This window comes from Apium graveolens, chromosome 4 (genome assembly GCF_009905375.1).
Source record: "Apium graveolens cultivar Ventura chromosome 4, ASM990537v1, whole genome shotgun sequence".
In the NCBI taxonomy this organism is placed as follows: Eukaryota; Viridiplantae; Streptophyta; class Magnoliopsida; order Apiales; family Apiaceae; genus Apium; species Apium graveolens.
Genome location: NC_133650.1, coordinates 261,668,727 through 261,740,815, shown reverse-complemented (window position 1 = coordinate 261,740,815; position 72,089 = coordinate 261,668,727). Strand labels below are relative to the sequence as shown.

General features: G+C 34.5%; 1 protein-coding gene across 1 annotated transcript; it reads right to left on the bottom strand.

Annotated features, from left to right (window-relative positions):
• Positions 1 to 36,949: 36,949 nt before the first annotated feature.
• LOC141720888 (xylulose kinase 2-like) lies at positions 36,950 to 42,663 on the bottom strand. Its single transcript, XM_074523565.1, has 11 exons — positions 42,295 to 42,663; positions 40,381 to 41,032; positions 40,085 to 40,173; positions 39,727 to 39,791; positions 39,349 to 39,404; positions 38,659 to 38,779; positions 38,479 to 38,553; positions 38,340 to 38,393; positions 37,995 to 38,086; positions 37,734 to 37,908; positions 36,950 to 37,307 (listed from the first exon to the last, which is right to left on the bottom strand). The coding sequence occupies exons 1-11, from the start codon at positions 42,351 to 42,353 to the stop codon at positions 37,075 to 37,077; spliced, it is 1,671 nt and encodes a 556-aa protein (XP_074379666.1). The 5' UTR covers positions 42,354 to 42,663; the 3' UTR covers positions 36,950 to 37,074.
• Between the last annotated feature and the right edge of the window lie 29,426 nt (positions 42,664 to 72,089).

Below are 72,089 nucleotides of genomic sequence, written 5' to 3'. Positions count from 1 at the left end.
CCCAAGTTTCCTTGGCCTTGTTAGCTTTCTTTTTCTGTTTCTTATGTTTGATCTCATTTGAATTGGGGATATCAGATTCATCCTTAGTCATTTGAGTTGGACCTTTGAAACCATTCATTACAACCGAATTATCATGCACAATTTGATTAACAGGAAATGGCATGCTATTAGTAAATATGTTATTCCAGTAGGGCATGCTAAATGGCATTTGTGGCATACTAAATGCAGTATAATAAGGATTAGGTGCAAATGGCATGTTAACAAATTGTGCATTCATATTTTGTGTAGACATAGCATTCATAGGCATGGCATTTATGTTGGGAAAAGGAGGTGGCACAAATATGGAAGTAGGCATGGCATTTTTGTAATTAACAGACAGATGATTTACACTACCACACTTAAAACAGATTTTTCTTGGAGCAACATACTTATCAGGTGTGTAGTTGTTATGCTTGTTAATCCCTACTTTACCATTTCTATTGTTTTTCCTTTTAGCCTCTGTTTTAACCTCAATCTTTTCTAGTCTGTCATTCAATTTCTTGATAGACAGATGACCAACATTCACTTTATTTTCCTTCTTCACTTGACTAGATTCTCCTGAAATGAAGTTTTTGGAAACTGATCCATACTTTTCATTTAACTTGGAAAGTTTGGCTTTACTCACAGGTTTGCTCACAGCCGACGGATGAGGATTTATGTCACTCGATGGATAATCCTTTTGGTTATCCGACAGATGACTCTCATCATCCGTCGAGTCCACATCTGTTAGCAGTCCTTCAACCAAATTGGATTCCAGCTTCTCCTTGTTCTTCTTCCAGGCTGCATCACAAAAGGACTCAATAACTTGAACTTTGGTGATTTGAGCATGAACATCTCTAGATGTTTTCCATGCCTTAATCACCTCCTGTTCTCGTTCAAGTTGCTTCTTCAATATCTCTTCTTTCTTCAAGGACTCAGTTAATTCATCCTTAGCAATTTTACACTCAATTCTCAATTTTTCAAATTCAATAAAGTGAGATTCTAACACATTATTCTTCTCACTTAAAAACAAATTATTTTCTTTGATTTTAGCATTTTCCTTAGTAAGAGACTTAAGTGTAACATGCAAATGATATAATTCTATAGGCATGTCATTTATTGCATCATTACACTCAGCTTTAAATAAATGTGCAAGGTTAGTGGTGATTACCTGATTACTTGAAGAACTTGTCTCTGTTTCATCAGACTTGGCCATTAGGGCTAGATTGACATAGCTGACATCCTCATCCAGACCATCTGCTGCCCAGTCATTTTCTTGTGTAATGAAAGCCCTTTCCTTTTGTTTGAGCAACTCAAAATATTTCTGTTTATAATCCACAGGCTCAAACTTCTTCTTGCTGGAATCTGACTTTCTACACTCACTGGCAAAGTGCCCTGCCAAGCCACATTTGAAACATTTGAATTTTGATTTATCCACCATGTTTCTATTTGGCTTAGCTGCTCCAAAGTTCTTCTTGAAATTGAACTTGGAAAATCTTCTGAAAAGAAATGCTAGATGTTCATCAATGTCATCCATATCATCTTGGCTCAAAAAATCTTCATTTTCTACTACTAGCCCCTTGCCCTTATTTTCACAAACCTTTGAAGTAGACTCAACAACTTCTATCTTCATCTCCTTCTCCTTTTCTAACTCAGCAACTAGTGCAATGGACCCTCCTTTCTTTCTCCCTTTCTCCATTCTTTCATCTTGCTCTATTTCAAGCTCATAAGTCTTTAGAATGCCATACAGTCTCTCTAGTATGAACTCCTTGTACTCTTGTGAGTTTCTCAAAGAGACTGTCATGGGTTTCCATTCTTTTGGTAGGGATCTCAGAAACTTAAGGTTAGATTCTTTGGTTTGATAGACTCTTCCATGCAGCTTTAGAGCACTTAGTAGCTTTTGAAATCTACTAAAGATATCAGTGAGAGTTTCACTTTCTTTAAAGTGTAAATGCTCATATTGCTGAATTAGTAGCCGCATCTTGTTTTCTCTAACTTGTTTAGTGCCATCACAGATAATCTGAATTGTATCCTAAACTTCCTTGGAAGTTTTGCAATTGATGATGTTGTCAAACATATCACCATCAACCCCATTAAACAGAATATTCATGGCCTTCTTGTCCTTCCTGACTTGTTCAATATAAGGGATCTGACCATTCATGCTTTGGCTTGGGAACTGATGGCTCATTTCCAGTTGCAGCTCTCATTGGTACATGAGGGCTTCTCTCTATGCAATCTACATAGGCCTCATCTTGAGAAAGTAAATGAAGATGCATCTTTACCTTCCAGTGATGGTAATTATCTTTGTCCAGAAAAGGAATCTTGACTCCACCATCCTTCTTGTTCATCATGTTATTTGCTGTGATCTTTAAACTCTTTGTTCTTCAAGAGCTTGCTCTGATACCAATTGTTAGTCCCTAACAATGCAACAAAAATTACAGAAGGGGGGTTGAATGGAATTCTTGAAACTTTTTCTGAATTATAAAATGTTCTAACTTAAGATATATATGACAGTGTTTTGATTTGCAAAGTGCGGAATAACAAGTTAAATATGGATCAAAACACAAAGTAATAAAAACGCAAGTCTTTAAAACTTTATGGTGGATTTGAATGTATCCACCAGATATATATATATATATATATATATATATATATATATATATATATATATATATATCGAGAGAACTCTGTGAAGCTTGAATAGCTCACAACTACTTACAAAATCAGAACAACTAAACTTACAGAGAAATGCTAAGAATACAGCTTACAAATATTTCTCTGAGAATTTTCTTGCTTAGTCTTGTTGTTGTTCTATTTGCTACTCTTGGTTTATATATCACCAAGATTACACAGTAATAAGATAAGATAATAAAACAAAACCTATCAAGTCTAATACTATGCTACTTCATTACTCCATTCCAGCATCTTTGAATATCTTCATAATAGCATAGAAATAGCAATGCTTCTTTGTTCTCAAAAACCCAGTTGACTAGGCTTCCACATTCCTTTTGCATACACTCGACGCATGTGACTGTGTTGTCACTGTCAACTGATGTTTGAATTGATTATCCGTCTGGTACATGATCATCCGTCGGGTTGCCTTGTTGATCATCCGTCGAGTAGCTTTGTTTATCATCCGTCGAGTAGCTTTGTTGATCATCCGTCGGGTAGCTATTTGGCACTTGACTTCATTTCATTTATGCAGAATTACAAGACATCATTTATGTACAATTAATCAACCTATTCTGCATATCTAATTAAAGTCAACATGACTTGTATGCTACTACAGAATCTAAACAAAGGTGTTTGCAGAAATGTGCTTCATGACTTATTATTACATAAGCTACTCACTCGATGGATAACAAATCATCATCCGTCGGGACTATATTGAGTCATCCGTTGGGACTATATTCTTTATCCGTCGAGTGCTACATTTTTCACTACGTTAAATCTACTAAAGTGTTTTGTTAATGAAATCATCAAGTTCACAACATATACAGAACAATACATGACAGTAACCCAGTCAAATCCCCTCCAATTCAATTGGAGGTTCTCACTATAAGTGGAGAACAACACACTGTCAAAACCACATAGCAATCTGTGAGTTTAAATGTGACCCCAGTCACAGGTGTTTCTGATGAACCATCCACCTCACAACCTTACATACTCTCTCAGTGGCTACAAGAATCTGCTTCTCAACAAACTTCTGTAGATGATCTACTAGTAGAGCAGATATCTGGACTGACCAACATCTCACAGCATCTCCTGACTTCAAATATGAGCAACCAGGACTATCAAGCTATCATGCTTGATTAAAATGAAGAGGTTGAGGAGCAAAAGGGGAAAATTGTCAATGATGCTGAGCTAGATGGAAATGTGGATGCATGGCTGTCTGATGACTTTGCCTTGGAGATGAATCAAGTTCTGGCCAGATTCAAAGAAGAGTATGTTACTATTCTGGGCAGCAATGCAAAAGACTTGAGTCCAGAAGTTGTCTATGATGCCATTACAGATGTATACAAAGCTCAGCTCAAAGCATTTCATCTGTTTGGTAAGGCTCTTGAAATTAAGCTCACTGGCCATGAAGACAGAATTAGGAAACTGGTGAATGAGAAAATGGTCAAGATCATACCTTCTCAAGAGAAGATCTCTTCTAAATTCAAGTATTTTTCTGAGCAAATGGCTAGGATAGATCTTGCCTCTATTGAGAAGGAAGTCAAAAACCTCAAACTATCTTTCACCAATCTCCATACAGTGATCCAGCAACAAATTACTCACTCAAATGAGACCAAGGTCCAGCTGGATCAACTTCACCAGAGCAGATATAAGCCTTCATCTTTACTAATAGAAGGGATCAAAGAGGTTGTAGAAGAACACTTTGGCACATCTAGCAGCTCTTATCAGCCTGTATCCACTTCAACAAATCTGCAAATTCAGTCTCTACAGGGTCAAGTCACAGCATTGCAAGATTCCAACTCCTCTCTTATTGCACAAGTTCAGGCCTTGACATCTCTTGTCAAGAGCCAACAAATAGATATCCAAACCCTGGTGGACTCCCATAAGCATCTTCAAATACAGAGTTCTATAGCTTTGAGAGCCATCATGGGTAAACTCAACATACCACTACCTTCTTTGCCTGAACAAGTAAGGCCTGAAATTCCTACTACCCTCCTAATACATGTCAACAAGATTAAGGGGGAGATAGAGGCTAGGTTGACACGATCTAGGTCATCTCAACAGCAAGTCCAAATGGGATGAAAAGAAATCTAAAGAAGTTGATCTTGACATGGAGAGACTCATTAGGTCTGCTGAAGAACCTAGTATGAGCAGAGAGTTTGAAGAACTACTCAAAGCCTTAAAAGCTTCTCTCAACAACAATCACTTCACATATAAAAAGGCCCTGGATAAGACAATCAATTTCATAAGAGTTATCAAGGTCAATAAGGATAACTTTCTGGAAGAGAAGATAGTGGTTAATGCAAATGACTCAGGGACAGACAGATGTATGCAGGTGTCCCTCAATTGTCTTGTCTCAAGGAGGGCATCTGAGTTAGATATCTTCATCGGCAAAGTTAGAGTTATAACTCGTGAAGATACCATGCTATTAACTGCACTGAGAGATGCTCAAGTAGGCGCCTTCCCTGAAGCATATCTATAGCCAAGCAAGGGTATATCATACATCTGTACAACCACCAGACAACTCAGATATTTCAATATCCCCAAACACTGTGTCATGAGCAACAAGAGGCTTATAATGATCCTAGGAACTAGCTTCAAAGCTACAAAAAACAAGAACAATGATGATATGGAAATGATAAAGCTATTGAGAAGATATCTGTAAAATGCAGAAGCCAACTTGCCTAAAACACAGTTCAACACGGATGACTTGGATGATGATGAGCAGAAGAAGAATGATCAAAATCCTTTTGGCTCAAATCCTAGTCAGTCTAGTAAGCCATCTGGGAGCAAGGATGGAGAGAAGAAGAAGGAGGATGACAAGAAAGATGAAGAAAAGAAAAGAAGAGGTGAAAGGAAGAGTAGAAAGCCTCATGATGATTCAGAAACTCAGAAAACCCTAAAAATCCAAACACAACCAACTCAAACCTCTGCTCAACCTAAAACATCAACTATCTCAAACATTAAACCTTCCCAACATCTAAGCCAAAATTTCTGTATAAACAAACAACAAATTCTTTCCTAAAAATTCCAATCACCTCAAGCCAAACTAATCTCAAGAAAATGACAACCCTAACTTTAGCCAAACCTTCACTAAAATTCAAGCACAAATCTGTTAGGAAAAAGCCTAAGAAAGTCAAGCCTACAAAGAAAGTGGAGGTCACTGAAAGGGCCATCTGGAAGTGTTTTAAAGAATCTGACTTTCTACCTCTAAATTGGTGCATCTCAGATGAAGACCATTTCCAACATCTAGCTGAAGAAATTGTTAGAGTCCAGATTGTATCCCTGAGAGAAGTTAGAGTTTATTTTAAGGATAATACATTCACTCTTCTAGAAAAAAGGTTAATGGATTCTTTGGCTCCCACAGAAATTAAGAGAGTGATAAGTTTGTTAAAGGACAATGATACTGCTACAAGGGCATGGAGATCATCTCTAGCTGAATGGTTGATTGAAAGAGAGGAAACAAAGAAAAGAGATGAGGCTGAAGCTGAAGAAAGAAAAATGAGGCATGATGAAGAAATGGACATGTTCATAAAAAGATCAGAAGAGTTGAAAGTAAAAGGAATGAGCAAAATCTCTAAAGATGGGAGATTTCTAAACATCAGAGCTGGTGGATTCTCAAGATTCTTCCTAGAGGTTCTGGATCAAGGTTATCCTAAGGCAGCAAGACAAAAACTTGTAGATGCTCTAAGTGGAACACTTATCACAGAAGAACTTGAAATTCTTGATCATTTGAAGGATAAACTTAGAGAAGAAGCAGATGTAAAAACTATCTTTACCTAAGTCTTGTAATCATTGAATCTTGTGAATCTTATGTTGTACAAGTTGTAATTCTATCAAGCTCTATGTATTAGTTTTATTCTCTATCATTTCAAACTTGGGGTTAGTCTTGTTAACATACATGAATTTGTGTTAAGCAATCTTCTCACAAATTAGGGGAGATTGTTGTAAAAGACATGCCTGCACTTTAACAAGACTAAAACATTCTGTCAACCCTAAGTAAGTTGTATTGTTATCTTAATCTGTATTTTGTACTTATAACACTTAAAGTCTGTAAAAATGCAAAGGAGCAGACTGGAGTCTTTTTCCTCAAATAGTATCAAGCCTAAGGATTCTATCTGGAAGAAGATCAAGAAGATCATGCCTCAGAAGAATTCTGAAGAAGCTTGGAGTTGAATAAATCTGTTTGGAACAAAAAAAACTCCAAGTCAAGATCTCTACAAGTCACAGATTTAATGTTATAGAGAAGTTATTCGAGAACTCCAGAATGGCTTATCGAGAAGTCAGGAAAGCTACTAGAGAACTCAGAAAGATATCGACAAGCTAAATTGAAGACATGAAGATTGGAGATAATGACAAGTCATTTCTTCACTAGAGAACTCAGAGTTATCGACAAGTCTACATTTATTAGAGAACTCTGAGTTATCGATAAGTCAAGTTTCACTAGAGAACTCAAAGATATCGGTAAGTCAAAATTCACTAGAGAACTCAGAGATATCGACAAGTTAAAATTTGAATAGAGAACTCTGAGAAATTGACAAGTCAAGAAGCCACTAGAGAACTAATAATTATCGATAAGTCAAAGTGAAGATGTGAAAACCAGAGATCTCGACAAGCCAAAATTCCCTTATAGAGAACTGAAGACCTCTACAAGCCAAACTAAATATAAAGTACTAGAGATCTGGATAAGCCAATATACTTATCAAGATGTCAAGTGTCTAGACCTAAACCGGAGATCTCGATGTACAATCTCAAAGTACAAGGTTGCAGATCAGTTCAATATCCAAGATAAACAATCAACAAACAATCCAACAGCTGGATTGACAAGTCTACAAAAAGTAGCTTGAAGAATGTGCAAGATCAATGGCAAAGATTAACTAACAAAGGAAGATTAAAGTGAACACAGGATGCTAAAGATATGCTAAGCCAGAAATGGAAGATCTGCTTTTCTATAAATAGAAATGACAAGTGACAGTTTAGAAAAGCTAATAGCATGTCTTATTACACACTGTGTAAACCAACAGTTAACTGAGTTATAAACTTAACACTGGTCCTTAGTCAGTTGTAACAATTTTGATGAAATTTCTTGTAACACTCTCAAGGAGAAGCTAAGATCTTTATCAACAAAGAGCCTAGAAATTTTGTAGCAAAACAATCTTAATTTTAATATAAAATTAAGTGAGTTTGAAGATCTGTGTTCTTTATTTTTCTGCAAGTTTAAATTCTGAATGAACACATTTCACTACATGAATTAATTTACTTTGTTCAACCATAAATATTCAAGAAAAGCTCAAAAATAGTAAAACACATTCACCCCCCATGTGTGTTATTCATTTCCTAACACACAATATCTCTACAAATTAGACTATTTTGTTCACCATATCCAAATAGTTTAAAAAAACTAAAAATCAAGAAAACACATTCACTCCCCTTTGTGTTCCACTCAATATCTAACAAGTGGTATCATAGCCGAATCTGAAAGAACATAGATAAAGATCTTGGAAGTATGAGTGCACAAAAGATAAGTGGAATTAAGATACCAGCCTTTGACAGAATCAACTATACACTCTGGAAAAAGAAAATGATATTGTTCATAAGGATGACCAATCTATTATATCTCCATATTCTCAAGAATGGCTCTTTCACTCCCATGGAAAGGTTAGATGAATCTACAGATGGAGACATGGTCATCCCAGCTCATTTTGCACCCTTCAAAATACACTGAATATGAGAAAGAGAAAGTCTCTCTAGATAGTGGCCTGCAATTAATTTTGATAGAGTCACTTGACAATGTCATATACAACAATACTGTCAACTGTGACACAGCTAAACAGATCTAGGAGAAAATAGAGATTTTGTGAGAAGGTACAGAGGAAGTTAGATCCAACTAAAGGAGAATACTGGTGTCTCAATATGAGGGATTCATGGCAAAGCCCAAAAATGGAATTACTGAAGTTTTTGAGAGGTTTAATAAATTAATAAATGACTTGCAGCTACATGATAAATATTATGAAGCTGCGGAGGTTAACCTGAAGTTCCTGCTAGCTCTTCCCGACCATCTTGAACAGAAGATATCAGCCATTAGAGAAGGAAGAGATCTAAGAAGAATGACAATGGAAATTCTGTATGGAATTTTGGAAACTTATGAACTTGAGATGCTGCAAAGAAATTCATCAAAGGCAAACCATGGACATGTGGTTGATGGTTCCAGTGCCTTAGCTGTATATGACAGTGAAGAAAGTGGAGATGAGCAAGATGATCGAGTTCCAGTTATTCAAGCCGTGGAACAAAAGAACAAAGGACCTCAGAAGCAAGTTCTTCTGGAACTGGAGGAAGATGAATACTACACCTTGGATGAGCTAGATGAAATGGACCAATCCATGGCTTACTTGGCTAGAAAATTTTCTAATATTAGAGTCAAGAAGCCAAGGTTTTTCAAGAACAAGGGACAGTCTTCTAACATCAACAATTGGAAACCAAAAGCTCAGTATAACTCAGCTAGCAAAGGTGGCTACAAAACTGGATCTGTGGACAGATAAAAAATAAGGTGCTTCAACTGTGATGAGTTGGGTCACTTTGCTACTGAGTGCAGGAAAAGCCCGAGAAGGTGAAGAAGGACAAGGCATATTTGGAGTTGGAGGCAAAGTATGAAGCTCTCTCGAAGAAACAGTATGTAAAAGCTTTTATTGCAGAAGGTAAAAGTTGGGATGATACTGATAATGATGATGAGGATGAAGAAGTTGGAAATATGCACTAATGGCTCTTGAGCATGAAGAATCATCCACTTCAAAATAAGAGGTACCAACTTTAACCACTATTGATTTAAATGCTAGTCAATATAAGGAGACTATTGAAAAGATGAGTGTAGAGATGTTTCATATACACACAAGCATGGTGGCAGCTACTGAGGAAGTAAGTAGGATGTCAAAGATAAATAAGGAGCTTAAGATTAAGAAACAAAATTTAGAACTGCATCTTGTTGAGCTTGAAACCGTCAAGCAGGAAAATGAATATCTAAAGAACAAGCTGAAGTGTGCTAGTGAAATAGAAGCTGTGTTGAGGAAAAAGATAGAAAAGAATAAAGTGAAGTTGAAGTCTTTCATGAATGCTTCTCAGTTAGTTGGTCAGTACCATGAGAAGAACAAGCCATGTGCTAATATATCCATTGGCATTTACTATGATGCCTTGAACTGCAACAAGAAGTATGAAGGTGACAAGGGCAAAATAACTGTAAATGAAGATGTCCCAACTATGATGAGAAAGGTTGATTCACCTTTGTTCAAGGCATGTGAAGTCAATTTCAGTGAAGAGGAGTTGGTCATCAAGCAAGAACTTGCAGATGAAGATAAAAAAATGAAAAATGAAGAAACCACTCCTATTACTGAAAGAAAGAAGAAGCCCATGGTTAACCAACTCCCTAAGACACCTGTCAAGGAAGTTAAGATTGAGAATACATGAAGGAAGAAAAAGAACAGCAATGACAAGATAGCAGTAAACAAGAGCAACAACTTTGCATTTGTTGTAGATGCCCCCAGAAAGCAATGTCATAAATGTGGCTCAACAATTCATCTAACTCACCTTTGTAAGAAGGATGTTAGAAAGCCAAAAATGGGAGCCTTCAAGTACAGTAAAGCAAATACAGAATACCTTTACTCCTTTTATGACAAATTTTACTGCATACCTTACAACATGAAAGTGATGACAAGTTGTCATAAACTGAGAGTAGATTTAAAATATGTTAATTTTGAATCTACAGGAAAAAGTAAAATTCAAAACAATTTGTTCATAATGTTCCTTCTGAATCAACACATTTTAATTCTGCAAATTCTGTCAGCAAGAAGAAAGTACCAACACTGCTTGGGTAGCTAAACATACTTAATCCTTATTGTGTGTAGGGAAAAGTGAAGAGAGTTATATAAATCATAGACAGTGGATGCTCAAGGCATATGAAAGGTGATAAGGCCCTGCTATCACAATTTGAGGAGATGGCTGACCCATTGGTAACTTTTGGAGACAACATCTAAGGTTTCACAATGGGATATGACATGTTATTTTCTGGAAATATTGTCATTGAAGATGTAGCACTGGTAGCTGGTTTAGAAGTGAATCTCCTAAGTGTCAGTCAATTAACAAATAGAGGATTCAATGTTTCATTTGACAAAGGAGAATCCTCAATTATCAGCAAAAAGACTAGTGAAGTTGCTCTGAAAGGAGCAAGAAATGGAAGCTGGTTTGTTGTAGATTTATACTCAGCAAATAAGGAAGGAATTTGTTGCTTTTACACCAAGGCATCTGTAAGGAAAAGCAAGTTGTGGAACAAAAAACTCCCCCACCCGAATTACAAGGCAATCAACACCCTGGTGAAAAAGGAGTTAGTGACATGACCAATCTGGAGTTTGCTCAAAATGAAGTTTGTGAGGCTTGTCAAAAAGGCAAAATGAAGAAGTCAAGTCACAAGAGTAAAAATGTGAATTCCGTAAGTGCATCTTTGCAACTTATCCACATGGACTTATTTGTACCAGTTAATGTCTTATCAATTTCAAGGAAGAAATATGCACTCGTAATGGTGGATGACTACTCAAGGTACACATGGGTAGAATTTATGCATTCTAAGGATGAAACTCCACACATCATAATTGAACACACAAGAAGATTTAGAAGCAGGCTGAAGATCAGAATTGTGTGAAGAGATTGAGGAGTGACAATGGCACATAATTCAGAAATGCAACTTTAACTGAATTCTGCAAAGACAAGGGCATTGTTCAAGAATTCTCAGCTGCTATAACACCTCAGTAAAATGGGGTAGTTGAGAGAAAGAATAGAACACTAGTAGAGGCTGCTAGAACAATGCTGCAAGATGCCAAACTGCCAACAAGTTTTTGGGAAGAAGCTGTCAACACTGCATGCTATACTCAAAACAGATATCTCATCAACAAGAATCTTAGCAAATCACCCTACTCAATATTATCTAAAAAGAAGCCTATTGTGAAACATCTTCATGTGTTTGGAAGCAAGTGCTATATTTTGAAAGACAACTCTGAATATGTGGAAAATTTTGACTAAGGTTTTTGAAGCAATTTTTCTGGGTTATTCATTGGAGAGAACTGTCTACAAAGTATATGTGATTGAACAAAAGAAACTACGGAAAGCACATATGTGACTTTTGATGATGACAAATGTCCAGGCTTGGAATGCCTTGATGATAATGAAGTTGAGGCCTTTAAATTTGAATATCTCAATATTGATAGTGATTCTGAAGATGAAACTGAAGTCAACACAGACAACAGAGTGGATGAAGAGTCAATTAAACAAGTGAATCATGAGAATGGATGCTCATATCAAACACCTAAACTTGATAGCACAAACTCAGGGGGAGAAAGAGGAGAAAATTCTGCAAGTCATGCCAATGATGAAGAAGATGCAGAAAATTCAAGTCAACAAACTCACACCAGGAAATGGGATAGGAATTACACAAGAGAAGCAATTATTGGTGATCCAAATTTCGCAGTGAGGACTAGAAGTGCAACTGCTAATGAATGTCTACATGCATGCTTTCTCTCACAAATTGAGCCTATAAAAACTGAGTAAGCTCTACTTCATCCTGATTGGATATCTGCTATGCAAGAGGAGCTAAATCAGTTTGAATGAAACAAAGTTTGGAAGTTGGTTCCTGCACTAAAGAACAGAAGTGTAATTAGAAAAAAATGGGTATTCAGGAACAAAATGGATGAAAATGAGATTGTAACAAGAAACAAATCAAGGTTGGTTGCAAAAGGCTACTCACAGGAAGAAGGAATTGACTATGATGAAACTTTTGCTCCAGTTGCAAGACTTGAAGCAATAAGAATATTTCTTGCATTTGCTGCACATTCAAACTTTAAACTGTATCAAATTATTGTAATTAGTGCATTCCTAAATGGTGAGTTAGAAGAAGAATTTATGTGCAATAGCCACCTGGCTTTGAAGATCTTGAATTTCCAGATTTTGTCTACCAACTTCTAAATGTTATCTATGGGTTAGAGCAAGCACCTAGAGCATGGTATGACACACTGTAGGAATTTTTGCTTAAACATGGATTCACTTAAGGAACTATTGATAAGTATCTCTTCTACAAGCAATATGGTAGTGATATGATCCTAGTTCAGATCTATGTGGATGATATCATTTTTGGTTCTACTAATGAAAAGATATGTCAAAAATTCTCAAAGCTCATACAAAGTGAATATGAAATGAGTATGGTGGGAGAGTTAAATTACTTTATTAGACTTCAAGTCAGTCAAAGAAGTGATGGAATCTTCATCAGTCAAACCAAGTATGTTAAAAATTTATTGAAGAAATTTGGTATGGTTGATTGTTCACCTGCATCAACACCTATGTCTACAGCTACTGAAACAGCCCGCACTTCCGGACTATTAATTCTAAATACCAAAACTTAAATAAAATAGATTCTTATTCGATAATTCTAATATATCACGAAGGTCAAAACAACGGTCAAACTCAACAATCAAAATCATAAAAATGGAGACGCAGCTCCACAAATCCAATAATAATTGTATAAACATATATTAAATTTATTCTTATGACACGAAAGTCTTTATTCTAATCGAATAGCACGAAACTAATCAGCACAGATCTCCACAAGGTTCTCATTCCTTATTCTTAATATGCTCCAAATTCTGAACCTGAAATATTAAAAGGGGCGAGCTACAAAGCTTAGCAAGTACAAATTGACTAACGATTTAATAGAAAAAATGGGTTTTTTAATAAAACAATTTTTCTCAAAACAATAATAATTTTGTAAAATATTTCTAAAACAGATTCAACCCAAAGTTTTGTATTTCAGAACTTATAACAGAGTAAAACAAAACGAAATGATAATTTTTATAAATACCACAGTCTTGATCTATGGTCACACTTTGCCAGTAGCCGGCATCTAATTCTTATTCGTATTCTTTATACCACACTTAGCTAGTGGTCGGCATCTAAAGTTCAATAATTACGCACCCTTAATAGGTATCTAAAGTTGCACACATGTGCGCCTACTAAGGGTATCTAAGGCTAGTTCCAGAACTATAGCGTAAATTATGAACGAGTTTGAAAATGTAGAGACTGGCTTTCAAAAGATTCTTGTATCTTATTTCTTATACCGTTCGAAACAGAATTTTTATATCTTATACGAAATTCGAAAATCAGAGTATCAAAACATTTTTGAAAATAAAAGTAAGTCAAAAATTACTTACCTCAAAGCCTGACCAGATCTGAATATAGTCTTTTTGACCCTCTAAATGATGTAATCTTGAAAACATAAACCATGTAAGTTGTAGAGAACGAAAAGATCTTTCCAAAAAGTCCAGAACCAAAGACTTCTGACTTACGATGAATTTTCTACGAATTTTACATGACTGCTGATTTTTATGTATAAAGCCCTACGAATTTTGATATTAAAACGAGGAATACGAATATGATGTATTTATAACGCTACAAAACCCTTTTTCTTAACCTGCAAGTTATCCATATTAAAATCTGATCCAAATTTTAGGTCCATTAGTCTAATTAAATTTTAAATCCTAATCTTTATCTCATTTTAATCCTTTTTATTCTATTATTCTATTATTAATTTAATTCTAAAAATTACGGGATATTACATATTACCCTCCTTAAAAAGAATTTGGTACCCAAATTTACAACAATCCTAAAGTTTGTGACACGTCTACCCCTTGATTTACCAAAGGTCAAACTATGGTCCACAATATCGAATTTTAGGTAATGTACTAGTCCCATACCTAATACACTCTGAATGACAGCCTGCTCTCGATACCAACTGTAACAGCCCGCACTTCCTGACTATTAATTCTAAATACCAAAACTTAAATAAAATATATTCTTATTGGATAATTCTAATATATCACGAAGGTCAAAGTAACGGTCAAACTCAATAATCAAAATCATAAAAACGGAGATGCAGCTCCACAAATCCAATAATAATTGTCTAAACATATATCAAATTTATTCTTATGACATGAAAGTCTTTATTCTAATCGATTAGCACGAAACTAATCAACACAGTTCTCAATAATGTTCTCATTCCTTATTCTTAATATGCTCCAAATTCCGAACCTGAAATATTAAAAGGGATGAGCTACAAAGCTTAGTAAGTACAAATTGACTAACTATTTAATAGAAAAATAATGGGTGTTTTAATAAAATGATTTTTCTCAAAAAATAATAATTTTGTAAAACATTTCTAAAATAGATTCAACCCAAAGTTTTGTATTTCAAATTTCAGAATTCAAAACAGAGCAGAATTTATAACAGAGTAAACAGAACAAAACAGAACGAAATGATAATTCTTATAAATACCATAATCTTGATCTACGGTCACACTTTGCCAGTAGCCGGCATCTAATTCTTATTCTTATTCTTTATACCACACTTTGCCAGTGGTCGGGATCTAAAGTTCAATAATTACGCTCCCTTAATAGGTATCTAAAGTTGCACACTTGTGTGCCTACTAAGGGTATCTAAGGCTAGTTTCGGACAATAGCGTAAATTATGAACGGGTTTGAAAATGTAGAGACTGGGTTTCAAAAGATTCTCGTATCTTATTACTTATACAATTCGAAACAGAATTTTTATATCTTATATGAAATTCGAAAATCAGAGTATCAAAACTTTTCCGAAAATAAAAGTAAGTCAAAAGGTACTTACCTCAAAGCTTGACCAGATCTGAATATAGCCTTTTGGACCCTTTAAAAAACGTTTCTTGAAAAACATAAACCATGAAAGTTGCAGAGAATGAAAAGATCTTTCCAAAAAGTCCAGAACCAATAAATTCTGACTTACGAGGAATTTTCTACGAATTTTACAAGACTGCTGATTTTTATGTATAAAGCCCTACGAATTTTGATATTAAAATGAGGAATACGAATATTATGTATTTATAACACTACAAACCCTTTTTCTTAACATATAAGTTATCCATATTAAAATCTGATCCAAATTTTAGGCCCATTAGTCTAATTAAATTTTAAATCCTAATCTTTATCTAATTTTGATCCTTTTTATTCTATTATTAATCTAATTCTAAAAATTACGGGATATTATAGCTACAAAGTTGGATGAAGATAAGAAAGGAAAGATTGTAGACATCTCAGGCTATAGAGGAATTATTGGATCTTTGTTGTATTTGACTGCTAGTAGACTAGACATTATGTTTGCAACATGTCTGTGTGCAAGATTTCAAGCCAATCCAAAAGAATCACATTTGATGGTTGTGAAGAGAATTTTCAGATACTTAAAGGGGACTCCAAACTTGAGATTATGGTATTCTAAGGGAACAGGATTGAAGCTGTTGGATACACATATGCAGATTTTGCTGGATGCAGGGTTGACAAGAAGAGTACTAGTGGAAGCTGTCAATTTCTTGGACAAAGACTTGTATCCTGGTATAGCAAGAAACAACAGTCTGTATCAACTTCCACAGCTGAGGCTGAATACATAGTTGTTGGAAGTTGTTGTGCTCAAGTATTTTGGATTAGAAATCAGCTAACGGATTATGGTCTAGTGTTACACAAAATTCCAATTATGAGTGACAATACTAGTGTTATATCTATTATGGCTAATCCAGCTAATCATTCTAGAATAAAGCACATTGATGTAAGGTACCATTTTATCAGAGAACATTCTACAAACGGTACAATTGAGCTCATTTTTTTCCAACTAGAAAAACATTTAGCTGGCATTTTTACTAAACCTTTGGATGAAGCAATTTTCACTAGACTTGTAGGTGACATTTGAATGTTAAATTCTTCATCTTAAAGGCAAGAACTCAGCCAATGTGTTGCAGCAGATTGATTTCTAATAAATTAAAATTAATTTGATTTAATTGGAAATTAACTGGAATATGAGTTACAAATATTTCAGAAATCTATGTATATTTATTTTTCAAAATTCAAAATATAGCTTGGAATTTTTCAACTCTGAGAAAAATGTCTAAATATGAATTTACATTTTCAATATGTGAAATTAGCATAAGACAGATTCAAAAAGAACAAAAGTATATAAAAAATTGAGTTCTCGATTAGTCTAATTGACTTCTCGACAAGTTATTTTAAGACTTCTCGAGTGAGTTCTCGATAAGTCATTTTTCAGATTTCTCGAAGGACTTCTCGAAAAACATTATTATGACTTCTCGATAAGTCATTGTAGAGATCTCGATAAGTGATAATTCATAGAGTTTTCTACAAGTATAAATTTTAGACTTATCAACAACTTAGAACTGAGATAATTTAATTTAATAAATTATTTTGGTAAAATACTTTTGATAAAATCTTTCTGATTTTATTTTAATTTATTCAAATAAAAATTGGACAAATTCAGTCCATTCAGGACAAACTGGGTATTTATTGGACATCTCGATAAGTCATTTTTTAGTTCTCGATAAGATTCAGGAAAATGACATATCGATATGTATCTATTCTCCCAATATGACTTCTCGATAAGCAAATTCCAAACGTTTATTTTAAGTTTTCGATAAGTCATTTACCTTTTACTATGAATACCAAGACATCTCGACATACACCTCTTTATGCCTTCGAGATCTCTAAGTGACCTAATTTTTCCAAATCCAAACCGTTTTCTCTCATTCCAAACTCTTTCTCCCTAATTTTTCTTACCCACTCAAATTCAAATACTTCAAATGGCATCAAACATAGTGTAATAACACCAAAATTTTTGGACTTTTTAATCCTTATGAATAGTGATTTTGCTGATTATGCTGATTAAGGAAATTTTTCATGCCACTATGTAGGAGTTCTTTTATTGATATTCTGAGATCTTATTATTACTCCATAAAGGATATGAGTGTATGTAAAGATCGTCAGAATCCAAATTCGAACACTTTGATTTTTCCCAAAAATCCACCAGATACCGAAAGAATTGAGTATAAGGTAACATGATTAAAAGGACTTAAATTCAAGGATTATAAGAGAGGATCATAAAAGAAAATTAAATATTGAGAAAGGTTTAGGGGAACCCAGGTAATAAGATCCCGGGTATAATCCCTCAAACGAAAAACGAGAACGAAAGTTAAGCGAACCGTGTAACAGATAAGCGGTCATTAGCCAAGTAATTAAGGGTTAATCAAAGGGGTTAGTGGATGATGATGTCATCACACCACAAGGAGAAGACATGTGTTAAAAGATGACACAATCATGATGTCATAAGCATGATAAGTAAGATTGTTTTGTTGGATGATTATTAGCCAAGTAAAAGTTACCATGGTAAAATCTAAAAATTTGCCAAGCCAAAAAGGAAAGCAACCAATCAAAATATCATAACACAAAAATTAGAAGTTGACTTTCTTTTCAAAGAGCAAGCTCTCGGCCCCTTTGTTTCAAGAAGAAGAAAAAATTCAAAACTTAAGATCCAAGTTGTGTTATTTTGTAAGGTAATTATCCTAGGTCCTTTATGCTTAGTTATGGCTATCCTAGGAATCTAAGCCATAAATTCCTTCACAATCTTTTTCAATAAATAATTAAATAAGAGGGTGAATAGTGTTTTCAAGAATTATAATTGTTTGATCTTATATTTTTAGTTAGATCTAGCTTTGGTAAGGACTTTCAAGGGCTATTTCAAGTTTCTTAGTTACTTATATTCACCAAGGAAGGTAAAAACCTCATACCCTAGCTTTACTTTGAGTATTTAGGGGTGTTTTTGATTAATATAATTTATGAGAAGCATGATTCTTGTTTGTTTAGAGTTTGGTTGGATTTGTAGTAATTTTGAGTTATGAATCTTGGTTATTGGTTAATGAACCTTAAGTATAGTTAGTAGCTCTTGTTTGTTATTGAATGATTTGTAAAAATCTTGAGGTTATGGACTGATGTAGTAAGGTTTAGATGAATTTTGGTTGTATTGATGGTTATGAGTTGGTTTGTGGTTAATTGGAGTAGTTTAAACATTGGTAATCGCGTAAAGATAGCCGTCGTAATGCCCGTTTTCATTTAACTGCTTCTTCTTAGTATTCGGGACAGAAAGCTAACTTACCAATCTGTAACTTTGCTATGTTTAGCTAGATCATGTCGTAAGCTTCGTTTGGTATGTGGTTCGCTTAGATCCGATGTACGGTTTAGGATAAACGACCGTTTTAAGTAACGGCGTTTCGCAAGCGAACATTACCCCTCGCCTTACTTTGAAACCTTGGTTAAGGTCCTTAAATGATTAATTGGAGTATGAAACAATTATGTAAGATTAATTGGTTAGTTGGTAGAGTATTCGCGAAAGAGTCGCCTTAAAAAGTTAAACGGTTAATTTTATAAAAATGGTGGAGCCGAGGGTACTCGAGCGACTTATGTGAATCGTTAAGCGCAAAAACGAACGTTAGGGTCCAATTGGTTAAAGTCTAGTTTCTTAAGCGACCGTGGTTTAATTCCAACTTATATGTTGTTTATAGGTTACCAGACTCGCCTCAAGCCTTTTACTACCCCCAGTCGCTCAGGCAAGTTTTCTACCCGTTTAACTGTTGTTGTGATGTATATACGTATATGCATTATCTTATGATAAGTGCATGATTGTTATTAGCAAATCTTGCGATATATTGGAGCATGTTAATACGATATATATGCATGCCTGTTTCGTAATCTTGATATTCTATTATCAATTCAAATGCTTATAAACTGCATAATACCTATGCTAGAGATAAGCAGTAGTTGCGTATACCCTTAGTATAAGGGACCCAAAGGTGAACATTTTTCTAAATCGGGAGTCGATGTTCCCGAGTATAATATATATATATATATATATTTCTATATATATATATATATAGTTTTCTATAACTATTAATCGAATAAGGTATATTCGACAGTTTTGAATAATAATCAAACTTATTTTCGATTATTCAAATAAAGATCGTACTTTCGTATAAGTATATCTTTTGTTATTTATTATTCGTTTCAAGTATGAGTTTTTAAAACTTATACTTCAAGTATTTTTATAAAGATTATCCCAGATATTTTCTAACATATCGGGACTGAATTATTTTATTAAATCATCATTACTCTAAACATTCTTTAAAATATTTTCGAGTCTTCAAAATAATTTTAAAAGTTAGAGCGGATCCCAAAACTCATTTTCAGATTTCAGATCTTCCTTTCGAAGGGGATTTAAATACTCGCTCAAAACCTAAGGGATCCATCTCAGTGGTGTATTTTTGGAGCAACGAAGTTGCTAACTTGATAAAAGAGTTTGATTACTTGCCTAACATTCAGGAAGTAAGTCCATCTAATTGAGTGGGCATAAGCGACAGGCCGGGGTACGGTCTATCAAAGTGTAAGTGGCTGGGTGGCAGTCCATCAATGGGTAAGAGGCCGGGTGGCGGTCTAGCACAAGGTCCTAATGCGGCCAGGGTGATGACCGGTGGGGGATTCATCCATCTACTAGTAGAAAAGGTTACTTATTGGTATCTTTTCCTGATCAGCAAGATATCGGGTTTATGCCAAAATTCTCTTCTTTCCAAATTAATTGGATGTTACAACTCTGTTTATACTTTTCATGATAGAGGTTTTCAGGGAAAGTATGAGAGATATGTATAGGTATATATATATATATATCGGGAAATAAATGAAGTATCTCGTAACTTCATTTCTTTTAAATGATATTTCAAAGATTGAATCTAATCAAGTCTTATGTTGAAGTCTCATCTATGTGATGAATCTTTGAAAACTTATTATACTTTGAGCAGTGATAGTTCAAGTAGTTTTCTAAAATGATAAGTATATTGAAGTATTTGGTAACTTCATCTTCCTTTAATCTTATATCCGGTAAGTAATTATCTTACACTTGATAAAGATTTCCAGTAAGTTATCTATTTAGATACTTGCATTATTGATTAAACTATATATTATCTTGCGAGTTGTAATGCTCACTCTTGCTTCATTTCTTCATCACACAATAACAGTTATGAAGGATGGCCAGACTCAAGCAGACCCAGCGCAAGAGCGTGGGAAGTGTCCCACGTCTTCCCATTGATATCCTAGCTGTCATAGCTGCAGAGGTAGATCTATCTGTAGGTCAGGCATTCTACTTTTAGGAATCAATTATGTATAATTATAACTTGTGTTGGATAATGGCAACTAATTGTAAACTTATTAAGTAATCATTTTGGGTTGTAATAATTTTTAATTTATGGATTCAAGGATTTGTCCTTATTTCAATTTCATCTCTGAGACTATAACTTGTTGTGGTGTGTGTTATTGTGGGGTCACAACATGAGGTTAATTATTTTTAATTAAGTTAAGTGATATTTATGGAAAGAAAGACCGTGATGACTCGGATTCCCGACCCCGGATCTGGGGGTGTTATAAATAGTTACACCTTTTATCCCAAAAGAGGGCACCAACTCTCTTACGTTTACAGATGCAAACCAAGCTCCTGATAGCTTCAAAAGCTTCGTGAAGTTTCTTTCTGAGACATACTTTGCATGTGCTCTAACTGCAAACCCAATTCTTTATTTGGATGTTCTCAGAGACTTTTGGAACATAGCTGTAGTGAGGATAATAGTGCATGAAGACTAAGCTATGCTCATGGTGGTTAACTGCTCGATTCAAGACCAACAAGTGGATTTTATAAAAATGATGTAAATGTGGCTTTGGGAATCCCTACTGACAAACTGATGGAGGTCCCAACCCAAGATGAGCTAGCTGAATTCATGGACTATATGAATTACAGTGAAAGGATCAACTTATCCAGCCTGAACAAGAAGAATTTGAGGAAAGAATGGTCATTTATGTTTGACACCATTGTGAGAGCTTTCACATGTAAGAAGATAGGATATGATAACATTTCAAGTATGGTCCAGAAGCTGGTATTCTCCATGGCTCACCACAGACACTTAAATGTGGGACTTCTGATTCTGCAGGAACTAAGCACAAGGCTCACAATATCTGTGGCTACAAGAGGTAAGGAAATTTTCTTATATAGGTTTATAATGTCTACTTTAAACCATAAAGTTCAAGACATTTATTTACTTAATGGTATATATAGAACACAAATATGCAATTGTAAACAGGTGTCCGAAATTCTATTTGGTTTACTTACTACAAAGAACAAGGTAACTCTAAGTCTTAGAATTACTCCATTTATGTTGGAGAGATTCATAACTTACCTTTACCCTATGCCTCACATGAGGTCTATAATCACAACTAGTATAGTAATGGCTCCTATACCTATGGAGGAACAAACACAGGAATACCAACAGGGGACTTCCCAAACTGAGACCTCTCTTTCTTTACCAATAACAGCTAGGAAACCAACCACTTAATCCTCTCAAAAGGGTGAAGTGAGTAAAAAGAAGAGAAAGCAGGCACCCCTAACTATTATTAATGAGAGTGGTGTTGATCAAACACAAATAGAGTCCACCATGGTCAAGAAACCAAAGAAGGTCAAGCAAACTGAGTTGACCACTCAAGCCACCTCTGCATCCTCCCAAAAGGATGTAGTTGAAAAAAAGGGAAGCAAACAGACTCTAAAGGCATCCTCTCAACAGGGTGTCTCTATTGAAAATAGCACTCTCCCTAGTGAACCCTTTAAAGAGTCTGCACCAACACTTGAACACATTCAAGTGTATGAAAGAAGGAACAAGGATGGCACACACACTGAGAGCACATCCCTTGAAGCTCCCTCATTTACTCAGGGGGAGCTGCCAACACTCAGTTCTGAAATCTCAAATCTCATTTCCAAAATTTATTCTTCATACAATGAGACACTTGAATCTGATTCTCAAGTGTTGCTAAAATCAAGTGACATGGTTCAATAAACTATGATCACTACCCAGGAACCACATTTATTTGGTGAGAGGCTACACTCTGGGGTAGACCTTGATGACACAAACACAGGGGTTTCATCAGTATTTACTGAAGACCCTGTTGATAGTCACTCAAGCACCTTCATGTTCTAAACAATCTTCATAGATTGATAGGTTTGAGGGTAGTACTCCTGAGGGGGAGCTATCTAAATCCTCTCCAATTCAATTGGAGGTTCCTCATATAGGGACAACTCCCCTCAAAACCCTAGCTGACATTTCCTTAACAAATGAAGCTAGGATTCCAATTATCAGTGAGCCTGTTATAGGGGAGGCAAGTCAAGCACATTCAAGTTCTAGCTCTTTACAAGAAGATCAAGGGTTTGAGGCCATGGTACATGATAGTAACCAGGTCAAATCCCCTCCAATTCAATTGGAGGTTCCCACAAATGGTGAACAACACAATGTCATAACCACAGTTCCAACTGTGAGTCAAACTGTAACATCTGTCACAGGTAATGTTACTGAACCCCAACCATCTACCTCAACTCAAACAGACCTACCATTTACAGCAAACCCCTCTCAACCACCCTCACACCTAATTTCCTAGTGGCTACAAAATGCTCAGGCTCAACCACTTACAATGAATGATCTTCTAGTGGACTAAATCTCTGGACTTTCCAATATCACACAACAGCTTCTTACAACAGACATGTCCAATCAGGACTATCAAGCAATCTTGTTGTCTTATAAAACAAAAGTTAAAGAGCATCAACAAAAGATTGTGAATGAAGCTGAGCAGGATGACAATGTGGATGCTTGGTTAGGTAAGGACTTTAGCTTTAGCATGGATGAGGTCTTGGAAAGATTTAGAAAAGAATATATCATAATATTAGGAAGAAATGTCAAGGCTCTCAGTCCCCAGGAGGTCTGTGATACTGTGACAGAAGTCTACAAAGCTCAACTCAAAGCTTTTTATCTCATGAGTAAAGCACTCCAACAGACTTTGGACAACCATCAAGATAAGATAAGAAGGTTGGTGTAAGACAAGCTTGATGACCTTTTGCCCACTTAAGTAGAGATCAAGAACAAATTCCATAGATTTGCTGATCAAATGGCAATGTTTGATATGACTAGTATGGAGCAAAGCATTAAGAATCTCAAACAATCATTTGTGGCTCTACATGAAGTTGTCCAGAATCATATCACCGGTAACAATGACACAAGGGTCAAACTGGATCAACTTCATCAATCTAGATATCAACCATTTGCTCTTTTGATGGAAGGCGTCAAGGAATCAGTTCCGACCATATTTGGTACTTCTCTCTCTTCAAGATCTCATCAACCAATGTCAACGTCAACAAACTTGTAAATCCAAGCTCTTTAATCTCAAGTCTCCACTTTATAGTCATCAAATGATTCATTAAAATCTCAAGTCTCTCAACTCACAGCTCTAGTATAAAGTCAACAGGATGACATCAAGACTCTGGTGGACTCCCATAAACATCTTCAAATGCAAAATTTAGTCTCTTTGGGAGCTATCATGGGTGTTCTAAACACTCCATTTCCTGCACTTCCAGAAGCTATTAGGCCTGAAATTCCTACACCTCTCATCTTGCCTGCTAACAAGCCTAAGTGGGAGATAAAGGCTATGTTGCTAAAATCATCCATCCAAGCTCAAAAAGACAAATCCAAGAAAACTGAACAACAAGTTGATGTTGTGATGGAGAGGCTACTAAAAGCAACCGAGGGACCTAGTCTAAGCAGAGAATTTGATGAACTGATAAAGGCTCTCAGGGATTCTCTAAATAACAACTTCTTCACATACAAAAAGGCTTTGGACAAGACAATAAATTTCTTAAGGGTGATCATGGTAACTGTGGATGACTTTCAAGAGAGAAGAATTATTGTCAACATAAATGACTCTGGTGTGGATAGATGTATGCAGGTGTCCCTTAATTATCTCATAAAAAGAAGGGCATCTGAATTGGACATTCTGATCAACAAAGTCAACAAAGTGATTCATGAAGACACTCTCATGCTCAATGAATTGAAGAAGGCTCAAGTAGCTGCTTTTCTAGAAGCATATCTGCAACTAAGTAAGGGAGTGGCATACATCTGTCCAACCACCAAATATTGCAAATATTTTCAAATTCCAAAGTAATGTGTCATGGAAAACAAGAAGCTGATAATGACTCTGGAAACATATTTGAAGACAAAGCAGTACAAAACTGTTTAAAATGAAGACATGATCAAGATATTGGGGAGATATTTGAAAAATGCTGAAACCAAGTTGCCCAAAACTCATATCAATACTAAGGATGACTTGGATGATGATGAGAAAAAGAAAGATGATCAAAAACCTTCTGGCTCAAATCCAAGTCTATCTTCTAAAGTAACTGGCAGCAAAATAGAAGACAAGAAAAAGGATGATAAGAAGAGGGGAGATAAAAGGAGAAGGAAGAAGAAGGAAGATGGTGAAGGCACTAAGAAAAAGTTCCTACCAATCCAAATCCAACAAACTCAAACCATTAAGCCTGCAAACTCAAACACTCAACTACATTTAACCTCTAAGCCTAAACTTTTGTACAAGCCAACTGCAAACACCTTACTCAAATTACCAATCACTTCTAGACAAACCACCCTAAAGAAAATCTCAAACCTACCTTCATTTAAGCCACCAATCAAAACTTATTACAAGACTGCTGGGAGAAAGCCAAAGAAGCTGCAAGTTGAAGAGAGGGTTATTTGGAATTGCTTTGATCAAACAAATTTTCTACCATTAAATTGGTGCATCACAGATGATGACTACTTTCAACATTAGCTGAAGAAATAACAAAATGGAGTGGTAGAAAGGAAGAATAAATCACTTATTGAAGCTGCCAGGACAATGCTTGAAGAATCTAAATTACAAACATATTTCTGGGCTGAAGCTGTAAATACTGCATGCTACACTCAGAATATTTCTATGGTTAATCAAGCAAAATGCATGACTCCCTATCAATTGTTCAAGAACAAGAAGCCAACTCTAAATTTTCTTCATGTCTTTGGTTGCAAATGTTATATCTTGAGAAATCAAACTGATCAGAATGAGAAGTTTGATGCTAAAGCAGATGAATGAATTTTTGTTGGATATGCTGTTGGTAAAGCATACAGAGTCTACAATCTAAGAACCAACATTGTTGTGGAATCAATACATATTGTGTTTGATGATAAATAGATTGAAGGACTGCAAGATGGAGATTACCATGAGAGCCTCAAATTTGACAATGTGGAGATGGTTAGTGATGAAAGTGATCAAGAAACAGTATTAAAGGATAATGCAGAGAAATATACTACCAATGAAGCACAAAATTCAACATCTGTCGAGTTGCATAATGCTTCATCCGTCGGGAGACAATCTGCCTTATCCGTCGGGAGACAACCAGCCTCATCCGTCGGTACTCAAAATTCACCATCCGACGAGTCATCAAAAGAAGCTAGGAGTCAGAATAAATCACCTACAGAAAGCTCTCCTTTCTCAAATCAAAGATCCATTAACTCAGGGGGAGTTTCTAACAATCAAAACTCAATCACACATCAAGACAACAATGAGGCCTCTTTATCTAGAGCTAATCTACCTCAACAAAGAAAATGGACAAAGGATCACCCCTTTGAGCTCATCATTGGTGATGTATCTTCTAGAGTTCAAACAAGGAGAGAAACTCAAGAAGAATGTCCGTACATCAGCTTTCTTTCTAAGGAAGAACCAAAGAAGGTAGAAGAAGCTTTGTTGGATCCTGATTGGATTTTAGCTATGCAGGAGGAGCTAAATCAATTTGAGAGGAATAAGGTATGGAAGCTGGTGCCCAAGCCTAGAGGAAAGAATCCAATTGACACCAAATGGGTATTCAGAAACAAGATGGATGAAAATGGCATAGTAGTCAGGAACAAAGCTAGATTGGTTGCTAAGGGCTATTATCAACAAGAAGGAATAGATTTTGATGAAACATTTGCTCCTGTTGCAAGACTTGAAGCCATCAGAATCTTCTTAGCCTATGCAGCCCATGCCAATTTTTAAGGTCTATCAAATGGATGTCAAAAGTGCCTTTCTGAATGGAGACTTGGAGGAGGAAGTCTATGTCAGTCAGCCTCCTAGTTTTGAAGATCCAAATTTTCCAGAATATGTCTACTATCTTTTGAAGGCACTTTATGGACTGAAGCAAGTACCTAGAGGCTGGTATGACACTTTATCAAAGTTCCTTTTGGAAAATCACTTCACAAGAGGTACTGTAGATAAAACTTTATTCTTTAGAAATGTTAATGGCTCTAGTATACTTGTTCAAATTTATGTAGATGACATTATTTTTGGTTCTATAGATGAAAAACTTTGCAAAAAGTTTGCCAAATTGATGCAGAGTAAGTATGAAATGAGTATGATGGGAGAACTAACTTACTTTCTTGGTTTGCAAGTTAAGCAAGTTAGTGATGGAATATTCATTAGTCAAACTAAATACATTTATGATCTTTTTTAAAGAAGTTTGATCTAATGAATTGCACATCTGCAAAAACTCCCATGGCCACTGCAACTAAGCTTGAATTAAACACCACTGAAAAGTCGGTGGATATTTCAAGTTATAGGGGCATGGTTGGCTCACTTCTGTACTTAACAGCTTGTAGGAGAGATATAATGTTTGCTACTTGTTTGTGTGCTAGATTTCAGGCTGATCCTAGAGAATCTCACTTAGTAACTATCAAGAGAATTTTCAGATATCTCAAGGGAACACCAAAACTTGGCATTTGGTACCCTAGAAATTCTGGTTTTGATCTAACTGGTTATTCAGATGCAGATTATGCAGGTTGTAGAATTGATAGAAAAAGTACAACAGGAACCTGTCAATTTCTAGGAAATAAGCTTGTGTCCTGGTTCAATAAAAAGTAAAATTCAGTTTCTACTTCTACAGCTGAAGGTATATATATTGCTGCTGGCAGTTGATGTGCACAAATTTTGTGGATGAAAAATCAATTGCTAGACTATGGTTTGCAAGTTGAAAGGATTCCTATTTTCTGTGATAACACAAGTGCAATTGTCATCACTGAAAATACAGTACAATATTCAAGGACAAAGCACATAGACATCAAGTACCTCTTCATAAGGGAATATGTAATGAATGGTAATGTGGAACTACATTTTGTTCCAAGTGAGAAGCAGCTTACAGATATTTTTACCAAGCCATTGGATGAATCCACCTTTTCAAGGTTGGTAAGTGAGTTAGGTATGCTCAATTTTTCTTAAATCTTTTCAGATAATTTGTAAGTTGTAATGCAGCTAGAAATTTAATTGGTTTTACAGTCTTGGATGAAATTTTGGCTAAGTCAAAATTTACATCTCGACGGATGATCAGTATCCATCGAGTTTGATCATACGTCGGTATACATTTTATAAATAAAATCAATTACTTTTCTGGAATATTTTATAACTCGACGGATAACTAACTTACTCTCATCCGTCGAATTGTCTGAATCTTAGCCGTTAATTCCCTGAACATTATCCATCGAGTATACTTACAGTTTGTAAGCATAACACGACGAATAATTGATGGAATTTTTACAGTTTATTTTTAAACGGCTATTTTGGGTAATTTTTATTGGTTACTTTATTTTACTTTATTATTTTTGACAGTTATTTTTGAGATAGTATAAAAGCTTATTTCATTTTCATTGCTTTTCTTTTATCATTCTCAATTTATCTGCTCTAAATTTTCTCTCTCAAAAGCAACTATCATCTCTATCTCTGCAATTTCCACTCTCTAACGATGGCACCAGTAGTCAAGATCATGTCACAAACTGGATAGATCCATGAGAAGAACAACTTCACGGCTCTAGTAAACAAGGGGATTCAACATTCAAGTGACTATCACAAAATGATGGATTTTGTGAAGAACTGCAAACTCAGCTATGCAATGCTAGAATCACCCACCATCTTCTGTACGGTTGTTGAAGAGATATGGACTATTGCTTCATATAACTCGACAGATAAGACCATCACACTCACCATTAAAGGTAAGGAATTTTGTATTAATAGTGATGTTATCAAAGCATGTTTCAAGATTCCTGATAATACTGTGACTTCACCACACACAGACACTGATATAGTTAATATGCTTAATTCCATGAACTATGCACTCTCTACTTCTAAGTTAAGTGACATTAGGAGATTGGGTCTTAGGAAGGAATGGAGTTTCATGTGTGATGTAGTGACCAAGGTCTTTTCTGGTAAAATCAGTAATTTTGATTCTGTCAATATTTCCATGCTTAACATGCTCTACATGCTAGTTACAGATAAGTTCTTTAATCTTAGTGATCTTGTTTTGTTTGAGTTGGGGTTTAAATTAGGGGAGTTAAATAAGAGGGGTAAAAATGTTTATTATGCTAGATTTTTCATGATGTTAGCTAACCACCACTCTGAGGAAATTGTGCTTGAGAACCCAAACAACAAATTAGATTGTTGGGTTCAAGAGAGGAGAATTATTGCAGATTTGAACAGGGCAAATCGTCACAAGGAGAGGCCACTCTTCTATTTCCCTGTAATGGAAGCACCTCAGGTAAGTGAGGTAAGTTCATTTGTCCTTACTATTCCAACCTCACAAATTTCTTTGAATTCTAGTGTAGTTATGGCAACTGTGTCAATGACCCAACAGTTGCCTACCCAAGCTACCAAACCATCAAAAGTTTCAAAATCCAAATCAAAGAAAACCCCCTATGGTATCTCTCAAAAGATGCCAGTTGTAAAATCCACCAAAACCAAAGAGGGGAGTGTGAAGGTGGGTAAGGTAGGTGAGGGACAGGGTGAACATAAAAGAAACCCTAAGGATAAGGATGGAGAGTTGAGTGGTTCCCAGCCTAGCCACACTGCAGTTTCCCTACAAACTGCAGTGATTAATAAGGATAAAAGCTCATTTCTAGTTGCATCCTCCCAAAAGGATGTGACTATTGAACAAAGCTCTCAACCAAGAGCACAGGTCAAAAGGGTAAGGGACACTAGCTCACCCCAAACTGATGCCAGAAAGAAGAAATCCAAAACCTTTGGGGATGCACAGGGTTCACACACTGTGTAAACTGGTGCTAAAAACACAGTCACTGCACCTTTACAAATTCAGGTTGATGTGGCTCCAATAAATGTGGAGTCACAACCAAAATCATTAGTTATAGAAATACCTCAAACACCAAATTCTCCCACAAACTCTCTGGATGTGGATATGATCAACACATTAATTCTGGATTCCCCTTCTTTAACTTCGTTGGGGAAGCCAAAATCTAGTGCAAGTGAGCATCATCTTTTGGATGATTTGGCGGCTCACTTGCCAATTCTTTCAGGAACTGTTGAAACATCTGTGCCCAAAATCTCATCAATCAGCACAGAGTCCACAATAGTTTTAATTCCAAGTTCATTCATTTCTACTCTCTCGATGGATATTGCTCATCCGTTGAGTAGTGATTGTATCCCGACGGATAAGCTTAACAGCATTTATCCATCGGATAGTCAAACTGGTAACCCGATGGATATTCCTCATCCGTCGGATGTCTCTACACAACCTCAAATTTCATCTATTATCTCTAGCGCAGAAGACTTAGTGGTTGTACAGTCACTCTTAGGATTGAGGGAAGAGAGTGTTATGATTGAGAGTCTGGGTTGCTCCCAGGAAAAATGAGAGGAAAAGAGTGAAAATATGCAATCCATTTCTTCAGGATTGGCAAAAGAGAGTGAGAGGAGTGTAACGACTGGGAAATTTACGTCTGTATTATATTATATTTATAATAAATAAGGTATGTTAATGTGTCATTTATGTGTGATTATCTGTTAAACCCTAATTGTTATGTGTTACGTGTATTCTGTGTCATTTCTGTATTTTTAAGGTATTTTCCAGATATTTTATTTCACATTCATAGCTTTCATTTCAAACGTTTTACAACCCAAACAATGATTTTAAAGCCAGTATTTCAAATAAAATAATGGGCCTTATTTTTCATCAAACGGCTTTTACAATCGCATTATTCTGAACATTTAGATATTTTATAAATTTTCTCGTTTTACGAAAAATGACTTTTCCGGGCCCCATTGGGTGTTAAAAACCCCACAAAAATCACATTTTAATTTTTATAAAATTATAGGACTTTTATTTATACCATTTCTTTGTATTTTGCATTATTCACAATTTTTGGGAAATTTTGACATATATATTGTATAATATAAAATAATTATAAATTAAATTTTAATACCCAAAAATTATGAAAATTAGGGCCAAATATTTTTATTAAATGTATAATTAGCCCCTTAATTTTATTTAGGAGTATTAATTTTGCAGCTATAAATACCCTAATTATTATTAATTTAATTAATTAAAATCAGAAAATTCAGCAATTTTCCCCAATTTTCCAGAAATTAGGGTTTGGTGTTCTTGACTTCAATCAGAAATTTCATCGTGATTCCGACCTCCAAATCAGACATGTAAGTAGTCATTGCAAAGCTCTTGATCTCTACTTTCGATTGGTATAATCAATTTCATATTTTATTGTCTTGATTTTCAATTTGTATTTTTAGGGTTTATAGTCGAATTAGGCGTTTTTGATTCTTGAATTGTTTGATGATTTTGATGGTTCGTATAGCTTCCCCTGAGTTTTAGGAATGATTTTGAGTATTCAATTGATTGGTATAACCCCATGAGGGTATGGTTCGAGTTCGTAGTTTTCCCGAATTTTTGATTCGATTTTCTGTGATTTTAAGTAATCTGTGATTGTTGTGATGGTTGGGGATCGATTATAAATGGTTTAAGCTTTGATTTGGTATCAGTTTTGTGAATTTTGGTTAACGTTTCGATGAGACTCGATTTTCCGGTGAAGTTCGTCGGAGAACATCGATCTTCGGCCGGAGATGGCGGAGGAGGGACGATTTGATGATGGTGACACCGGGAATAGGTAGCTGCAGTTCAGGGGAATCGAATGGCGTCAAAAACCCGAAGAAACGATGCTATGGGAACGTCAGATGGAGTCGTCGGAAAACTCCGCCGGTGGCCGGAGCTTTTCCCAGAATCCGGCGGGTCGACCCATGTTCTTGGGGACCCGATTGTCGACCCGTCAACCCGGGAATATAACCCGGTTTCAATCCATTAAAATCCAATTCCATTTCCTAAAAACTGTTTCTGATATTTATATTTATTATTTCTATTTTATAAAATCAGAAATTAGTTTTGTAAATTCTAAAAATATAATTAAAATTCTGAAAATTATTAATAATAATTTCTAAATTATTTTCTAAATTTAGAAATTCAAATTTAGTTACTTAATTAATTATTTAATTACTTATCTAATTATTTATTTATTTATTTATTTATTTATTATTTAGTAATTAAGTTATTAATTAATAATTAAGGATTAAAATGAATCGAATAGTATTATCTAAAGAGTCGATAATTAGTTAAATAAAACGAGTAACTCGTATTCATACGAGTAATTGAACGATAAATTCGATTATTATTATGATTATCCGGACGATAGTTAATGATTCGTAAAGTATCGTAATAATTATTATTCGTATCGGGTAATTAAATACAAATATTTAATTTAAATTGTATAAATTGTAATAATAATCGTAGTGTTTCGATTATTATGTGAAGAATGCGAACAACTCGTAGAAATATGAGTAACTAATCGTTGAATTGAATTTTGATTCGAATAATAGTGTATTTATTCGATAGTTATTGTACCAGCTGATTGTATCGATTATTTATTTATAAATAATCGATCTAATCAAATAAATTATAATAAATTATAAATAATTGTAATAAAATTTCGATTAATCTTAATAATTAGGGATTAATTATTTTAAATTATTAAATAATTACTTATTAATTATTTATTAGTTATTTATTATTTATTAATCATTAAAAATGATTAATTATTTCGATAATTAATCAAGTAACTTTCAATAAATCATAACTTATCCATTTTAACTCCAAAAATTATAGAAAAATTATTTTTGACTTTGATTTTTCTTAAATAATTATTTTAGGATTTAAAAATTTGTAATAATTACTTATATTGAATAATAAATTGAATTATCAGTGTTTAATTGATAATAATTCAACCGTTAGTCCGAATTAAGCGAAACGAAAGCCATTTTACTCAGAAAAATGAATTCTCATATGGAATTCGACTCGGAAGATTCATGAAGAAAATAAGTTTGTTTAGCCACACGATTGGATAAATATCCATTGAGCCCCATTCAAATGAATTGAAATGTGTTTTTGCTTTCATTTTTTTATGTTCGGCTTTAAAAGATACTCGTGACCGGGCTTATATAAATAATTTAGTAATACTCTTTTTGATGAAAAAACTGGTCGGTTACAAGCAACAAACTAGAATGGATTATCAGTCGAAATGCGTGCCGAGACGAGTCCGAAAAATTCTGAAAAAATGAGAAATGAGGCAAAAGGTGATCAGCGGAGCAATCAGCAAGTCGATTTTGATTCTAAAAATTATTTTAACTATAAAAAAATGATTATGTGCTTATGTGTATTATGTGGTTAACCGAGTCTTACTTGCTTATATATAATATAAGAGTCAGTCATGAGCGCATGGGTAGATAATATGAACGAAATGAAGTCGATTCAAGATGCAATTGAAGTACAAAATGACTTAACCAGTTCTATTTTGCTAACAGAAGCTAAGCCAGCAAGGCAGGTCGAGTAGGTGATAAACAAAAGTGATTTAATTGCAGTAAGTCGCGCAGAAGGCAAGTTTCTCCCCTATTCAACTTTCAGAATAGTAATATTCATTTCAAATTCTTATTACACTTGTACTCTTTTAATTCTCTTTCTCATATTCCATTTCGATTCTTGATTTATTCTTTTTATTTGAATTCATTGTTCATATACAGTTTGTCATTCACAATTATTGATATATTCTGGTGATTAGAATATATCAAAGCATACCGATTGTTCCGGTTGCTATTCCAGGGACTGGATAATACTACTTTGGGGATTACGTTTACTTAATCCTAAGGACCGGAATAAAACCGGATCCTTGAGATAGGCCGTAATGCCTGGGTGCCCGACGGGATCTATATAGTGAGATATAGATCTGCACTGTATCCTGGCTGATCAGCAGGGTATAGCTGCGAACTTGAGTCCAGTTCAGTTCGTTTGTATTCGCCAGTAATGGCCTTCTTTCTATTCTCGTGAGGTTATATCTTTACAGATATACCTGGGTTACGGATTCATTTAAATTGCTTTAACACTATTTATATTTTGTGGACTTGTTGAGCAATTTTTGGCTCACCCCTTTTATTGTTATTCACCTTATTATTTTCAGTTAAGAAGGAATATGAAACCCATCAGGACTCGAGTAGTAAAGAAGCGGGTCAAGCCTCGGGATCCTCTCATACCCAAGGTGTTGATCCCAATCCAGGAAGAAAGCTTTGAGTTGCCCGAGCAGGTGGAGTGTTGATAGATATTATGTATGTTTGAATAAAAGATGAACTTAGTTTAAAATGAATTAGACAATGGTTTGTAATAAAAAGAGTTTGTGAGATTTTGAATGTTGGTTTGTAATAAAAGTAGTTAGTGGTTCTTCTTTTCATACTTTAACCTAAAAAGGTCCCAGTTAGTGTTAAAGGGGTTTAGTTTCATTTCTTTATTATTTATTAATAAGATTGGACAGGTTTGATGATTAACTCGTAACCCCAGACTTATACCCCGGGTCTGGAGGGCGTTACAAGAAGTCCCACCTTAGATGGTGAAGGTGAGGGTGTGATGGTGGGGAGCCAGGGTGAGACCCTGATGCAACAAAAGAGAGAACAAGAGAGAAATGCAGGTACATGAGCTATAAGGATGGATGTCATTGCTAGTGAGTTAATGAATGTCCAAGATGCAGACAGGGAGGGACTATCTCAGCAACCTCAACCATTTACAGACATCATTGATCTGATAAATGAAGCAACAGCCAATTTAAGAGCAGCTGAAAGAGAGCAGTTGAAGCCAATCAATTGGGAGAAGATTGATGAGGACATTCAGAAGAAGTTTGGGCTAGTAAAGAAGCCAAAAAAGTCAGCCATTCATCACTCTCAAGTCAGGCAAATCTCTGTGAATGAAATGTGCATGAACTATCTGGAAAGGGGACAACCATCCTGCATCAAATCTCCAAAGGCTTAAATAATTCTGAAGCCAAGGGTGAACTATCCAAAATCATCATTAAAGAACCCTTTGGATACAATGTATGAGACACATAAGCCTGATGAGAAGAAACTGTTGTCAAGGTCAATTGCCTTCTACAAGGATCCAGCTGATTCAGCCTTAAAAAGGAGAACACTTAATTGTAGTAAGACATACTTAATTGTAATACAAAGTTAAGTAAGTTTTGAAAATATTGTGTTTGTTGTGCATGCTTTATTAATTCTGTTAAACACAATGTCTCTACAAATTAGACTTCTTTGTTCACCATATCCAAACAGTTTAAAAAAAACCTAAAAATCAAGAAAACACATTCACCACTCTGTGTTGCACTCAATATCTAACAATTACTCCTAAAAATATGCAATGAATATATTTTTCTTGTAAAGTATAATGGGTTTAAGATTTTTAAATAGTGATCTCCATAAGATTTTTTTTCAATAAACATACTCTCTCAAACCAATTAATTTGTATCAAAATTCCTTATTTTATATGTCTTAAAAATATTGGCCACATATCTTAATTAAAATAAAATAAGTGTTGTATAAATTACTTTTTTTCTAATTATAAAAATTAATTGAGATGATATTATGACATTGTTTACTTAATTATTATACACATGGATGTTTTGATAGTAGACAAAAAATGTAACGAAAAAAGTATGGTTTTTTAAATATATCTTATATCATATTTCAACAAAAAGAATTGTTTTAAGTTCATTTCATTTAAATATTTTTAACATTTCACTCCCTTGAAAATCCTAAAATAGCGAAAAAAGACTACAGAGTGGAAAACAATACTCTGTAAAGAAAATAAGGAATAAGTTGAAAATGGCCTTTCACCTGCCAAACAAATATTCCCAAAATCCAAACAGGCCCCCAATTTTTACATTTTCATCTTCCATCCCTCTCACCTATATAACTCCCCAGCACACACACAAACACTCCTCTCTCTCTCTCTCTCTCCATGTAGTCTCTCTTTCTTTCACTAGACTCCAAGAAACAAAACAGAGTTAAACAAAAGAAAGGAACAGCATTGTCTGAAATGGCTTCTGCTTATGTTAGAGAAATCTGGTGGGGTGTTAATGACAAAGCTGCCCTTTTTCCAAAGGTACACTACTCTAACTCTACAAGTCTTCATTTATAAATCTTGAGGTCTTTTTGGGGTTTTTACATTTGAACTCTGTGTGTGAAATGTAGGTGGTGGTGATGGTCATGGTGGGTATAATGGTCTTTGTTTGATAAACCCAACCAGTACTCTTCTTCTCCCTTTGCAATGGCAGACAGGATGGAGCCAGGCATTATAATTTTTAGCTCTTTTTTTATTATATATAAATTAGTTATAAAATATTAATATAACATGTTTTTTCTAACTACATCAAAACTCTTACTAGTGGCTAGTGAGTTGTGAACCACATTTTCTTCAATTTTGTTTTTAATATTGGAAGAGAAATATGTACTGAGTTTTGGTTCAATTATGGAATCATAAGATTTGTCAAAAATGTTGCATTTGATGACCCATTATAATGTCATGATGAGATGGTGAAAAAAGGAAAAGAAAATTGTTAGATGAATAGCATGAAATGCATAGATTAATTCTTGATTGGTGGCTTTTTTCTATTTGTGTTATTTTTTTTAATAGAATCTGGATTTTGTTGCTGTGTTGTGTTTTTTGAAGTTTCTCAGTTTTGCCCTTTTGAGGGGGGGGGGGGGCTATTGAAGGTGTACTTTAAAAAGTAAGGTCTGGAGTCTGTACATTTTGACTTGCTGGTGACTTTTTCAATTATAATTTAAAACAAAATACAGATCAATTAGTCAATTAGCAGTCTGGGATTGTCAGGGGATTAAAGAAAAGAGATCTTGGTTTGCTTTTGGTACTTCTGATTTGTTCATTGTTGTGCTGCTTGAGCAAAGTAACATTAGACCTATGCTTGATATTATTAATCTACTGCATTGTGTATATCATTGCTTTGGTTTTCTTTCCTCAACATAATGATCATTTGGCACAAGCGTAAGACGGTCATCCGAAGCTCAAAGAAACAGTTGTTCATTACAATATTAGTCACAGCTGCTACTAAATACTCTTTTCTCTTCGTATTATGATTTCGCAAGAATTCAGTGGTGTGAAGAATTTTCCTAAACTTTTCCAAAATGTTTAAGGAAAACTTTACAATTTTCACTTTGACCATAAATTTTTTTCACTTTTTTTTTATTCTTGTCTGTAAAAACGAAAATACAGAAGTAAACTAGCATGAGAAATTATACTAGTATTAACAAGCATGATCAGTTCAGTTGATCCACTAAATTTTAAACATCCGATTATCTACGACTACAGAAGTAAACTTAGCAATGCTACCTTACCCACAATGGCATGACTTTAAACACGTCCCAGTCTCTTAACAAGTCGATTCTCAATTTCCATTCGCTTCTTCATCACAAATGCATACTTGGTGATGAGTTCTTTGTTTCCAGAACTCGCTGCAAGCTTACAGCCAAGGGATGTTTTGTCCAACTTGCTCTTGTACATGTCTGCTATTGGAACGAAACTTCCTTTCTTGTTGCATAACCAACCATGAGCAGCCCTTAATGCTGCCCCTAGAGGAGCCGAGTCTGTCCAACAAACATAACAACTTTGCTCTCAGAAAAATACAATATGTTGCAGAACAAGAGGAAATGTAGTTGACCTAATGGTGATAACCCATGTTTAGGCTAGATAGATGCTGTCAATGTGTTATTCCCGTTTTTTATTTTTATATTGTCAAACTCGGAGGTCTTTAGTGAAACAATTTTATTAGATGTTAGGTATGCGTATATCTTACCATTTTCAAATCCTGCTCTACGAGCTGGATACTGGATACACTAGGCATGCTTGCTTTGGTTTATGCTAACAATCTTTTTGTGTAAGATTTGAGTTGCGGTCTATTCTTAAGGTTACATTTACAGAGTAGCTGGTCCCTCAAGTTCAGAAGTTAATTGTTTCAAGCAAATTTAGCAACCAAAAAGGATTGTTGTGAGCAAATTAAATTGTTTGCTCACCTGGCCTTTGAACTGTATATACATTACATCCAAAAATAGAAGCTACTGAGCTTAAAATGCTGTCATTTGCTGATGCTCCACCAGTTGCTATTATCTTATTGGGAGGAGTAGGCATTCCAGATCTTTCAGCATGAGCTCGCATGGAAAGTAACTGGCCCTCGATCAATGCCCGAACCTGTACAACCTCATCATAAATACCAAACACCACCACAAATATTTAAAGTGTTCTTTTTTCCTATCTGAACTCGCAAATATGCTAACCTCGGATGAAGGATCAAATTCCATCACTTCCTGTTCAAGGACCTTCAAAGTGTCTCCATCTATATATGTGAGGATGTAGCGGTGGAAACCAACTGAATGGAGTTTAGATGATTCAGTATATAAATGATTGTCATTTGTGTAAGTAAAGCATGTACATTATGAGATAACTGCAGTTAAACCATGTATTCCGGCTATATATCTCTGCAGGCAACTGAGCGATGACAAATGGAATACCAAAATAAATTTGACAACATGTAAAACAAGTACTTGCTTTAATGAAATATTCAAAACAATGAAAGAAGAATGAAGTGATCCAGCTTGGACTACATTGATTATAAAACATACCTGGCAGGGGAGGAAGTATTTCATTATCTTTGTAGTAGAAACCTAATTTTCCACCTATATATTAACAACATTATATATTAAGACACACAATTGATATCATTTGATTTTACATTACTAATAAAACAATATGTTTAATCACCATTCAGAGGCGGTGTTTGCTGCAGAAAAGTATTGAAAGTTTCCCATGATTTATTAGCACAGCGATTACGTACATCTGCGAAGGTCATGGACACATAAGAAACATCAGAATTGTTAGAAATCCTTTAAAACATTACCATGCAATTGATGTTCCATTTTTAAATAAGACAAGGGTGCTAACCTTCCCGCACAAGAGATCCATTTTTATATACTAGCATTACCATGTAGCTATCTGGATCAACAGGATTAGGAAACGCATGCCCTTCTAATCTTGGTTGATGTTCAGTGGTTATCCCGAATACCTAACAATAAGAAGATTAAATCGGTAAGGAGTCTCATGTGTTCATTTGTAATTGATGTCCGGTGGTAATCTCAAATGCCTGATTTATATTCATGTTCATTATCATGAAATGAACAGTACTCTGCGAATCAAACTGAGACATTCAATAGAGGTTATATTAAAAACAGGTTCATCTTTTTTCTATATAGCTTCGTCAATATTCTTATTCTACCGCTTCCAAAGCACACATATGGATAATGAAATTATTTATACTGGTTTCTTTCATAGTTAACTTGAAAATACTAAATCAATGAAACATTCCAATATGCACTCATGGCTCGCGGTGTGGGTATATCTCGGATGTTACTTGTATGGATGATATCATTACTCGTTGAGTACTGAGAATGGTGTACTCATATGCCCCATTCTCTATATGTAAACACAGACTAATTTAGCTAGTACTCTTATTGTAGATTAGGATTAAATATTGCCTACATCAGATAAATATTCAGATAATAATAATATGAAAAACCGAGTGCAAAACTACCAAGTTGAAATTCAAGATTGCCATCTGCATACACGTAAACTTACAGTATCGCTAGTACCAAGACTGATTGCCAGATCTCCTGGAGTGTTGAGTGTCAACCCTGCAATTTCCAAAATCAGTTTTCATAGATTATGCAGCTAAACTATGTTAGATAGTTAGTTTTAGGTAACGGATGGTAAAATTAAAATTTATATTAGGTGATTAATTCACATAGCTTCCACACTAAAACTTATGCAGTTATATATGTGGGTGTGCTGTGTGCATTCAAGACATCAGTAGGTATACATCTGGTGTGCATCAGGAATTTTTACAATGCAGACAATGCATCAAAGAAACAGAGTGAATGACAGGAAAAGCATGATGAAAACTTTGTAATCTTGAACATTAAGTATATTAAGAATCCCCGAATCTAGAGGTTTCACCTGCTAGGCTGTTAGGATTGTCACCAGACCACTGCACAACTAAACAGTCCTTGTTGAAGTGGAACCTGAAAGCAGTTACAACCAACAATTCAATGCTATAAAAAAGAGAGAGTAAATCTTGGCGTATAGAAATTATTGCACCATGAAACATTGGCATCCATAATGTAGATATAACTTGGGGGTGTCAAATTCTTATTACTAATCAGTCCTATAAATATCTATCAGCTAACTAAGATACAGTGATACACATTGCAAGGATCAATACCATAAAATCTTAGTATTACCAAAGCACTATGTTCTTTTACTAAATAGTAACTTGGCAATAAACTGATTGGACCTAGGAAATTTAGTTATTAACCTTTCCACAAAGTAGGAAGCAATGGAACCAGCAACAGCATGTGCAGGAGCTAATTTTCCAAGCCTCTCTTCCAAATTTGGTGCTGTGGCCTATATGCACACATACCTCGAGCTTAATACAAGACACCATTTATTATTATTAACATAGAGGCTATGAATAAGAAAAGCTTAAAAAGCACCAGAAACATGCGACAAGTAATTAAGATAATAATAGTTTAATACCAAGGATTTGGCTATTGATCATGATATCAGTGAAAATGTAAAATGCCATATATATATACTATGAGTAAATCGAACCTCTAAAGCTGTTTTTGACCAAGTCCGCAGCTTAATATCCATCAAGTTCATCCCTGCCCCGTCTGTTTGATCAATACAAGCATATGCTCCAATAAGAATTGATGCCATAAAAGAGCTAACTAAGGAGATCCGCTCTGTGTCCTGGTACACTTTCGGCTGTGTTTCATATATCTTGCGAATTTGTGGACCTACATATCTCTCGTGGGCACGAGAACCTGTGAGTTTAGCCAACTCCAATGCACCGCCTACTGCTTCTTCAATAGCTTTGCATTGTTTGGTAGTACTACAGTCCATCCATATTGGTGACTCCTTGACTGAAAAGGCATTACGAAATTGATCAACAAGAGGTTTCTTTGGATCCAATGATGATAGTATTGCCGAACTGTCTGTCTTCCAGTATACACTACCATGTTGCTGCGCACTACCAGAAACAGCAGTGATTTTATCGAAATCCAGTTTTTTCTGAAGTCTTTCGAGCATGAGATCAAATGCTTCCACCCACATTATTGTTGGTGAAACAATTCGGCCATTAACTAATGGGTCTCGATAAACACCGTTTTCTGTTTTATAATGGGGAAGCTCTAATTCGTAGTTAACAACCTCTGTAGTGACAATGTTGAGGTTGGAATCTAGTACAGTGGCCTTGAGTGACCTACATATATAACAGTTGAAAATAAAATCTGAAATAGCACTCAATAAACATATACTGCTATTTAACTCAAGATCAAACTTTTAATATGGATTAAGCAAAAAGACCACGAGATATAGTAGACTATACTGATACATTACATAGTTGCATTAATTCTGACATGTCTGGAATATGTTTTCCAAACATGTTAAATTCTTTTCAAAAATATATACTACATGTTTGCTTGAATTTTCTTACACCCCTAGCGCATTTGATTCATATATGTAAAACAATAACTATATTAATATAACTAAAACATTTTTCAAAGACTGTATTGAAAATAAAATAGGTACCCCTTCTCTCTTATCCATTTCTATACACTTTTTTTTATGTCTAATTCAATTTTATATTTTTCAAAATTTACCGAAAATAGTAAAAGTTTAATAATATACAATTCAACTACATCCATTATTTTCTCCCACTACACTCATTTTATTCTTTAAATCTAATTCTATATATTTCAAAATTACCCAAAATAGTAAAATTTATTAATATACAATTCAACTATAAAATCATTCATATTTCATCAATTTTATCTGTTTTTATAAATTTAAAAGTGTATAATAATATATCTTTAAGTACAATGATAAATAAAGGAAAGTAAAAAAACACGGTTCACTTTAAAATAAATATTTTTAATTTAATGTAAGAGAAGGAGAGTATAAAATATGTAGGTTAAGAGATGTAAAGAGATGTAACTGCTTACTAAATTCATGGTCGTGACTTTGTCGTGAATTAGGATGTATGTGAAGATTTTTCCTTTATTTTAACATGTTTTTGTCCCCATGTCCAAATTATTTGTATACAAATGACTGGCACGGACGGAGCAGCAAATACCGACAATACATATAGTTCTCTACGTAGGCAGCCTGGCAGGATACTGAAAGATTGGTTGTTTACGCAATTTAAATAAGGGTCAGCTACTAAAACTGAAAGCAACCCATTTTTTTTTAATATTCAAACTTTACTTCTTTGTATATTCAATAATCATCACTTCTCTTCATTACTAAAAAAATTACGTGCACGTATGATTTCACACGAGAGAAACAAAATATGGAGAACAAATGGAAAATTCAAATCAGATAAGCAATGAAGTTATAGTTTTGGGTTTTTCTAATGTATACCGAAGGGCAAACAATAAAAGATAAGTTGTGAAGTGAATGAAAAGTAAGGGAAGAAAACAAGGGATGGTTAAGTTAAAGAATGAGGAGGGAAAGGGGACTTACTGAGTAGAAGTATCAAATCCAAGGAAGAGAGAACCCTCAGGCAAACTGCAGTCCTCCATTGGAGCAAGAAGATCAATGGTTTTGACACCCCTCGATCAAATTTAAATCACAGTCACCCTCACTGGATGAATTTGAACGTCGAAGATAATGGTGAGTTTTTGTGTTTGTATATGTCAGTGTGTATATGTTGGTTGTGATTACTTAATATTTGGTTGATGGCATCATTGTGGTAGGCACAGTCATTGTGCATGTTCCCAAGTTTTATTTACGTATTTTATATTTTATAGCAGCAACTCATTCGCCACACTACTGTCAAATTAATTTTACCCATTACCAAATTTTATTCCACAATTTTATATCTACAGTATTGCATTTCCACCGGATAAGATTACCTTGTCTTCTCACTTTACTGTCCTTATCAAATGCTTGTACTAGTATTACATTTCGTTTTATTTGATGTCAGGAATATATTAAAATAATCGCAGTTCCAATTTATTAACTTAAAAATGTAAGATAACAATGGGCGTGATGTCAGGTGAGGTGGCTAATGTGGTGTTCCAGTTTAATATAATTCTATAATGTTGTTCTAATCTTATAACCTCAATTATTTTCATCAGGTAGTCCTTGCTGACAGTTGTCTCAACTAGCTTTCTGAAATTGAATAACGCCGTAGACTCCAAAAGATGTTCTAAAACATTTGTAAAATAATAATATAATTCCTATCTTTTTAATATTAATATGATACTTGTCATGTCATTTTATATTTAATTTGAGAATTTTTTTGGGATAACTAGCAATATTTTTTATAATTTTTTTATCTATGAGCAAACGGTAACTTTCCTATTTTTCAAAAAAAAAAGATTGAATTGTGTGTGTGTATATTTTTATAATTTATAAATAATAGTTAAAATATATTTAAAATGGTTAAAAAAAATCCACAACTATAACTTCAGTCAGATCGGGAAGGTTTAAGACATTGTCTTGTTTTGACCATTTCACTTTATCCGAATAATAATATTCAAAACTAAGATTTTTCAGAGTAATCACTTTCAAAATTATCCAAAATTTGATTTGTATATACTTCAACCCTAGCCAGACTCCTGTATAATTGTGAAATAGTATTAATATTTATGAAAAAAAATTACATATTTATATATTTAGTAGTAAAAAAAAATTATTTTCAATTTTCGCCCCCTCAAATATATATAAATTTTATGAATTTTGTACTAAAATTAATGATATTTACAATAATTATGTATTTAGATACACAAATTCGAATATATTTTGTACATTAAAATTGTTAAAAATAATATTTATTAATTTATTTAATATATAGTAATAATTAAAAGATATATATTAATTACTCCGAAAAAAATTTCACCACCCCAACCACCTATTTGTGGCTCCTATACTCTGTATATTAGTTAAAAATAATATTTATTAATTTATTTAATATATAATAATAATTAAAAAAAAATATATATATATATATATTAATTATTCCGGGAAAAAAAATTCATCACCCCAAGCCACCGATTTGTGGCTCCGTCCGTGCTTCAAGCCCCTTCTTTTACTGGGTATATATTTCAACATTATATGAGCTTTAATTATTACTCCATTTGTTTGGATTGATCTTTTAGGAGTAGTGTTAGATTTTTCAAAATTTTCACCAAATGATGTGGCAAACATATGGCATATTTTATTTGTTGGCGCATGTTAATGCATACCGGATCTCATATTATATTTAGAAAAATTGATATTTAGTATACGCCATATCAGCATTTGAGAAAAATTTTGGGAAAGCTATCATTTTTCATCTTTTAATGCTATCGGAAATCAGAGTTGAGAGTAGGGGTGTACGCGGTTCGGATCGGATCGATTTTGGGGTAAAAGTTGAACCAAATCGCGAAAAGCGGTTTTAGAAAATTGTCATCCGCAACCGCACGGTTAACCGCGTCAATTGCGATTGCGAATTTTGCGGTTATTGCGGATCGGTTTGCGGTTCAACCACTTATTTTAAAATAATTAATAATTTGTAAAAAAATAAATTCGGAATATTAATAAATTCAAGTTTAAGTTATGTAATAAATTTACATTCAAAAATAAAATACAAACTAATGTTTCGTGTAAAGCAGGAATATTAAAAATATACAAAAATATGGAGGTGAGAGAAAAAAAAAAAGAAAAGGATAAAAAAAATTACATGTTGATTACGTTTTCCTTTCTTTGGTTATATATTTTATAATGGTTAAGCGGTTGAATGCGGTTGAACGATTTATCTGTACATCCCTAATTAATAGGCTTAAAAATGCGAAGTTAAGGAAATGTAATAATCACCTATTATCTTCATTTTCTATTCAAAATGTGTTGTGTGTCCATTTGGAATTACAGATGTGCTAGCATGCGTATTGAGATTTCTTGGCAACTGGCATAGAAGACATTTCAAACATGTCATAGCTAGGCTGGCGAACTGGAAAATTTGGTCCAAGTTGTATATCAAGTGCGTGGAATGATGTTTTTTATGCGAAACTCGTGCATCTTGATAAGATATTTTTTGTGTGTGCCTACTGATGATAGATGCAAGGCTGCGGATTACCGGATTTGATTTATTTTCAGATTATATTTTTGGAAATTATTCAGATCGAATCAGACGTGATTTAATATGAGTATAAATTTAAATTAAAATCGGATAAAATTTATTTCAAAATTGGATAATATTCGATTTTTTGTCTGGAGCGAAAGTTTCATATACAGGTAAAAAGCAATACACAAACTGAACAAAAATAGAATATAATGACAATTTTAAGGAAAAAGAATTAAGCCGATGAGATGAAGAAACAAATCTGAATATCTGAATGAAAAAAACAATTAGACATTTTGGATGAGATAATTATGATAACTGAATTAAAATATAACATATATATTTTAGTATGGACTAGTTTTTTAAAATATATATTAGCTATACATTAAAAACATATTGAAAAAAATCAATCACCTTTTATACAAAACAGAGGGAGTACCTTACTAGTCGCACTCATAAGTTGAGTTTCAACTTTTAATAGATTGAATTATGAATTATGTGAGGGACATCAAGGACGGAACTTTTAATATTATCTATTTACATTGAGCAGTCGTCTTAATATTTACGGAGGGGCTTTCATTATATTTCACCGGTAAAAAAGCTCGGTTCTTTCTTTGTTTTTTTGGTTTTTTAAGTTTTCATTTTTCTTTTATAATCTCACACTTTGTTTTGTTTCTGTTTAGTTTCTTGTGAGATTTAATGTGTTTTGGTGTTTTTCACGTTACAGATTAAATATTTACACGAGTTTTATGATTTTGATTTCGTGATAAAGATTTTTATGAGATTACATCTACGGTCGTTTGGTCGATTTCTCAAAACAGTTGAGTTATAGCACGTATATATATTCAAATCATCTTCAAAAAATCGTTTGGTTGCCAAAAAAAGAATTCAATAATAATATATTTAAGCGTTTATTCAATTTTAATTGAATTCATAGATATCGGTGTTAATTTTTATTATTGAATTCATTCCCTTTTTTCAGAAAAATAAAATAAGATACTTATAACAATGTTTTAAAAATGGTTAAAACATTTGGGCTATAATAAATATATTGAAAGCACCTTCAAAAATTTGTTTGATTTCCTATTCAATAAAGAAGGATTCAACAACAATATATTTAAGCGTTTATTCAATTTTAATTGTATTTATAAATTATAATAATGGTTAAAATCATCAATTGCATCTCAGTTTGGGCCCTGATCATTACGTATAGAGTTTAAAATTGTCCATGTAACAGATTTAATATATCTACATTCTACGTGATAGGTATAAAACGGTTTTTCTACTATCTACTTATGGCACATGCTAAAGGCAAAAATTTATAATTTAAAGTCTGAAATTGGTGTGAATATAGGAGTACTCCACTATTATAAAAATAAACCATTAAAGATGCATTAAAATTTTAAATTTTCGAGCTTGATGTGCTCCTGAAATATCATATATCAAAATACAAGCCCGTTAACCAGCCATATCGCATTGGGACCAGCCCAAAACATTCATGGCCTAATAAAGTACAAATAAACAATTACCTACTTCAAACTACTTGCCACTGTATGACCTGGCCCAAGTGATTTATGCTGTACAGGATTACTGTTCGGCTCCCTCCCCAGGTGAAGTAGCCATCTGCCATCAGTACATCACCTCTTCATTTTCAAAATATAGCTTGTGAGTTCCCTATTTTTTTTTCTTTACTTTTTTGTATAAAAAGTCGCGATGCTTACACCTCTCGCCTCAAGATTATATACTCTAAGAGGCGCTTCAGCCGAGACTCATTCCCGGCCGCTTTCCGTTAGTGTTCACAGTCAATATAATTCTTAGCCGGGGCTTGTTTGAAATTTATTAAAAAAATGTATCTTATTTAAAATGTATTTACTTGTAAATTAGTAACGTATTGAGTAAATAATAACTTATAACTCATATTTTTTTAAAATAAGATTAAAATGTAAATAATAAATTAAATGAATTAATAATTTTTGAAAATATTGTTTTTTAATTAACAATTTAAATTCATATTTTTTTATTAAAAATACAATTTACAAGACCATGACCTCAAAATTTAAAAACACATAAAAACAAGTTACTCATACATATATATAAATATATGTATGCATGTGAATTAAGATACAGGGTATGTTGGTGATAGTAACCCAATCTATCAAGCCCAACCGAAAAGGGTTTGATCATATTTTCAGGCCTAATAGCCAAAGGTCCATAAGACAATCAAGACAACCATGAGTCGACCATTGATCGTGGACTAGCAAACTAGAGACAAGTAACCCCCCTCAATGTTCATCTTCCTCCCAAATATAACGGCCGAAGAATTTATGCCTAAAATTTGGATAAATACACCAGTATATACACTCAATATTTTACCTACAATGGCATACACTAATTTTGGTACAATCATAGCACTTGTACATTCCATCTTACTAATGAAAGGTCAATTACTGATTGATTTTCACACTGTAGGTAAATCAGAGGGAAAAACCCACCCATTTTTCTCCTTGAATGTTCGATCGAAGGACGCTCCACATGGCCGAAGGACGTTCCACCATCGTCTCTGTATCGCCTATACTTTCCATGTAATATTCAGTAAGTCTTTAAGACACAAGACCCATTTTTCAGAAAAGGGACAAACAAAGCTAACATCATTTCCGAAGAATGGCCCTAGTCCTTCAAACACTTGGGGCGAAGATGTATGCTAAAAACTTAAAAATTGTTGAGGCTAAATAAAAGCCGAAGATGTGATGAGCGAAATGCAAGTCGTATTTAAAAATAAAACCATAAGTAAAAAACCATTATTTAAAGGGTCTTAAGGTCATAACCATATACCATGCTATCATATATCATATTTCAGATTATATAATCAAACATAGCATTTTTACCAAAATTTAGAAAATTAAAATCAGTTTTCTAAAAACTAAAAATCGTTGTTTCAAGGCCTGTAACGACATCCAATGACTTACATATGCAAAGCTGACTATGTCAGTATTGCTCAGTGACCCAATTTCAGTCGAAAAACACATAATATTTGCACAAATCGGACACTCGACACAGATTTCACTAAATCTGTTCAGTTTTCTCAAAAATCGTAGCGTATACAATCTCCATAATAGAAAAAATGTGTATCATATATACACATACAACGATACATACAATCATCACATGATTATACAATACATCATGAATACAAGCATATACACGCAACAAAAATCATATACATGCTTATATATATCAAAATTGTAAACATACAACCAAATTAAAATGTTTCACAAGTAGCTCTGATACTTTTGATGGGGTTCGTAGCATAAACGCAGCGGAAAAATAAAAAATAAATATGAAAATGAAACCCCAAACGCAAGATCAATGTGAAACAAGACATTTAATTCGGAGATTAGATGTTTACCTTAAACGAAGCTTTAACAATTGATGAATAATAGAGATCCAAGTTTGAATCACCACGTATCTCGTATTTACGATTTATGTCTCTACCAGTATCCACAAGAACACTTGATCTTCGAAGGAGCAATGATGTACTAGCACCCAAGGCTGTTTCTCTCTATCTCTCTCTTTCTGAAAAGGCTAGGGTTTTGCCAAAATAACATTATATTAACCAGCCTAGAAAGAGATGTATTTATAGAGTACATAAACAGGCTTTTTAGCCCATAATCTGATTGGGCTTTTAATTTATTTAAATTTTGAATTCTAATTTAAATAACTAATTAAGTCATATTTAATAATATTTAAATATAATTCGAATTCTATTGAAATCAGAGTTCTTATTTTATTGATTAATTAAGTCCAACTTAATTAATATCATTAACAAATTTGAACTCATATTTTATTTAAATAAATCCTCCCTCAAGTATTATTTGTGTGTGACCCTATAGGTTATAATTACGTTGGCAATAATTTTATTATCCAATAATAAAATTATATATAATGAGCGACATCTAGTAATACATCATTGCTACCCAAGTAATAATAATAAATCAGTGATTCGATTAAGCCTTTTACGATAAATGTTCCATGTAATATAATCCTTTTAACCTTGATATTTTGGATTAAACTCGAGGCATGGTTTGTGTCATCCTATTCATAACTTAATCTTTATTTTCTTGATCGATGAGTAGACTATATTAAACAAATCAATGTTTGAGCATGGTTATGCATTTCATAGTCTCACTCAAACAAGAGGCCAATAATATCATTCCTAAAATATGAGGGTTAACTCCCATATAGATCATTCATATTTCTCATACGATTCATAATATACTCACTGCCTACTTTTCTTATTACCCGGTCAAGGATAACTTTTAATAGAATCAAATTGTTTTAATTCTCGTATAAAAATATAACGACTTCAGGTCCAAGGACCAATACATCATTATCACCGTGAGATTAACTTATGACACTATAAACATGTAGTATCTCACAACGGGTCAATCCAACACCATGTATCTAATACATGTGATCATCAGTCAACAAACACACTAGTCTCAATGTATTATTATCGTCCCTTAACAATAATAGTTGACTAAGGACCTTTAGGAATATCAATACTATTCTCATAATCTCATTTTTAAGTCACGTACTTAGAGATATAGATTTACATATCATATTCCAAGGATATATATTAATCTAACCTTTTATCGCAGAAAATAAAGATATAATAAATTTCTAAAGAATAATCCATAAAATCATAATTAATAATCTAAATGTCTCATAACATAAACATAATAAAGTTGTCTCTAGGGCACATACATTAACAATCTCTCACTTGCACTAGAGCCAATCACCCATGTATCTAATACCCATGAAACTAGTATGACCATCGTGCTTTTGCTGCGACAAATCCTTAGTCAGTGGGTCTGCAACATTATCATCAGTATGCACTTTACATATATGTATATCTCCTTTTTCATTTATCTCTCGAAGAAGGTGATATCTCCTAAGTATATGCTTTGCCCGGGAATGGTACCTTGGTTTTTTAGCCTGCGTGATGGCTCTATTATTATCACAGTAAAGATCAACTGGATCTGTGATCGATGGAACCACACCAAGTTTCGTTATGAATTTTCGTATCCAAACAGCCTCCTTGGCTGCTTCACTGGAAGCAATATACCCAGTTTCCATTGTAGAATCAGCTACTGTCTCTTGCTTTGAACTCTTCCAGCTTACAACACCTCCATTTAGGCAAAATATAAAACCTGACTGAGATACAGAATCATCTATGTATGTCTAGAAGCTAGCATCAGTGTAACCCTTTACAACTAGCTTCTCATCTCCCCCATAAACCAAGAATGAATCTTTAGTCCTCTTTAAGTACTTAAGAATATTCTTGATAGTTGTCTGTTAGGTCACACAATATTGTATAAGGGGGTTGAATATATTGTAGAATACAATCAAATCGATTTAGAACACAAGTAACAGAAAACAGATGTATTCGATATAATAAACTCTGTTACAATGGAACTGTCCTCTCTCAGTGATGAACAAATATCACGAGAGCTGCTAGGTTACAATGTATGATCTTCTCGATGATCGTAACACATCTAGTGTAAACCCATGTCTGTGTTTATATAGACACACAGTTACAAGATAACTTCTAATTGATATGGAATATAATTTTGTCTCCTAAAATATATCAATCAGATATCTTATATAATTCTTCTAGTCCACTAACTCTTTCCATGCATATCTTTTTCTGTATTAGTCTCGATCTTCTTTCCTGAAAATCAGCTTCCTTCCTTAACTGTTAGTCCTCCAGTACTTAAGTTCTGATATCCATCTTCTGCTATTATCTTCTGATAATCTAAGTCCTGATATCCTTAAGTCCTGACTTCCAGTAAGTCCTGATTCCAGTAAGAACTGATATTTCCTGTTTGTTAAGATCTGAAAACTAAACATGAAACATATTAGACATGACATCTCAAATATATCCAACAATCTCCCCCAACTTGTAAATTATGCAAGAATGTACAAGTTAATAGGTTTGATGATGTCAAAAACTTTTAAGTTAAAAAACAATAAAAGTTTAATAAGACTATTAACTACAACTTACAAAACATCCAGCTTTACCAACATTACTGAATCAATCTGAATCCATAATGATTCTTAACAAAATCATTTATCAGATTATCTTCAGCTTTCCTCAGAACTTCAGCTAAATGTGCTTTGACCTGCATCAGTTCTTCTTCTTTACTATCACCAATTTGATAAATGGTTGTTCTGAGAGCTTGAATGGATGTTCTTCATGTTCATCACCAAGTCTGATAACCTTATGATGTGAAGAGTTTTCATTATAACATAAGCATCTTCCTTTCAGAATAACTTCCACCTTAGCAGAATTCTTCAGCATAGGAATTTCTCTTCCATCACCTTCAATAATCATTGGACTCTAATGAGAAGTCTTTGTACCAGAGATTCTGAATAAATCTCTTATAGCCTTCAAAATGTATTCTGACCATCTTCTTGTAACATCAGATTTTACTTCCAGAAGATAGTGAATATGTTGAAACTCTCTGACAGACTTGTTTAGTACATCAGTATCAGCTAGTCTATAAGTCCTTCTATCATTGAGAAATAAGATCAATTTCTCTTTTAGATTCTCTTTGTCATGAGCATCTATCACAATTTGAGCAGACAACACCTTGTTAAGGTGCCTTTGTTTGATTTGTTCATATGGTTTGTCTGTCAACATGAAAGGATCTCTTAGAGTAACCTCTACTCCTGTTTAAATCTTCTTTTCATCTAAACCTAATCCAGCTCTATCTCTAGGTTGCTTGGCTCTCAACCCAAATGTAGCCAGTTAATTAATCATGAGATTGAATTTTGGTTTAACTGGAGTAGCTTTCTTCCATAACAGCTTCTTCTTATCAGCAATTGTCATTTTCTTCAAATCAACTTGAGCATTGTCAGTAGTTGATGTCTTGATAGCTTGATCAGAATTTGCTGTTTCTTCTGTACCTTGCTGTCCTTTATTCTGAACAACAACTTGAGCAGTGTCAGAGGTTGTTTTAAATTCTTCAATTATCTTTCTTCTTTTCAGAATTTGAACAGTTTCATCTTCAACAAGATTATCATCAGTTATTTGAACCATTTTGCACACTGGTTTCATCAGATCTTGAGAAGTTTTCAAGTCCAGTGGCTTGGTTGGTTCATCAACTTTTCCTTTCCATTTGTCTTTGGGATCACTCTCAGTCTGTGATCTAGTCTTGAACTTTGAAGTTTCAGAATTTGACTTTTCCTTGATCACAATGGCTTTTTCCTTAGGCCTTGAAGGTTTCTTTGCATCAGAAGCTTTAGACTTAAGATTTTTCTTCTGAGCAGCAAATCTAGCTTCTTCCTCCTTGAGAGTTTCTAAATCCATTCTTGGATTATATTTTAGAAATAATCTTCTAGCTATCTCCTCATCAAGTGTCTGGATTTTAGGATCTTTGTAATAAACAGTAGTCTGCTTCCCCTTTAACCTCAGAATTTACAAAAACTTCTGAGAGTCTTCAGATCTTGACTGGATCAGAATATCAGAACTTGACATCAGACTTTGTTTATTAGCACTTGACTTCAGTCTTTGAGCATTCACAGCATCATAACTTGACTTGTTCTGAATAGAAGATTTTCCTTGAAATTTTCTTTGACCTCTGCTCTTTTCAGAGTTTCCTTGGTCATCACCTTTATCATCCTTTTTCTTCAGTTCATAAGTAGGTGAGCATTTGGACTGAACTACCTTCTCCCCCTTTTTGGCATCATCAGGAAGTAAGAGAGAAAGAAGAAGTTCAACTGAAGATTGGTTTTCATCCAATTGAGCTTTCTGAGAAGCTTGATTAGCCAAGACCTCAACAATTTGGGCCTGTTGCTCCTCTTGAGTTTTCTCAATGGCTTCAACTTTTTCAAAAATAGGTCTGATATACCTATTTTTTTCAAGCTTGAGCACCTGATCGAGCTTATCAGTTTTTTCTCTGAGTGTATAAACCTTTTCATGAGTAGAAGTATGTAGACCTTGAAGATGTTTTATAGACAGAGCTGTGATCTTGAGTTGTGTCTTAAAATCAGCATTTGTGAGCAATTCATCATATTTTGCAATATGCTCTGTCAGAACTTTAGAACATGAAATAAAATCTGATTCATTCCACTTCTTGGTCCACTCAACACCTCTGTGAGTATCCTCCCAAGGAATAGGTGCTTCCTTTTCAACAAATTTCTTCACCAATTCTTCCTTGCCCAGATTAGGAACTGGATGCTCAGCAGAAACACTGTCATCATAACTTGAGGAAGACTCATGTTGTTCTGATAGCTCAACAGTGTGTGAAGCAACTGGAGATTCAGGAATAACATAATCTAAATTCTGAGGATCAGAATTTATCTCAAGAGCTGGTGTCTTTGATGTAGATGGAGCTTCCAGATAAAGAACTTCAGGTATATTCAAATTATAAATATCTATTTCAAAATTTTCAGTTTGTTCTTTAGCATCATCTGTAGCTTTAATAGGAGAGACATAAGGGGTAACAACTGTAGCATTAACAGTATCTTTGGCTTGAGCTGGAAGGGCTTCAATTATTACTGGTTCTTGTGAGATCAAAGATTCCTGATCCCCTTCCTCAGCTTCTTCAGTATCTTCTGATGGAGCCTTAGCCAAATACCTCCCTGCCTTCATTTTCTTCAATCTCCTTGCCAATGAAGGAGTTGCTTCAGTAGCAACATAACTTACAGATTTCTTTCTTTTCAAAGTATCAGAACTTTGAGCTGCTGTTTCTTTCTGAGAAGTAACATTCTCAGCTACATTTATCACAGGTTCAGATGCATGAACCCGTGCTTCAATTGTTTCCTCAAATCATCAAAAATTGAATCAAAACATTCATCACAGGATAAAGGTAAAAATCGATGAAGTTAAGATTAACAAATTGCAATTAAAACATGCACAGTCATATAATTTGAGAAACAAAGAACAAATCTTGTAATTAAAGGAAATTTCATTAATAAATCAGATGAGTACATTTCATGAAATTTATCAATTACATGCAAAAATTACAAGATAGTCCTATTTTAAGATTCTTAACATCAACAACATTAGTCCTAGTCTAAGAAGCCTGACAATGCTGACAGTGAAGAGAAACGGATGGATGACAATTAATTCTTCTTCATACTTTTAACAAAGAGAATAACAAGACGAATGAGTTGCTCCCGCTGTTTAAGAATATGAAGATGAACTTCTCTTAGGAAAGACATCAGATCATTTTTAATGTTGTCTGGAAGTTGAATCCAGATGTCAAATGGAATATTGTTGATAGGATATGAAGTCGGAATTCCATTTCGAAAAATGGTCACAGTGTCTGTGCCATAGCAGTAAAACCAACTAAAATGTGCCATTGTTGGAGAGAAATGAAAAGATGTGATTTTACTGATGAATGATCAGTCATTTAAATAGGCAATGAAATACCAAGGGACACGGGGACTGTTTAACTATTGAGAGAAAAAATAATAATGCCTCATCTCCCTAGACCGATGTGTAATAATAACAGTCAGTAAAAGGTTAAAGCAGGAGTTAATGGGCATGGGAAATAATTAACAATTAATGTGCACATGCAGGTTTTCAAGACATACACGTTTACCACTAACCCAAAATGATTATGACTGTTTTTATCTTACCCAAATATATTCTAATTTAAATATGACTGTCTCAGATTTTACCACAAATAAGTCAACTTAAGAATAATGCCACGTAAGCATCAAGGATTCCATCAGGATTTAATATCAGAACTTAACTTATATCAGATGTTAACAATCATCAGAACATGGCTTCTGTACTCAAAAAGTGAATATCTTGTTCTGTAATTCTTCATACAAATACTGACTTGTTTTCTTCAGACTTTAATCATCAGAACTTCCATCAGAACTTGTCCTCATAATTTATGCAAATAACACTGAACTGTTTGTCAACAACAACTTAATCACCACAGTAATTTTCATCATTCATATGGAGTGAAAGTGTGTGTGCATTCAGCAAAGTATCAGATAAAGATTAAAGTCTGATAAACTTTAGTACATCTTAGAAATAAGGCATAACTGAGAAAAATGCTTAAAATCTGTCATCAGTCATGATGTCTACTATAGAACAAATTTATGCAAGAGTCCACCTCAACTGTTTGTGCTCATTTTATGCATCTTTTGAAATTCCTTTTTACAGTGGCTTATCAGTGTAAGTGAGTCACGAATACTTATCAGAATTTATGCTGTTATCAGAGTATTTCTCCAGTAATCATAGAGTATAAAAAGTCACCAAGAATTTTTTTTGCTTTTCAAATGCATATTACTTAATACCAGCAATGCACTTGGGTCTTCCCTTTCATATATTTACTATAGATCTCAAATGAGTACCTGACTTTTATTTTTTTCTTTTTCTTTTGATAAGTGAGGCTTATCAGCACTTAGTTCATTCTTAAGATTTACTGACATCGGAATTTGACAGATAAGAAACAAGAATCTAGTTTATGACTTAGTAATAAGATACACAAAGTAAACTTGACTAAACTCAATATCAGAATCTGCTTGTGTTAATGAGTTTCCACATAAACAACTAATTCAAACATGGGATTTCTAGTATGTTAAAGACTACCAGGTCAGCATCTAGCACAGTTATCCTCATTGGATTGAATAGTCACTGAACATTCAAAACACTTATCAGAGTATATAGATCCACATCAGATAACAATCAGCATTTGATAATTTTGAAATTAAGCACAGATTATATATAGATAAATACAATTTGTAAACACTGATCATAAAGTCTGATGCATGAGAATAAAAACTAAGCAGATTTAGAGAAAGAACCTGAAACCAATCCAAGTTCATTTACCAATCTTATAAAAGTAGCTTCACATAGGGGTTTTGTGAAGATATCTACTAGCTGTTGATCTGTTGGAACAAAATGCAATTCCACTGTACCTTCATCCACATGTTCCCTTATGAAATGGTACCTAATGCTGATGTGCTTTGTCATTGAGTGTTGAACTGGATTACCTGTCATAGCAATTGCACTTTGATTATCACAATAAATAGGGATTTTAGAAAATTCTAACCCATAATCCAGTAACTGATTCTTCATCCAAAGAATCTGTGCATAACAGCTTCCTGCAGCAATATATTTTGCTTCTGTAGTTGATATGGAAATTGACTTCTATTTCTTGCTAAACCAAGAAACCAATCTGCCTCCAAGAAATTGGCAGCTTCCACTAGTGTTTTTCCTGTCTATTTTGCATCCTGCAAAATCTGCATCTGAGTAACCAATTAGCTTAAAATCTGATTCCCTAGGATACCACAATCCTAGATCAGCTATACCCTTAAGGTACTTGAAAATTCTTTTCACAGCTATTAAGTGAGGTTCTCTTGGATCAGCCTGAAATCTTGCACAAAGACAGGTAGCATACATGATATCAGGTCTACTAGCAGTTAGATAGAGTAAGGAGCCAATCTTACCTCTGTAGTTAGTAATATCTACTGATTTACCAGTATCCTTATCTAACTTGGTTGCAGTAGCCATGGGAGTGGATGCAGTTGAACAATCTTGCATTCCAAATTTCTTCAGTAAATTTATGGTGTACTTGGATTGACAGATAAAAGTGCCTTCATCATTTTTCTTGACTTGAAGGCCCAGAAAATAGCTGAGTTCTCCCATCATACTCATTTGATATCTTGACTGCATTAGCTTTGCAAACTTCTCACAAAGTTTGGAATTTGTAGAACCAAATATTATATCATCAACATATATCTGTACCAAAAGTAAGTCCTTTTCATGGTTGAGGTAGAATAAAGTCTTGTCAATTGTGCCTCTATGAAATCCACTTTTTAGAAGGAATTGAGCTAAAGTCTCATACCATGCTCTTGGAGCTTGCTTAAGTCCATAAAGTGCTTTGTCAAGCCTGTAGACATGATTGGGAAATTTAGGATCTACAAAGCCTGGAGGTTGTTCAACATATACCTCTTCTTCCAATTCTTCATTGAGAAAAACATTTTTCACATCCATTTGAAAGACTGTAAACTTTTTGTGAGCAACATAAGCCAAAAAGATCCTAATGGCTTCTAATCTAGCAACTGGTGTAAATGTTTCATCATAATCAATACCCTCTTGTTGAGAGTAACCTTTAGCAACCAGTCTTGCTTTATTCCTTGTAATTATGCCATCACTGTCAGTTTTATTTCTGAATACCCATTCTGTGCCTACAACAAATCTGTTCTTTGGTCTTGGCACTAGGGTCCAGACTTTATTTCTTTCAAATTCATTTAACTCTTCCTGCATTCCTTGCACCCAATCAGCATCTTGAAGAGCTTCTTCCACTTACTTTGGTTCATTTTGAGATAGAAAGGAATGATAGAGTCATTCATTTGAAGTTACAGTTCTAGTTCTGACACCTGCTTCAGGATTTCCAATGATTAAATCAGGTGTGTGTGCTTTAGTCCATTTCCTTGCAGATGGAAGTTGATCTCTAGAACCGGATCCTCTCCCATGATCCATGCTGTCTCCATCAGCATTTTCTAATGCTCCCCCTGTAGTTATGCTCTCTGAGACTTCAAAATTAGAGTTTGATTTTTCAGGAGTTGAAGAATCAGAGCTTCCAAAATTATCAGTACTTGGCTCATCAGAACTAGATGGATCAGAACTTGAAGAGCCAGTGACAGGTTCTGATGCTTGTCAAGAGTCTTGAGATGTGGTAGGATCTTCAGCTTGCTCCCCTGGATATGTGCATTTTCCTTTGGAGTTGTTACCACAGTTTCAATGACATCATGACTTAATCCAGTAGAACTTACAGGATCAGGATTTAAGTCATCAGAATTTCCAGAATCAGAATTTAAATCTTCATTCTCAAATCTCAGCTGATCATGATCATCGAAATCTTCAAGTCCAGTAATCTTCTTATCATCAAAAGAGACATTGATAGATTCCATGACAACCTTTGTTCTTAAATTGTAGACTTTGAAGGCTTTTTTGGAAAGTGGATATCCAGCACAGATTCCTTCATCAGCTTTTAAATCAAATTTTGACAGCTGTTCAGGATGAGTCTTAAGAACAAAACACTTGCAACCAAATACATGAAAGTATTTCAGATTTGGCTTCTTTTTCTTCACCATCTCATATGGTGTTTTTCCATGCTTGTTTATGATTGTAGCATTTTGAGTAAAACAAGCAGTCTGTACAGATTCAACCCAAAAATAGGTTGGCAACTTTGCGTCATCAAGCATAGTTCGTGTAGCTTCAATCGGAGTCCTGTTCTTTCTTTCTACAACTCCATTTTGCTGTGGAGTTCCAGGTGCAGAAAATTCCTGCTTGATTCCATGCTCTTTGCAGAACTCTTCCATAATTGAATTCTTGAACTCAGTGCCATTATCACTCCTTATTATTTTAACAGAATCTTTGACCAACTTATCCAATTGTCTAACATGATCAGTTAGAGTAAATGCAGTTTCATTCTTCTTGTGCAAGAAGTACACCCAAGTGTACCTTGTGAACTCATCCACTATAACCATAACATATTTCTTCTTTGCAATAGACGTGACATTGACTGGACCAAATAGATCAACATGTAGTAGGTGATAAGGCTCAAGAATTGATGACTCAGTTTTGCTCTTGAAAGAAGATTTTATTTGTTTTTCCTTCTGACATGAATCACAAAGGCCATCAGGAGCAAATACTGTTTTTGGCAGTCCTCTCACAAGATCTTTCTTTACAAGCTCATTTATATTGTTGAAATTTAAATGAGAGAGTTTCTTGTGCCAATTCCAGCTTTCTTCAATTGATGCTCTACTCAATAGACAGATAGCAGAACCATCAGTACTTGTTGAAAGTCTAGCTTCATAAATGTTACCATGCCTGTAGCCTTTCAGAACCACTTTGCCTGTAGAATTACTTATAACTTCACAGTGTTCTTCAAAGAAATCCACATGATAACCTCTGTCACAGATTTGACTTATACTCAACAGATTGTGTTTAAGTCCTGAGACTAGAGCTACTGATTCAATGATGACATTCCCAAGATTGATCTTGCCATATCCCAGAGTTTTTCCAATGTTGCCATCTCCATAAGAAAATCCTGGGCCAGCTTTCTCCACAAAGTTTGATAGCATGGCTTTATTTCCAGTCATATGTCCTGAACATCCACTATCCATAACTAGGATGTTCTTCCTGTTGCCCTACAATCACAAAGACCACTAATGGTTAGTTTTAAGGACCCAGACTTGCACTAATCATCGTACAACGGATTTAACATCAGAGTTTATGCTAACATTTTTCTTATCAGATTTTACAGTATCAGACTTTGCATCATACTTTACAATAGAAGGAATTAAAGCAACTTTCTTCAAAGAAGGTTTTATCTCATAATAATCATAGTATAAACTATGATATTCCTTACAAGTATAAATGGAATGCCATATACTACCACAATGAAAACAAGGATTTTGTGGTTTAAACCTAACAGGCTGACTCTTAACTCCTGACTTAGGAGGTAAAGAGTTTATATTCTTATTCTTCCTGCAAAAAGAAGCAAGATGGTTAGAGTTTCCACAGTTATAGAATTTCTTTCTAGGAGCATTAGGAACATGCATATAGTTGTTGCTTTTATTCATACCTTCCTTTCCATTCCTATTTTTCCTAGCTTCCTTTACCTTGTTCATACTGGTAATTTCTTTCAGCTTATGTTTAAGCTGTTTCTTTGTCATTAAGCCTATGTTAACTTCAGTTGGTTTATCCTGTTCTAATTTGTCAGAAGTTGACTCTGCTATCACTTATATCTCAATATCTTTCATCTTTTCAGAATCAGAGTTTATAGTTTTAGCTACAAATTTAACAGGATTTACCTTTGGCTTAATAGTCTGTTTAACAATAATTGGCTTAACTTGTTCAGTTCCATTTTCACTTTTATCATCTCCATAACCTAAGCCCTCTTTCTAGTTTCCACTACTTAGTATATCCTGAGTTGCTCTACCAGAGTTAGTCCAAGTCCTGATAATCTCTCTCTCCTTTTCTAACTCAGTTTTTAGAGATTTATTCATTTTCAACAATTCATCTCTAACATAAAAGGCATCATCTCTTTCTTTCTGAGTTTGATGGAACATGACTAACTCTTTTTCTAAATAATCATTCCTCTTTTTAAAAGCAAGATTTTCAGAAGTTATTCTTTCACATGTTAAAGTTTGATCTCTGTAAATAATAAACATGGTTTTAAGATATAATCTCAACTCAGTAATATCATCAGTATGAAAGGCATAAGTTGTTTGAGGTACCTTTAACTCAGCAGCATCAGAACTGTTATCAGCATTTGCCATCAAGGCATAGTTCTCCTCATCTTCAGAATCTGAAGTGTCTGTCTAGCTTTTCTTCTTTGTGACAAGAGCCTTGCCTTTGTCACTCTTTCCTTTCTTGCAGTCAGGAGATATGTGGCATTTCTCACCATAATTGTAGCATTTGACATTTGAGTAATCTCCTTTGTCAGACTTTCCTCTTCAGATTTTCTGAATCCCTTCTTATCAGAACTTCTACCTTTCCTGAAAAACTTCTTTCCCTTTCTGAATTTCCTGTAGGCTATCTTTGTGATACCCTTCACCATAAGAGCCCACAGCTTCATCATCTCCTCATCAGCATCTACTTCAGGTAGACTTTCAGTTTCTGAATCATCATCATCAGAACTTGATGATTCTGAATCAGATTTTATGATGAGAGCCTTTCCTTTGCCTTTCTTTGAGACAACCACTTTGGGGGATTCCTCCTCAGCCTTAAGAGCAATTGTCCTTGACTTTCTCCCATGTCTCTTGCTTCTTTGATCCATCTCAAGTTCTTAAGTCTTGAGCATACCATAAATTTCATCAAAAGTAATTTCATCAAGAGCATAGTTGTCTCTTATAATAGTAGCTTTCAAATCCCAACTTTCAGGAAAAGCTAAAAGGAATTTTAGATTTGAATCTTCAATATCATATTCCTTGTCCACCAGTGACAGATCATTCAAGAGTTTGACAAACCTGTCATATAAGTCAGTTAATGACTCATCACTTTTTGAGTCAAAGTGCTCATACTCTTGAGTGAGTATAGTCCTCATGTTTTTCTTGATTGCATCAGTCCCCTGACACCTTATTTCCAAAGCATCCCATATCTCCTTCGCAGTCTTGTATTGAATTACCCAGTTTGACATGACATTATTAATGTCACTATGCAGCAAATGCCTTACCTTTGCATCCTTGGCAATATATGAGATATCTTCAGCTGTGTATTCACTTTTCTTCTTTGGTATGGTCTTTGCTGGCTGATCTGCAACTACAACAGAGAGCTTGGTTGGCTTATGTGGTCCTTCATAAATTCTGTCAAGGTATTCAAGATCTATAGCTTCCAGAAATATAGTCATCTTCACTTTCCATATGGGATACTCAGAAGGTCTCAGCATGGGAACCCTGATAGTCTCATATCGACTGTGGGTTTGAGTTTTTGGAGTTTCTTCAGTTTTGGCGGGCTTGGTTGGATTTTCTGCTTCTTCAGACATGATTGTTTTGGATCTTTACTGTATGTGTGTTAACAGATAGGCTCTGATACCACTTGTTAGGTCACACAACACTGTAAAAGGGGGTTGAATACAGTGTAGAATACAATCAAATCGATTTAAAACACAAGTAACAGAAAATAGATGTATTCGATATAATAAACTCTGTTACAATGAAACTGTCCTCTCTCAATGATGAACAAATATCACGAGAGCTGTTAGGTTACAATGTATGATCTTCTCGATGATCGTAACACATCTAGTGTAAACCTATGTCTGTGTTTATATAGACACACAGTTACAAGATAACTTCTAATTGATATGAAATATAATTCTGTTTCCTAAAATATATCAATCAGATATCTTATATAATTCTTCTAGTCTTCTAACTCTTTCCATGCATATCTTCTTCTGTATTAGTCTCGATCTTCTTTCCTGTAAATCAACTTCCTTCCTTAACTATTAGTCCTCCAGTACTTAAGTTTTGATATCCATCTTCTGATATTATCTTCTGATAATCTAAGTCCTGATATCCTTAAGTCCTGACATCCAGTAAGTCCTGATTCCAGTAAGAACTGATATTTCCTGTTTGTTAAGATCTGAAAACTAAACATGAAATATATGAGACATGACATCTCAAATATATCCAACATTGTCCAGTAACCTCACCAGGATTATACTGGTACCTGCCCATTATGTTTAAGGCATACGAAACATCAAGACGAGTACATATCATCGCTTATATTATAGATCCAAATGCCGAAGCATATGGAACTTTGCTCATACGTCCCTTATCATCTAATGATTTAGGGCAGTTATCTTTTGAGATCACTATCCTATGAGAGATTTGGACATATCATCTTTCTGCCTCTTGTATCCTAAAATGATGCAATAATTTGTACATGTATGTACTCTGACTTAGCCCGATTAATCTCCTTGATCTATCTCTATAGATCTTGATCCCTAATATATAGGTAGCATCGCCTAAGTACTTCATCGAGAAACTATTTTCCAACCAAGTCTTAACAACCTATAAAGAAGGTATGTCATTCCCTGTTAGTAATATGTCATCTACATATAGTACTAGGGATTCTACATTGCTCCCACCAACCTTCTTATAAATACATGATTCATCTTCATTTTGAACAAAGCCAAACTCTTTGACTGTTTCATCAAAATGACGATTCCATCTCCTTGAGGCTTGCTTTAATCCATAATAGATCGAAGCAACTTACATACCATTTTAGCAAACTTCAGATTGACAAAATCCTCAGGTTGTATCATGTATACATCCTCTTCAAGGCTCCCATTTAAGAAAGCGATTTTGACATCCATTTGCCAAATCTCATAGTCATAATAAGCAGCTATTGCTAGAAAAATCTTGATGGACTTGACCATAGCAACTGGTAAAAAAGTCTCATCATAGTCTATACCATAAATTTGTTTGAAACCTTTTTCCACTAGTCGCGCCTTATAGGTCTGTACTTTACCATCCATGTCAGTTTTCTTCTTGAAAACCCACTTGCACTCTATAGGTTTTACCCCTTCAGTTGGATCAACTAAATTCCATACTTTATTTTGATATATGGATTCCATCTCAGATTTCATGGCCTCTAGCCATCTCTCGGAGTCTGGAATGTTCATAGATTCTTAGAAGGTAAGAGGCTCATCATTTTCTATGAGCATCACATCATCATCTTGAGTCAAGAGAAATCTATAATATCTCTCTGGCTCATGACAAGCCCTACTAGATCTACGAACAATATGTGTTTCCGGAGCATGAACATCTTGATGTACATCCTGCCCACTTTCCAACTCTGTTTCAATGTTATTTTATACATCTCGATCTTCATCGAGATATATAGTTCTCCCACTATTTTTCTTGGAAAATAACTCTCTTTCAAGAAATACAACGGTTTGATCAACAAACACTTTGTTCTCGATAGGATTATAGAAACTATACCTTTTTGTTTATTCAGGATATCCCACAAAATAACATTTATCTGATTTGGGTCCTATCTTTTCAAAGATAGAACATTTCACAAACGCTTCGCATCCCTATACTTTCATAAACGACATGCTATGACATTTTTCAGTCCATATCTCATATGGAGTCTTTTGAACCGATTTAGTTGGAACTCAGTTTAGTGTATATACAGCCGTTTCCAGAGCATAACCCCAGAAACTTATTGGAAGATCTGCTAGACTCATCATCGATTGCATCATGTCCAACAAGGTACGATTTCTTCTCTCAGAAACTCCATTCCATTGAGGCGTTCCAGGGGGAGTAAACTGTGATACGATACCACACTCCTTCAAGAAACCTTTAAACTCGAGGCTTAAGTATTTTTCTCCATGATCTGATCGTAGGACTTTTATATATTCCCCTGTTTGGTTTTCCACTTTGTCCTTGTATTCTTTGAACTTTTCAAAAGAATTGGATTTGTTCTTCAAAAGGTACACATATCCATATCTACTGAAATCATCAGTAAACGTAATGAAGTAGTAAAGCCACCTCTTGCCATCATACATATTGGATCACATACATCACTATGTATAAGTCCTAATCGTTCGGTGGCCCTTCCACCTTGTCGGGTAAAAGGAGCTTTAGACATTTTGCCAATGAGACAAGATTTGCATTCTTCGTATGAGTCAAAATGAAACTTATCCAAGTAATGATCTTGATGTAATTTGGAAATGCGTTTCTCATTTATGTGACCTAAATGACAATGCCAGCGGTATATTTGATTTAAGTCTATCATCTTAATACGTTGATTATCATTATTTATGTTATAGATAGGAGTATCTAAATCAAGAAAATATAAACCATTAAACAAACGTGCCACCCCATAGGTAACATTATTCAATGAAAAGGAACAACTATTGTTCTGAATCAAAAATGAAAAACCTTTATTGTCCAAGCAAGAAACCTAAATAATGTTTCTGCAAATCGCAGGCACGTAAAACAGTTATCTAGTTCTAAAACAAGGCCAGTGGGCAACAATAAATGATAATTCCCTACAGCTAAAGCATCAACCTTTGCTTCATTGCCAACACGTAGGTCGACCTCTCCCTTCCCAAATGTCCTACTTCCCTGCAGTTCATGCAAATTATACAAATATGAGAACCACATCCAGTATCTAATACCCATGAAGTAGAATTAGACAAATTTACTTCTGTAACATAAATACCTGAATGAGAAGCGGCATCATCCTTCGCTTCTTCAGATCTTCCAAATAAGCATGACAGTTCCTCTTCCAATGGCCTGATTTCTTGCAATAGTGACAATCACCAACCTTTTGAACACCACCTTTAGGCTTCAAAGCCTTGGTCAGATCAGGTTTCGGATTGGCATTAGATTTAGATCACATCTTGCTTTTGCCTTTCCATTCACCCTTTCCTTTGGCCTTCCCCTTATTCACCATCAACACGAGAGCAAGGTACGCCTTCTAAATGTTGGTCTCAGCAGTTTTCAACATTGCCAACAATTCGATGGGGTTCTAATCTATCTCATTCATATTGTAATTCATCATAAATTGAGAAAAAATGTTGTTTAAAGATTGTAAAATTAGATCAATCTGGTGCTCCATAGCAATTGGGGCACCCAATTTGGCAAGGTACTCAATATACCCTATCATCCTTAGAACATGTGGTCTAACTAGATCACGTTCTCCCTGCTTACATGAGTTCAACGATTTGAAAGTATCAAATCTCTCTTGACGAGCCTGTCCTTCAAATATATGTTTAAGGTGTTCAATCATATCATAAGAACCCATATTATCATGTTATTTCCGAAGTTCAGCACTCATGGTCGCTAACATAAGACATTAAATATTCGTGTCATCATCGATATGGTTCTGATAAACAATATGTTGAGCACGGGATGATCCTTCAGGGAGAGGTGTAGGCGAGGAATATCTATCACATAGAGCTTGCGCTATTGTTTGAAGACAATCCTCAAGTTCCTCTTTCACTCAAGGAAGTTTGTTCCTGTCAGCTTTGTTGTGCAAGACATGCCTGTATAATAACAAGACTAAGTCACATTGACATCCCTAATATTTAGTTATTTGATAATCAATTTTATATTTTGTATTATATTTCTTGAGTCTGTAAAAAGGTTAGAAGATTGGATTAAAGGATTTATTTATGAATAGATTCAATATAAGGTATAAACTCAGAAAGAAGATCAAGCCATGATCATGCCTCAGAAAAAAGTGTAGAAGCTTGGAGTTGAATAAAAATGTTCTATGAAAAATGTTCTAAGTCAATATACCGACAAGTCACATATCAAGTTGTATAAAGAAGTCATTCGCGAAGTCCAGAATGACTTATCGAGAAGTCCAAAATGGCTTATAGAGAAGTCTCAGAGATATCGACAAGTCAAATGAAGATGTAGAGAACCGGAGATATCGATAAGTCATTTCTGCATCTAGAGAACTCAGAGATATCGACAAGTCAAAAGAAGATGTGAAGAATTAGAGATATCGACAAGTTAATTTCTCATAAAGAGATCTCAGAGATATCGATAAGCCAAATGAGTATGTAGAGATCTCAGAGATATCGACAAGTCATTTCTACATGTAGAGATCTCAGACATATCGACAAGCCATTTCACATGCAAGAATCTAGAGACCTCGACAAGTCATGTATACCTATAGAGAACTCAAAGATCTCGATAAGTCATTATACTTATCAATAAGTCACTTCTCTATAGAACAAACTGGAGATCTCGACATGCCTCTCAAATACAGAATGCAGAGAAGTTCAAGATTCAAGATTATCAGTCAACAAATGATCTATTCACTAGATTGAAAAGTCTACAAAGTAGCTGGAAGAATACGAGATCAAGGGCCAATATTAACTGGACAAAGGATGGTCATAGACCTGCAAGATTCTGCACATATTTGCTAAGCTAGAAATGGAAATAGAAAAAGATTATTTTAGAAAGTAGTTTAGTACATTATAGTGCAAGTCTTGTAAACCCGTGCTGCTAGTCTATAAAGTATGCATCGGTCCTTAGTTCACAAGTAACAAAACATATCAAATTTTCTTGTATTCTCTCAAAATAGAAGCTGAGTTATTATATTCTTAAGAACGCAAATTTCGTAGAAAGACAAACTTAAATTAATACAAATTGAGTGAGTTTTGAAATACTGTGCTTGTTGATTTATTCTTGTAAACACAATATCTTTGCAAAATCTAAACTACTTTGTTCACCTAAAATCCAAACAAGTACAAAAAGGCTAAAAACCTAAGAAATACATTCAACCCCCCTTATGTGTTGCATTCAATATCGAATAATTGGCATCAAAGCAAAATCTGAAAGTAAATAGATAAATATCTTGGAAGAATGAGTGCAAAAAAGATAAGCAGTATCAAGATACCAACCTTGATAAAATCAACTATACACTTTGAAAGAAAAAGATGATGCTATTCATAAGGATGGCCAATCCCATGTACATCTAGATTCTTAAGAATGGCCCCTTTATCCCCATGAAAGGGTTGATGAATCTACTGATGGAGATATGGTCATTCCAGCTTACTTTGCCCCTAAAGATCCCTCAAAATACACTAAACCTACAAAAGGAAAAAGTCTCTATGGACAGTGGCCTACAACTAATTCTGATAGAGTCACTTATCAATGTTATGTACAATAATATTGTCAACTGTGACACAGCCAAATAGATTTTGGAGAAGATCGAAATTATGTGTGAGGGTATAGAGGAAGTAAGATCTAATCAAAGGAGAATACTGGTGTCTCTATATGAGGGTTTCATGGCTAAGCCTAAAGAAGGAATTACTGAAGTTTTTGAAAGGTTCAATAAACTGATAAATGACTTGCAACTTCATGATAAATACTATGAAGCTGGGGAGGTTAACCTAAAGTTTTTACTAGCTCTTCCTGACCACCTTGAACAAAAAATATCAGTTATTAGAGAAGGAAGAGACTTGAGAAGAATGACACTGGAAGTATTATATGGGATCTTGAAAATATATGAGCTTGAAATATTACAAAGAAAGTCATTGAAGGTAAACCAAAGACATGTTGTTGATGGATCCAGTGCCTTAGTGGTCAATGACAGTGAAACAAGTAAAAATGAACAAGATGCTCAAGTTCCATTCATTCATGTTGTTGAGCAAAAGAAAAAGGGACCTCAGAAACAAGTTGATTTGGAGCTAGAGGAAGATGAATACTACACCCATTGATGAGCTAGACGAGATGGATCAATCTATGGCTTACCTAGCTAGAAAATTCTCTAACATCATGGTTAAAAAGCCAAGGTTTTTCAAGAACAAGGGACAATCTTCAAATAGCAACAATTGGAAACCAAAAAATCAGTATAACTCAGCTAGAAAAGGTGGCTATAAAACCGGACCTGTTGGCAGATCAAAAATAAGATGCTTTAACTGTGATGAGTTGGGCCACTTTGCAACTGAGTGCAGGAAGCCAAAGAAAGTGAAGAAGGATAAAGCCTATCTGGAATTGGAAGCAAAATATGAAGCTCTCTTGAAGAAACAACAGGAAAAGGCTTACATAGCTGAAGGCAAAAGTTGGGATGACACTAATGAAGATGATGAGAAGGAAGAATTTGGAAATTTCATCCTCATCAAAATCAGAGGTACCAACTCTAACTACCATTGATTTAAATAAAAGCCAATATAAAGAAACTGTTGAAAAAATGAGTGTAGAGATGTTTCATATCCACACAAGCATGATGACAGCTACTGAGGAAGTTAGTAGATTGTCAAAAAAAATCAGAAGCTTGAGACTGAAAAACAAGAATTGGAGTTGCAGCTTGTTGAGCTTGAAACTGTCAAGCAAGAAAATGAATATTTGAAAAATAAGCTCAAGTGTGCAAGTGAAATAGAAGTTGTGTTGAGGGAAAATTGGAGAATAATGATGTGAAATTAAAGTCTTTTATAAATGCATATCAGTTGGTTGGACAATACCATGAGAAGAACAAACCATATGTTAATATGTCTATTGGTTTGGACTATGATGCCTTGAATAGTAACAAGAAAAATGAAGGTGACAAAGGTAAGGCAATTACAGATGAAGATGTCCCACTTATGCTAAGAAAAGTTGATGCACCTTTGTTCAAGGCATGTGAAGTCAACTTCAGTGAAGTTAAGTTGGTCATCAAGCAAGAACTTGTAGATGAAGACAATGAAAAGAAAAATGAGGAAACGCCTCCTACTACTGAAGTCAAAAAGAAGCCCACGGCCAATCAAGTTTCTAAGACACCAATTAAGGAAATCAAGACTGAGAATGCCGGAAAGAAGAAGAAGAACATGAATGGAAAAATTGGAGTGAACTAGAGCAATAACTTTGCAGTTGTTGCAGATGCTCCCAGGAAACAATGTCAAAAGTGTGGCTCAACCAATCACCTAACTCACCTTTGTAAAAAGGCTGTTAGTGAGCCAAAAGTGGGAGCATGCAAATACAATGAAGCAAAGGCTGAAGACCCCTATTCCTTCTATGATAAATTTGATTGCATTCCTTGCAATATGAAAGTAATGACAATCTGTCATAAACTGAGAGTAGATCTCAAAGAAGTTAACTTTGGGTCTACAGTTAAAATCAATTATTAACACTGTTCTTTCTGAATAATCAAATTCTACTTCTGAAACTTCTGTTAAAAAGAAGAAAGTACCCAATATTGATTGGGTAGCTAAACACACTAAATCCTCATTGTGTGCAGGAAAAAATGACAAGAGTCATATGGATCATTGACAGTGGATGCTCCAAACATATGACAGGTGATAAGGCCCTACTATCACAACTTGAGGAGATGGTTGGCCCATTGGTGACTTTTGGAGACAACATCAAAGGGTTCGCAAATGGGATATGACAAGTTAATTTCTGGGAATGTTGTCATTGAAGATGTAGCACTGGTAGCTGGTCTTGAGGTGAATCTCCGGAGTGTCAGTCAATTCACAGATAAATGATTTAAGGTTTAATTTGACAAAGGAGACTGCTCAATTATCATAAAAAAGATTGGTGAATTTGCTTTGAAAGGAGTAAGGAAAGGAAGCTTGTTTGTTGCATATCTATACTCAATAAATAAAGATGGTATATGTTTCTTCTACAACAAGGCATCTGTTGAGAAAAGTAAAATGTGGCACAAGAAACTCTCTCATCTGAAATACAAAGCAATTAATACCTTGGTGAAAAAGAAATTAGTGAGAGACATGCCAAATCTGGAATTTTCTCAAGATGAAGTTTGTGAGGATTGTCAAAAAGGCAAATTGAAAAAGTCCAGTCACAGAAGCAAAACTGTGAATTCCATAAGTGCACCACTGTAACTTATTCATATGGATATGTTTGGACCAGCTAATGTCTTATCTATTTCTAGAAAGAAATATGCACTTGTGATGGTGGATGATCACTCAAGGTACACATGGGTAGAGTTTATGCATTCAAAAGATGAAACTCCATATATCACTATTGAACACATCAAGAAAATTGAGAAGCAGGCTGAAGATCAAAATTGTGTGAAGAGTTTGAGGAGTGACAATGACACAGAATTCAGGAATATAATTTTAAATGAATTCTGCAAAGACAAAGGTATTGTTCAAGAGTTCTCAGCTGCAAGGACACCTCAGCAAAATGGGGGTAGTTAAAAGGAAGAATAGAACTCTAGTTGAGGCTGCTAGAACAATGCTGCAAGATGCTAATTTGCCAATAAGTTTTTAGAAAGAAGTTGTCAACATTGAATACTACACTCAAAACAGATATCTCATCAACAAAAATCTTGGCAAGTCACTTTACTCAATTTTGTTAAAAAGAAGGCCTACTGTGAAACATCTGCACATGTTTGGAAGCAAGTGCTTTGTGCTAAAAGACAACTCTGAATATGTGGTAAAATTTGACTCTAAAGTTTTTGAAACAATTTTTCAGGGATATTCATTGGAGAGAACTGCCTACAGAGTTTATGTGCTTGAACAAAAGAAAATTATGGAAAGCACATATGTAACACCCCCAAATCCGGGGTCGGGGATCCGGGTTGTCACGAGTTCCATTTCCCTTAACAACACCCAATCTTAATAAATAATCAACTACTCTGTACTGTGACCCCACCATTAAACACACACACCACAAGTTATAGCCTCATAGATGAATATCCAAAAATAATCACAAGTCGTTTTATTCCACAATTATATGCCAATGCACCTTAAACAGGATTCTGAATAAATTTACATTTCCTTGCCATTATTACAATTCATAATATACATAAGTCTGGTACATTATTAGTTGAAAACTTAGCCTATTGGTAATTTCTACCTCAGCTACGGCGACATCAACGCTTCCAGAAGACTGTGGAACGTTTTCTAACCGCTTGCGAATCGGGAGCTTGGTCCTGTTCATCTTTTCTATCTGTTATTGTGTGATGAAAGAAGAAAGCAAGGGTGAGCAGCAAGCCCACCAAAATAATATGTATAATGATTAACAATATATGAGCCTTCTCATAGTACTCATGAAAGTCTTGGTCAAAAGAAATGAACCAAGTTTGATATCTTAATGCGATGAAGTCGCAAAATATTCAGTATATATACATATATACTTTTCAAAATCTTGGAAGTCCTCTTCCATGCATAATAAACACAGAGTTCCAGTTTATAACTGTATAAAAATATCGTTGCAAGGTGATCTTATATATCTACCCTTGTCTCGACGTTTTTATGAAAATCTTTGATATGCATAAGATAATCATTAACTAGATATAAGTTGAAAATATGAAGTTACAAGATACCCCAATATACTTATATCTTTTCCAAATATTACTTGAACTACCACCGTTCAAGTTATAATCAGTTCAAAAGTTCATCACATAGATGAGACTATAAGACAAGATTTGAATAGATTCAATCTTTGAATATCATTATAAATAATGAAGTTACGAGATACTTCATTAAATCCCGATATATATATACACCTATATATATACATTTCATACACTCCTTGAAAACCTCTGTTATGAAAATTATAAACAGAGTTGCAATATCTAATGAATTTGGAAAGGAGAAAACCTTGGCATAAACCTGATATCTTGCTGATCAGGGAAAGATACCAATAAGTAACCTTTTCTACTAGTAGATGGACGAATTCCCCACTGGTCATCACCCTGGTCGCAATAGGACCTTATGCTGGACTGCCACTCAGCCACTTACGCATTTGATGGACTCCCACTGAGCCACTTACACTATCATGGACGCCCACTGAGCCCATGTTGCTTATGCCGACTCGATAGATGGACTTACTTCCCGAACGTTGGGTAAGTAATCAATTCATTTACCAAAACAGCAACCTCGTTGCGAATATAAAATACACCACAGAGCCGGATCCCTCAGGTTTTGAGCGAGTATTTAAATCCCCTTTAAAAGGAAGATCTTAAATATAAAAATGAGTTTTGGGATCCGCTCTAACTTTTAAAAATTATTTTGAAGACTCGAAAACACTTTAAAGAGTGTTTGGAGTAATGCTGATTTAATGAAGTAAATCAGTCCCAATATATTTAGAAAATGTCTGAATATTATTATTTAAATAATAATCCCATAAAGAATAATCTTTATAAAAATAATTGAAGTAGAAGTTGTAAGACTTATACTTGAAATGAGTATTAAATAACCAAAGATATACTTATACGAAAGTACTATCTTTATTTGAATAATCGAAAATAAGTTTGATTATC

Excerpts from the sequence above, each read along its gene's own strand:
- LOC141720888 (XM_074523565.1), bottom strand. The coding sequence starts at position 42,353 with ATGGAGGACTGCAGTTTGCCTGAGGGTTCTCTCTTCCTTGGATTTGAT. Across the intron at positions 40,174-40,380 it reads GGTCAAAAACAGCTTTAGAG|GCCACAGCACCAAATTTGGA; the intron begins GTTCGATTTACT and ends GTGTGCATATAG. Across the intron at positions 39,792-40,084 it reads GCTTCCTACTTTGTGGAAAG|GTTCCACTTCAACAAGGACT; the intron begins GTTAATAACTAA and ends AACTGCTTTCAG.